Source organism: Symsagittifera roscoffensis, chromosome 5, assembly GCF_963678635.1.
Source record: "Symsagittifera roscoffensis chromosome 5, txSymRosc1.1, whole genome shotgun sequence".
Taxonomy (NCBI): Eukaryota; Metazoa; Xenacoelomorpha; order Acoela; family Convolutidae; genus Symsagittifera; species Symsagittifera roscoffensis.
This window is the reverse complement of record NC_087066.1, coordinates 68,366,070-68,438,158: the sequence shown is the minus strand read 5'-3', so window position 1 is coordinate 68,438,158 and position 72,089 is coordinate 68,366,070. Positions and strand designations below refer to the sequence as shown.

The following is a 72,089-nucleotide window of genomic DNA, read 5'->3' as shown; positions in this document are numbered from 1 at the left end:
CATGACAAGCAAGAATTCCTTTATTACTCACTGCTGACGAAATGAATTCGTTCGATATCTGTGCCTTATGAGGATATAACCCATTGGAATTGTAAACCATTGTAATGTTAAAATAAACTTCACAGTTGGAGAATAGAGAATCTAGTAGATTGTTTACATAAGTTAAGTAAGTTTGTGGTTCCTCATCTGAATCTTCCTCCGATTTTGCTTTATGTTCTGCTTTTTCTTTTTTGAAAGCATCAAATAATCTTCCTTTGAATAGTTGAAGCCTTAGGCTAAGATGGGTATCCTGCATATCCAAGTAGATATTACGATCCGTTTCAAATTCAAACTCATTACTGCTTTCATCCAGAGAAGTACTGGGGAATAATTCTTGTATGTAAGATGACATAATTGTTTCCAAAACTGGGACTTTATCAAAAATCTCCAAAGAAGAAATTGTAAACACTCCGTACCGAAAATGACTACTTTGATTTACACTCATTTTATCTTGTCAAAAATGTCTTTGCGAGAGCGACTGATTTTTGAACTACTCTTTCGAGAAATGGTTCTTCTTGTTCTACGCTTGGATTTCTTTTTCCACCTCCCAGCTGTTATCGAACTGTTTTTGTTCCAACATCTTTTGCAAACGTTTTGAGTTTTTTCGTCCACTGACAACTTCTCCAATCTCTGGAGCGGCAATTTCAAATAAATCTGCTCCGATTTTTTTGCAGCTGGGACTATATATTTTTTAATGAAGGGAATTGCAGTTCTCCCAAGAGTTTGTGCAAGAGCACCAAAACCTCTTCCACGCTGCCTTGCATTTCCACGAAAAATAGGAAAATTAGCTGATCTTTGAGCAATCATTTCGTATGAAGTATAAATCAAAAATGATTATCCGAAATCTTGCGAAATAAGAGGACAACTCGTGTAATTCCTACGGACACAAAAGGAATTTTTTCACCTGTAGTATCCCTTAGTTCTATTTTTATGCTGTGGAATAAGTTTTTTAATAATTTTTTAAATTCTAGATTTGTGAAGGATCGATAGTTCATGTACTGTCCTGTAGATATTATGTCTCCATTTTTTACTTTGGAAATGAAAGGAATACAACGCAGTAATGGAGTTTTTGTATCGCCTACTATATTATATTCTATAATATCACTATAAATCATTGAAGACTGTATTCTTATAATGTTGTAAGAATACTGAGGATAATAAGGTCCTTTTCCTTTCATTATAATACCTGTCTGATTTTGTTCTAAATCACAACCAAAAATGTGACTCAAATCAGCACTTTGAATTATAAACACTGATTGATCCTCAGGTAAATGAATGGCAATTTTTTGTGTAATCTTATCTACTGATACATAAATTCAGTTATATTCATTTTTTTGTGCGCCTATACGTTTTCGAACTTTGTCATTCATGGCTACAACTATATCAACAATACTTGGATACAATCCAGGTTCAACATGAATCGGTTGAATTTTTCTTTTTTCCTCAGGACTTTCTCGTCCATCTACGAAAGTAAACTTTCCCTCTGTAACGTTTTGGTACAAAGAAGGGTACGATATTTCTGGAATAGCAACCTCCCATTCTCCTTTTAGGTGTATTTGTTCCGGTAGAAAATTTGTAAAGGAACTAAGACTGTTATTCGGATAACAATTAAAAGAAGCATTGGAAACTAGCTCAATAGTAAAAGAATCCATGAAAACTGATCGATAGAAACTCAATTTAAAAATCGACTTACCACTAATCTGAACATTTTCTCAGCTCTTTTTCATAACACTTTCCCAGAATTTCTTCTTTTTCGAGATCTTTGATGATGTATGTTGGAGGTTTTTTGTAGATTTTGCCGAAATTTCAAAAACTTCATCTGTAAACTGTGGCTTGTATCCTTTTCGGAACGGAATATCATTTTTCGAAATTCTAACTCTATCACCAATTTTGAATTTTGGTTTAGTATATTTCTTGAATGATTTGTTATACAATATTGATAAAAAATCACTGTTTTTCATATCTCTGGGAGATTTTCCAATTGATCGATTTTTGCGGCAGTTCAATGTAGAAACAAATTGCTGCAATTTGGGGACAAAGTTTTCACCATGATCTTTAATGTAACGATATATTATATGTTTTAAAGATTGAATTGCTCTCTAAGCAAATGCAGCTTTTGTTTCACTCATTGTTGAGTAAACTTCAAGGTCTTTCTCCTTGCAAAACTTTTTAAAAGTTCCCCCATATCCTGTTCCTTTATCAACCCAAAGTTTTTCAGGAGTGTTTTTTCGAGTAATCATTTTTCTAAAAGCTTGTAATGTGTCTTTGGCATACTTTGTTTTCATTGTTTGAACTCTGACAAATCTCGAAAAAATATCTACAGCAACTAATAAATACTTGACTCCACTGTTTTGACTAGCTAACTTGTCTACAAAAGCCAAGTCCATACACCAGATTTCATTGATATATTTAGAAAACGCTTGAAGTCTTCGGAAAGACCGGATTGGTGGACCAAATTTTGTATACGATGTCTTGGTTCGTAAAAACTTTTCTACTTTCTTTTTTGATGAACCACTCGCTTTACTCAAGTTTTGAATAAAACCGTACGCAGCTCTGCCTCTAGGATACAATCTGTTTATTCTTACCTTTTCAGATTTTGAAAGGGATCCAAGTTCCTCTATCTTTTGTTTTGGCATTCTTGTTAATAACAAGTTTAGGAGGAACATGTGTTGCTTCCAAAATAGTAAAGTAAATATCTGGAAAATCGGTTTTTTTTCGCTTTAGTGCACACACAAAGTCTACAATAGATTCTTTTGTATCTCGATTATCCAATATAATAATGTCTGACTGGCTGATTTAAATTGTAGGAGAACGGATGTTGCATCTTGATACCACTCTTTCAATTGAGATCCTAGACCTATTTGTTGACTTAATGTATTGATTTGTAAAACATCCCTCGGCGACTTGAACAAGACTATGCGTGTATTTTGTAACTCTACATCTCGTCCTAATTTGCTTTGATGAAATAAATTGTGTTTGATGTATATTGTATTCAGACCCCTGTGTCTCCCCGCAGTAGCAATTTTTACAAATTGTTTGGTGTTTGAAATTTCTTCACAAGAATCATCAAATATAAGCAAATATTTAGTTCCATTATTGGGGAGATTTTCAATCAAGTCAAAATCTACTCCTTGGATAAATTTAAGGTTTTTTCTTTGCATTTGACTATAAAGAGGTTGATAATGTTGATAAAAATAAAAAATTTTGTCGAATGCTGGTTGAAAAGTACCAATTTTCAACCAATCAAAAAAAAGATGCGATTTTCCAGAACCACTTGGTCCACCTAGGGAAATAAAAATTTGTTCTTTGGTAGATATTATTTTATTCATAGCTTTGGAGAAGGTAGAATATAACCGACTTTACTTGATAAAATAGCTACTCAAACTGTTGTTTCTTCAAATGTTGTGGATAACATAATTCGAACGATTGCACATACTAGCATCAAAAATATAACAAAAATTGGCACAAAAAACTAAAAGAGATCTATTACATATACGTCCAAAAAATTTCCATGATTTTCGTTCATGATTTTCTTCATCAAAAACAAAATTTCCTAAATTTACGGACTTGTCACATTGATCGACCATCTTAACTCTAAAAGGAAAAAGTTGACAATGAAATTTAATTAAAGTTTGAAAATGGTAGTACATTAAGACTAATAAAATTTACAATTTGTTAAAAAAACATCGAGTCCATGTTCCGTATGCAAATGCTTTTCTTTCTGCACAGTGAAGAGTTTTTGCATGACGAAATGGGTGTTTGCTACACCTCCAATCATATTCTTCATCTTTGAATATCAAAAACTGAACTTTAGGGCAAGCGTAGTCATCCAAATTAAAAATCTTTGTTTCCAAAAATTCTGATAGAATCTTACATTTTTCATAACCTTTTGCAAAAAAATCCGTGTCTGTGGCTTCTAGATTTTTCAATATTTTTTCAAGTTCAGTGTATTTTTTGTAACCACTGCTCCAATTGATTCCATTGGCTCCAAAGATGCTGTGTACACCAAAAAGATTGGGATGTTAATTTGAATTTTGTGGGAGGAAGAAAGGAATATCCTTCTGTTTGTCCATCCTTATAAACTCATAATTCTTTCAAGATATTGCTTTCGATACATTCAATATCCAAAACAACTAGACTCATTCTGATAACTGTTTTCTCTGGAGCTTTTTGGTTAAAATGATTAACAATCAAACAATGCATATACTGATGAAGCAAATATTTTAACATATAAACAGAAAAATAGTCCAGTCAAGTGACCAAGAAAGCAACATAGGTGCAACATAACAATACCCAGGTCCTTTTGTCGTAGTAGATTTCACAGATCCAGCAGAGTCATGTAGAATTGCATGTAGTCTAAAAATTTTGGACTTTGCAAAAAAGTAATCCATACAGGTATTTCCGTATCCAATTAGTCCCCAAAAGGAAATTTTTGGTCCATTTCTTTTAAATTTATGTTCGGGTCCAAAACAATACAGGTACAAAGAAATATACTTTTTCTTCTTGTATTTGATGAGAAATCTGGCTTAAAAATCTCAAAAATTTTCAGAATTTCATTCAATTTCTGTACGTTCATTTTCTACAGTGCATTCGTCAATAATGATGCAAGATTTTTTGAAGATCTCTACATAACCTAGTAATGAAGGAACTATATCGAGTAATTTATCATATTTTTCTCTTTGTAGTTGTAAAAATTGATTATTTTTCCATTAATTTCCATTTCTACGATATTGTACAAGTTCTATTTTTTTGGTATTTGATCTGTATCCTATGTAAATTTTTCTTCTACCATTATGCATAATCCACTGAAAATGAGATATTTGGGAGTCTACGTCCAAATTCTGCAAGTTTGGAAAGTTTTGTGATTCTATAATTATTAGTGAAATATTTTGGGACTTTTCTTCTAGAACAATATGAAAAAGTCCCAATTTATTGTAAAATTTTAAGAGTAAATTTCTTGAAAAAGCAATATTCCAACTCATACTGTTCAACACCAATACTAAATGAAAAATGATTTTGAGGATAAATAGTTAAATTACAAGACAAAAACATTAATAACACATTTTATTGTACATTACAGTTCTCAACAAACATAAAGTCTCCCAAAAATTGAGACAGTTCTTTGAATTCGTTCAAAGTATAGTTGACGTAGGCAACTTGTTTCATTGCTTCATTCTCCTTTGCGGTAAACAGTCGAATCTGAATGTAGGGAGGTTTGTTAATATTGTACTTCTTGATCGTGACACAAACTTGTCTTCTATTGTATGTTGCTATGTCATACACTTTGTTGCAGTTGGCAAGCTCCTGATCCATAGTTGACTCTTTGTCAGAAGTGAGTTCCAATATAGGAACAAGTCCAATGTTTTCAGCATCGAGAATAACAGTATTTCTAATTGCTGAGATTGCTTCTCCTTCTTTTTCACCAAGATAGACTTGCTGTCTTTTTTCGAGTTGTCCCAACTCATTTTTCTTGAATAGTTGAAAGCAGGGTTCAAAAAAAAAATTTTCCCTTCGTAGGATTTTCGGGACCAAGCAAATCTCCCAATTTTTGTTTGATTTTTTTAGAATTCAATGTAATTGGGACTTGTGTCTTTTCTTGAGTACATTTTTCAATAGGAGAACAAACTGATCAGATGAAAAGAAATGAGAAAAATGATCTTGAGATTAATTGAAATTGGAAGTAAACAATATGAGTCATTCACTTAACCATAAAAGGAAATAGAACTATAATTGGAATTTTCAATTTCAGTTCTAAATATGAAATTGTGTAGGTGTTAGTGTTCCTATATAAATCCACAATTTTCAGCAAAAATCATTGTTCCAGATGGCTGCAGCTATGTGTCAAGCTCTTCCCAGCTTTTATTCAGATTATTGTCAAAAATCGCTATTTATCTCCGTTTCCAGTGATTTGTACGAAAAATATATAGTAACCAATAATTTTTGTGTCTCTACCCACAATTCGTACTGTTCTTTGGAAAATTGTAAGTTCCACATACTTCTGATTGGTTCATCTTTCGATCAAATTTTACAACGATTGGGTAATTTTCATTTCACATACCAAACTATCGATTGTCTTTACACTCTGTACAAATACAGACTTTATTCGAATGTTATTTCATCAACTGGAGAAGTTTTCAACCAACTTGTTCCGCGCTGTTCATCGCAATTTGAAACGGAAAGGAGCAGAAAAAATGCCACGTGTTGCAAAGAAAAGACTGTTACGCAAAAAATTCAAACGTCACTATTTATGTTCTAACCAGAAACTAGCTTCCACACAAACCATTGGTTCAGGTTCAGCTTTTCTATAAAGAGTTCGTGAAGTACAAAACTCAAAATATGAACATGATTTGTTAAAAAAAAAGTTGACTGTTTTATTGATGGTTATGGATTTGTAAATAACGATCATGTCAATTTTTCAATAAAAAACTTTTGATAATCCATCTTTTTTCTCTCATATGTTTACGAAATTACCAAAAATCACCACAAAAAAAAGCTCACCGTTTTCAAAAAAAATTGCAAAAAGTTTTTCAAACAAGTAAGAAAGATGTAATATTTCTTTTGATTTTCAAGAAGTTGCAAAAAGCGTTTCAATTTTTTTAACAAAATGTAAAAAACATTGAATTATTTTTTTGACAAAATGCGAAAAATGTATCATTTTTTTTTGACAAAATGCGAAAACTGTTTCAATTTTTTTGACAAGACGCGAAAAGTATTTCAATTTTTTCAACAAGATGCAAAAAGTGTTTCACTTTTTTCGACAAAATGCGAAAAGTGTTTTAATTTTTTTGACAAGCTGCGAAAAGTGTTTTACCTTTTTCGATAAAATGCGAAAAAAATTTCCATTTTTTTTGACAAGATGCGAAAAGTGTTTTACTTTTTTCGACAAAATGCGAAAAATGTTTTACTTTTTTTCGATAAAATGCGAAAAGTGTTTCAATTTTTTCTACAAAGTGCCAAAAGTGTGTACAAGATGCAATATCGATTAGGTAACTTTTTACTTGTGTACAATTTTTTTAGTGTTCTTCCGAATATGTGTGCAAAAATTAGTTCGGAGCTCTAAATTAAGTTCTAATTGTTTTTCAATGGTTTACCTTGAACTTCTCATCTATTCTCATAATTAAAATGAAATTGAAGAAATTAATTACAGAAAACGAAGTCAATACCAAACAACCTTTATTTACAAAAACACTTAATCAAAGAGCTGTCGAGCAGCAGACGAGTTCTGGAGGTTCTCTATTGAACGCAGAGCTGGACGAGGTTCCATTGCTGGTGGTTGTTGTGGAGGAGTGTTTTGAGGCGTCATTGTTTCTGAGCAACCCTCATCTTCATCTATTGTGATGGGGTTTTCGACTGATCCTTCCTCCTCCCAAGGAAAGAGGGAGTCGTCGACTGGTTGAGCCGCAAATCTTGAGTCCGGAATCTCGAGATAGTTCATTCCCACATGATCAGAAACTTCCCCCATCATTTGCATTTCTTCAAGTTGGTTCTCTGTGATGGGAACTTGCATCATATGATGTTCGTTGAAATCCCTTCGCATCACTTCCACCGTGTGCCAGACTTGGATTGGGATGTCCATTCGTGCCCGAAAAACTCCAGAGACTGTTTCTCGCACTTGAAGTTGTACTAGATCAGGCGAAAATTCTACAGAGTACATGAGGTTGCTGTTTTGCACTGAGAAGATCATTTTGAGCAATAAACTGAGTTAGAGAGTAAAAACAAGAAAGAGCTGATAGAAGGTTGGCTGACGGATTATAAGTTGAATTAAGGTATTTAGAGCTGAGAGAGGAGGTAGTTGACGGTAGTTAAGTTGAAAATAAAATGATTTTTAGTTACGAGTTAGGGGTACCTTCAACTCGAATGAGTGGGTTTGACCAATCAGAATTGATTTTCCTAATTTGGATTGTAGTCGTGTCCAATCAAACTTCAGCTTCCTTTTCTGGCGTTCTTGGATAAAAGTCGTGTCGAATCGGAAACAAAGCTCCATTTTGGATATTGTCGTTTCCACTCACAAAAATGTTCATTTTTGTTCTAGTTGTCGTATTCAATCAGAGAAAGGTTTAACGACTTAAATCTTCGAAATAAGTAAGAATATACACAAAAGCAATTGCAAAAATAAATGACCAAAAGTTGTTTGCAGTAAAAATAAGAAATAGTGCTGATATAAGTAACAAAAGAAAGAAAATTAATAAAAGTAACATCTCTGCAATTTTTTTTATCAAGTTAATTGAATTTTTTGTATGTAATCAATTAAAAATTGCTGATTTTTGAGTAGATAGTCAAGTTTTTTAATTTTTATGTAAATTTGGGAGGATAACGCAAAGTTGACGAATTTTTCAAAGCAAACTTTCCAAACCGAATCAAGCAGGATTTTGAACTTTGAAAATCCTTAAAGAAATGAAGGAATAACGAACTTTGTTGAGGTGTTTTTACAAATTTGGGTTTTGGATAGGGGATAAATTATCGTACGACTTTTTGATTAATTTCAAATTCTCGAGAATAAACAAAATTTCTTTCCTTGTGAGGTGTAATTCAGCCGTAAGTTTAAAACTTCGATACGCAATTTTTGGATCAAAAGTAAACTCTTTGATTGAGTAAGTTTCTCTGATGACACCTTTACTTAGTCGGATAACTCTATTTTGTACAATAAAGACGTCCAAAAAATTAAGAAAAAAGTAAGAGTCAACATCTATTTCATCAATAAGAAAATCAATTGGAATTTTTTCCTTTTTAGTAACTCGAGGAAGTTCAAATGTTTTTTGATAGAGATTTTTCAAATAATGATTGAGCTTTGTTTTTTAAATAGTAAACCGTTCACTTTTAGGTAATGCTCGATTCTGATTGGTTGATTTTCAACAAACAGTGTTTTTAAAAGAATACTCAATTCTGATTGGTTGATTTTCTCTAACAAAAAGTAGAAAAACTTTTTTCATTCTGATTTTCTTTTACGTTAAAAGCAACTGCTCTATACTTTGTATAATTATTTGAAATAAATTTCAAATACTTTTAATAATTCAAAGTAAGTAAAAAAAAATTTTATTAATTTTTTTGGAACAATTTAAATCTCCCAATTTGATATGTACCAAGTACTAACTGCTTATATTAATACTTAATAATTCTCCCATTGTTAGATCACATCGCTGAATGGAAACGAGAAAGGGCAATGTGGGGATTGTGGAAACATGTATGTTCGTCAACATGCAGCTCGACATAGGAAAAATTGCGTGCGAGGAGTTATTTCTTGTTCCGAATGTAGGTATTTTACTTACAATCAACAGGAAATGAGTTATCACGTGGCCAAAAAGCATGCTCCATCAACTTCCAAGCAATCAACGGTTTGCTCGTCTTGCGAGCAGGAGTTTCCGAGTTACTACTCTCTCCAACAGCATCGAAGAAAAGATCATGGGGCGAAACAACGGAAGCCAAGTGATACAGTGGCAGACTTAAACAAGATTGTAGAGGAGGAAGGGGATGATGGAGAGAAACTCAAAGAGGAGTTGAGTGCTTGTCAACACTTCTTGGTTGACACTGAGATGGAGAATGGGAGACATAAGGTATTTAACTTTCAAATGTCAAAGTTAGATACCAAGATTATCAACGAGAAGCTTGAAGAAGTCTTCAACAAGCTAGATTCCGCTGCAAAAATCAATATTGCTCTTGGATTTGTTCACCGTAATGTCGAAACGGGAGAATATCGTTATTATTATGCACACGAAAACAATACTTTGTTCGAAAAATTGCATTTACTATGTACAAAAGCAGATTTCATTTCAATCCAAGGAAAAGTTGAAAAGTTTGATATCGTGGAGCAATGCGCCCAAGAACGTCAGAACACAAAGTGGAGGTTCAAGTTTATCACAAATGTTACTATTTTTGCTGCACTACTGAAAAACATCCCAATGGGATGTCCGGACTCTGTCTTGCCTGAGCCTTAACTGAAAAATCATTCAGTAAACTGTCTTTATCGGATGAAGATAAACAACCATACAAAGATCATCTTTGTCTTTTCCGTTCGTTAACAATGTATTTGCATGGTCATAGTAAGTAACCTCGATGCTCATACATCTATGCTGTTTACAGAGTTTATATCAAAATCTGGATACGATCCAAAGAACTTTCGCGGAGTGTCAATCGATAATTTACCTCTTGTAGAGGGAATAGTTGAACGAAATATATTCATTTACGATTTTGATATTCAAGAAGGAGAATATGTTGGAGAATTCGCCAGGCGAAGTATTGGAAAAGTTGAAAAAACGGTGAAATTGTTAAGATTCAACAACCATATCATTCACACGAATGATATTGATTCCTTCTTCAAGTGTTTTCGATGTCCTAGCTGTGACTGTTTCTTCAACAGATCAGACAACTTCAACAGACATCTTCTAACGTGTAAAGATAGAGTGCGACATATTTATCCCAAAAACGCGTACACACTACGGGAAACAATATTCGAGAAATTGGAAGGCTTCAAAATACCCTCACTGAAGATCAGAAATTGTTTAGTAATGTTGCAGTTTGTGACTTCGAATCGATTTGAGTTCCCACAGAAGAATTGAAAGCAACCGAAACAATTACTTAGATTGGAAAACATGTTCCTATTTCCGTCTCAATATCTTCAAATCTGCAAGATGCTCCAATTTTCTTGTGTGAAAAAGATCCAGAACTTCTAATATTTGCTTTTGTTTCCAGCTTGGAACTTCTGGCTGAAAAAAGTAAAGTACAAACGAGAACCAAGTTTCAAGCAATCGAAACACTGTCAATGATTGAGTCAAAAAAATCTTTGATAAGCTTAATGCTAGAACTTTAACAAAAAGACTAGAAGTCTTTGATTATGAAGATGAATGTGTTGAGGATGGCGACGAAGATGACATGTCGACACAATTCTTGAGAATTCAAAAAAATCAGTTGATCGACTTGAAACAGCATTTAGAGCGCTATGTTAATACCTTACCGGTGTTCGGTTTCAATAGCGGCAGATACGATCTGAATCTTATCAAATCTTATTTGATTCCATACCTAATATGTGATAAAGAAATCGAACCAACAGTCATTAAAAAAGCAAATGATTTCATATCATTCAATTTTGGAGATGTTCAGTTTTTGGACATAATGAAGTTTCTTGGAGGGCCAACAACATTGGATTCGTTTCTGAAAGCTTATAAAGCAAGTGAGACCAAAGGTTTTTTCCCTTATGAATGGTTTGACAGTCCAGACAAGCTTGACTGTGCCGAATTGCCTCCATATGAAGCCTTTTTCAGCAAACTGAGAAATCACAACCCTCTCGAGAAAGATTTCAACGACTACCAAAAACTGGTTAATGGAGGATTTGATCAACAAAGTGCGCTGAAAAAGTTGCGTATTCAATCAGTTCCACCAACAGGTTTTGAAAATTACTGTGATTTGAAAAACATCTGGGAACAACACAGTATGATTACTTTCAAAGACTTCTTACAATGGTACAACAACAAAGATGTTATTCCTACTCTTAAAGCTATGCAAAAAATGATAGACTTTTACCATGATAAGGGAATTGACATGCTAAAACTGGGATGTACGCTTTCAAATCTTGCAAATATCTGCTTACACAAGTCGACAAATCACAAATTTTACCCGTTCTTTGAAGGAGATAAGGATTTATGTGAGAAAGCTAGAGAAGACATGATTGGTGGTCCATCAATAGTTTTTACGCGAAAAGCTGTTGTCGATCAAACTTATATTCGTAAGTCGTCAAATAATTGTAAGACAATAGTTGGAATTGACGCTAGCCAATTGTATCCATTCTCAATGTGTCAAGAGATGCCAACCGGACTTTACACAAGATGGGAGTATGACACTGGAAATGATCGTTTTAAAGCTTGAAATTACAGAACAAGAAATTTCGAGAACATGCTAATGTTTTTTTATCAAGAATTGAGACCAGAATGTAAAATTCAGAGTTTTTACACAACCGGAAAGCAGAAGAAAATTGACTGTTTTCATGTTGATGGTTACTGCGATCACTGTAAAACAGTATTTGAAGCTATGGGTTGCTACTATCATTTCTGCTCATGCCAAGAAACACGTCCATCGTTGTCAGAACAAGATATCGAAAGGGGAAATAAGAAGCGAGAAATAGATGAGTTGAGACGAGAGTACATAAAAGAAAGAGGTTACGAAATTCAGGAAATGTGGGAGTGTGAGTGGTGGGAACTTTTCAAAACAGATTCTTCGGTCAAATACCATGTGAAGATAAATTTTCCCTACAAAAGACCTCTGTCTACTGATTCTTTACTTGAAAAAATAAAGAACAGATCTCTGTTTGGTTATGTGCAATGCGATTTAATAGTTCCCGACGAGTTGAAGCCTACATTTTCAAATTTTCCTCCAATATTCAAAAATATTGACGTCTCCCGATACGATATTGGAGAACACATGAAAAACTATGCCGAAGAGAACTATTTGCTGAAAACCCCACAAAGAATGTTGATTTCCAGTTTTAAATTAGAAAATGGTTTAATCATCACACCTCTTCTTAACTTCTATCTAAGTCTTGGACTTCAATGTACAAAAATTTATCGTTTTGTTGAGTACACACCTAGGAAATGTTTCAACAAATTTGTTCAACCTGTTGTTGATGCTCGACGAGAAAGAGACGAGAATCCACATTCTGGAGTTGTTGCTGAGACGATGAAGCTTCTCGGTAACAGCTCGTACGGTTATCAAATTATGGACAGATCCAGACACACGATAACCAAATATCTCGGCGATGAGAAGACACACAAAGCAATAAATGAGAAGATTGAATGTTGTGAAAAAAGACTTATATGAGGTAGAACTTTTGAAGTCAACAATTGAACATAGAGAACCAATTATTGTAGGTTTTTTCATTCTTCAATACGCCAAACTTAGAATGTTGGAGTTATACTACAACTTCTTCCACAAGTATTGCGATGAGATTAAATTCGAGGAATTGATGATGGATACGGACTCTTTGTATCTAGCATTAGCAGAAGATAACCTGGACGATTGTATATTACCAGAGAAGAAAGCTCAGTGGACACTGATTCGTCGAAATGATTGTACAGATGACTTTATAGCTGATGCAGATAAGAATTTTTTTCCACGTACATGCTGCGTTTTTCACAAAAAGGATGACAAACGAGAACCTGGATTATTAAAAGAAGAATTTCGCTGCACTGAAATGTTGTGCCTGTGCAGCAAGACGTATTGCTGCTATAATAGTAAGAGCAACAATTTCAAATTTAGCAGCAAAGGTCTCAACAAAAGAACGCTAGAAGACACTGGGGATGGACCAATGTCTAAATATAGACCAGTTCTTGACGAAGCTGTAAATTTGAAGTCGACCAATCGCGGATTCAAAACCTCCAACCATTTAGTTGGAACATATGAACAAACTAAAAAAGGACTCAGTTACTTTTACCCGAAAAGGGAGGTACTTGATGATGGAATACATACTAAGCCATTGAATTTGTAAGTTTAACCTATAAACTGTAGTAAAACTTCATACCATACAATGATTCATATGTTATTTAACTTTTCAACTGTAACATAACAATTTACAGTAATTTAATTTTTTTTCTGAAACACTTTATTTCTTCTTTGAAGCTTCAGTTAGGTTTCAGCATAGTTTCAGACACTTTCAATTTAAACTCTAATGGTTTAAAACAAAATAAAAATCATATCTTTATACAATGAAAAAATCTATAACCTATCGCATTGGTGTAGAGAACCTTAAAAAATGGTAAGATCGGGCGCCAAAATTTTTTCTGAAACTTACCATCTGAAACCCACCATCTTAATACATGGGAAACCTATTCCCTATCTTAATACATAGGAAATCTATTCCCTATCTTAATACATAGCTTGGAGACCGGATACTCTATTCCCTATCTTAATACATGGGGGTCTCCAACCACCCCCCCCCCCCCCTGATCACCTCACACATATACTACTGAAAGTGGTTTTCAGACGATGATCGGAGTTTATTAGGCGCCAGTGTTGCTAAATTTTTACCAATTCCAATGTTTGTGCCGAAATTAGATGTGACACACTAAGCGACGAACATCGATACTTATTCAGTCAAAGAATCGGGTAGTGTGACCCAGTCATAAAGTCTGTAAGACTGAAACCAAAACACTATGAAACTCACAATTACCAAAATGGTGATTTTTTTTTACATTGGTACAATAATTTTTACATTGGTACATTGTTCAAATTGGTACAGTAGTTACAAAAAAAATCATATGCGGTATTTTGTTCATTCTCTAAACGTGTTTGAGGAACTGCTATAATTGATAAAAGATTTTCAATTTTGGTTGCCCAGACAAAAACTTCGCCTAAGCCGTCACCTAAAGAAGAACCTCTGATATTATCGTAGTACAAGTTGAACTGCTCGACTAAAAATCCCTGCCGGACATCGCATCTCGAATCCTGGGCTTCGAGATCCACACGGATGGATACTTCATATCCCGTCTTCTAAAGCGTCTTCGACAAGCAAAGCGCCTCCTAATACTAGCATTTTGTTGCACCTTTCCAAAAGCGCCTCGTATTCAGTCAAATCTTTCGTACCTTCAGAGAATGTCCATTCTGAAGTAATAATGTTGACCAGTCCTAATGATTCCACTTCTGTGAGGCCTTCGTTGAGGCTACTGATGTCAAAGTGAGATACTTTTCTGCACTTTTCACGAAATGTTTCCACGAAACCTTTCGTCTTGTCGCCATACACTATCGACATGAATTGAGACCATTGAAGTGTCCGTTTTGCTGTTAGTTGTGGCAGAAATTATGCCTTTGATGTAGCTCCAGTTAGACTCGACAAAATCGGAACAGACAATGGATTCCACGGTTTCAAATCCTGATATGCACATAACGTTTCCTGTTCAAATGAATGTAAATGAATATATATCCAATTAGCTCCTTTTGAGAACTAATTTTCATCCATCCATTTTCAGCTAAACCACCCTAAAATGTCTCCAAATGCGCCATTATACCATATTTGAGGGGGACACGAAGATACAAAAGTAGATGTACCACAAAAGGGTCCGGTGCCGATGTCGAGGACCTTCACAGGAGCCTGCATGTCCTGTAATATCTTATCTATTCTATGAAAAATTCTAGATTTCGGATCTTGAAAAAGACACTGTGCGCGATGTCTTCGTGGTCGTCAAACTCAAGACAGGGTTTGAATAGGGGGTTTTTCCTTCCTATTTTTACACACTATTTTTACACATTTTACACTATACGCACACTATTTTTACACATTGGAACTCCACGAATGTTTCCCCTGTTTTAAATTCAAAGTAATTTTTACTGGCCAACTCCAAAACCTTTTGAAGATTCGTTCAGCGCAAAGATACAATTAAAGCGAAGAAAGACCAATTATACAAAAACTTAATCAATTTATAAAAGATGCTAATATACCACGTTTAACGGAGAAATCTGTAAAAAAAAATTCGCTCTAAAAAGACCTTCTTTTTGTTCACACGAGAAGATTTAACAAAAATAACAAAAACAAAACTTAAATAAAAATAAGTGAAAATGAAATTTAAAACATCCTTTACCGTTCTGGTTAGCATGGCTCCATAATATTGCTGCAGATATCCCTCCTGGTCAAACACATCTCCATATTCTGTGTCATCCGGCATGGACCGACAAAACCTAGTTATATATATTTATACATATGTTTTATGTTAATGTAGGTTATGACCATGCATATGGCTGGTCAATCGACCTTGAGAGACCTTCTCTCAAATAACGACCGAATGAACGGTTAGACCATGAATTAACATTGGTTCAAACTGGTTGTTTTATCTCGCTTCGAGTTAGAATATCTGTTTGTCGATCCATTCGGATTCTGGAATTAGAAGATCATACGTTGAGGTATGCCATTCTGCCTGCGACTCAGCAAACTATTTTATGGTCCGCTGCTGTGAGTTGTCGAACGCCATTTATCACAAATTACAGAGCCAATCAGCTAATATAGCAAGGAGGTGCAAGAAAGAGCAAGAAAAATGCGAGCAAGAAAAATGAGAGGCAAAAACGATTAACACCAGATGAATTAAATTAGGGCAATGACCCGAAAAAATAATCATGTACGCAAGTAAAAGAAGACTTGCTAGGAAACAAGAATAGAAAAAAAAGAAAGCGGTCAATTTATGTCATATATATCAATTAAGTCTAGCGAGTTGTGGCCATAGATGCAAAAAATAGTGAACTGAACTGTGAAACATTTTTTGTGATGCGATGATCTTCATGTTTTTCTTATTGTTATGAAATTTAGTTCTTTTTTCAATGAATCACTTACTGACTATTGTCAATGTTTTTTAAAAAATCAAGTGGACCATTTTGATAATAAAAACAGAGTTTAAATTTAGAAAAAAGGCCACCAAAAGCGCAGAGGTTCAAACGGCTCATTATTTTGATTGAAATTCAGATATATTTAGAAATTGAGATATAGGAAAGGCATGTTGTTGTTTTTTTAACTTTTGAAGAAAATGACAGAATAATTGACTTGCATCTGTTTTTTTTTTCTTCACAAAAATTTAGATCTTTAACGCTGCCAGTTCTTGACGGAATATTTTTATCATTGGGAAAAAATCAATGCTCTGCGGAGCTTAAAACAAATAGATTTTTTCCTGCAATTTTTTTGGAAAATTGCAGGGCTGAATGTTTATTAAAATGGCTAAATTGGTCAATTACATCAAAGCTTTTTATGAATGCGAAGGCGTGCAAAATATGCTCGGCCAAAATTGAAACCGAATCAAACTGACCCAAAATAATTGATCTACATTTGCGCTACCAGATGCCAAACAAATTATTAATAGGGAGGCTTGAACGAAATTCGAGTTGACAAACTTTAAAGAGAATGACAGCAAAACTAACTTCATTATGATAAGGAGCCGTAAAATTTTGAGCAATAAATCAAACGAAAAAGCATTTATGCTGTGCGTTGAAATAAACATTGTCGTACTTTTAAATTAAAAAAGGATGGAAACTTCTGCTCGGTATGGGAACTTTTTTTCAGTTCTTATTCGAACATTTCAGAATGAAGCAAATTTCATCACGACGTCAAGCACACATTATCCTAGGAATGCGCATTATGTGTTGGCTTCGGAAATTTTCGAAACATCTTTGAAGTCAGAAACTTAATGGAGCTCAAAGACAAGTGTTTAAACACTAGGCGCTAAAATTGAGTTTTGGTTAGGAAAAAATTAGAATCCAGTGACATTGCATAATTTAAAGACGAATGCTGGGCCGTGCTTGTTTTAGATTTTGCAGACAAAAACCGCATTGTGGCAGTTGTAGCAATTAGAAGAAAATTTTTGGTAGGATTTCACTGTTTTTTTTTTCAGTGGATTCCGCAGTCAATTTATTCTGATCGAAAATATTTCTTTGTATTGGTTCTATTTTCCATTATTCCAAGTTTGTATCAGACGTAATGAACCTATCCCCTCCAATTCTTTAAAAATAATTCACATACATTTCATATTTCAGTCAATTATAAAAGCAAATGAGACAAACAAAACCTTCAAGTTTTCCGCAAATGAGACAAGTGCCTTCATTGTAACCCTTTTCCTTCCTGCAGTTGACAACAGTCCATTCAATTTAACACCCTGTTAATACAAAATTTTCTCCATTTTAACTCTAGACAACTTGACAGCAAACAATTTCACTACCTAATTTTTGTTGTCTAACAATTTACAATCGCTACATTTCTATGACTTACCACTTCAGTAAGCATCGAGGGACTTCGCTAAGCATCGAAAAATTGAACGAGAGAAGTTTTTGCCATTTAAAGCCAGACAATTTCGCGCTATTTAATTCGCGAAAGTTTTGAACAGAAATGATCCTGCCAACAATTTCAATGAATCGTTCCAAATCAAAATAAAATGGCTTTGCCAATATTTTCAACGAGTCGTTTCGAAATGAACCAAAAACAAGCAATAGTTAAATTAACTTCAAATGCCCACAGATAATTAGACGGCCTTTGACTAATATGGCTTAAGTTTCTCGACATTTTTAACAGGTTTAGAAATTAAAAAAGGTTTAATCAACACCAAAAGCCTAAAAACCATTATTTTTTTAAAATCATTCTCGAATTTAAACCTATAACTTGATCGCTTTGTCAGCTTTTTTTGAATTGTTGGCACATAAACGCAAAACTGAAGGGCTTGCCAGCCCCCAGTCCCAAGCTAGCAACCCGAAAAAAAGGGCGATTGTCCTCAGATAAAATTGCGATCAGTTCGATAACTTGTCGATACAATTCTTAGACAAGTTTGATAAAATACGAAGTTGTCAATAAGAGTCTTAAGTAAGCAAGGAAGCCTCATTTTAGCATATATAACTAAGATAAACCAAGTTTTTCTTTATGGGACGTGCGTTAATTGCAGGATTAACTTTGGTGTGATAAGAGTTAAGATAAGAAGTTCATACAGCATTAACTTTAGTAGTGAAAAGACTAGGTGTTAAAATGTACGGTATTAAACTAGAAAATAGCAGTTAAATTGTTGTGGAATTATTTTGTTATGGATCTATATTGTTTAGTAGTGGAATGACTGTGTTAAAATGTACGGTGTTAAATTGTACGGTATTAAATTGTAGGATACCCCCAAAACTCATCTGCCGCAAAAATACTTGCAGGAACGGCCCACTAAATAATTGAACAACCAAGGTTGGGAAAAAAGTATTGATTCCAAAAAAGTATTGATTCCTCTTCCCTTTTCAACAAACATAATGAACAAAATAGTGACCGTCGCAGTCGCTCCAATGTTATGCGAGCTTGCCAACAAAGGGTAGGTTTTAATACGAACTTTAGAGCCGGTTAAAGCGAAGCCGGTTAATCGAAATTGAAGTTTCACTATTACAAAATGATTCAAAAATATATTCAAACTTTCAAAAATATATATATTCTCTACTCATTTTAACGCTTACAAGAGTCTAAAATTTACTTCAGAAAAGGAAATCATTTTGGTTAAACTAGGATTCGACCCAGCTTTCGGTCTTCCATCGAACTACTAGACCATATGAGAGTATAATGCAAAGATGGAAACGCGGTGACCATTTTCTATCAACTGGCTAAATAAGTTGAGATGAAGCAGCATAGAGCTGATGCCCAAGCTAAATAATAGTCAGGAGACTCGTTTGAGCAATTTAAAACAATTGTTTATTGCCATAAAAACTTATTTGAACTGTAAATGAAAATAAACAAAAATATGCTTCAGTTTTAGTCTCCACCAGCCAATCAGTCTTTTTGCCCGTTCTTATGTTTTTGTTGGGTATCACGTCCTAAAAGATGTTTCGGGCTGTCGGCTCTGCTCGTCACTTTTTTTGGCCCAAGAGGCACATTAGCCGCAACAATCCGTCTTGGTGTCGGCCAAAAGTATTGAATTAACACGCACTTCCTCTTGGAGCGCTCTTAGTTGAATCGCCGGTTTTCCTGAGGTTGGGTTGCTCGCTGACTGGCTTGATGCTAGACCAACTGCTAGACTGGAGCGAACCGTCACTTGTTCAATTTAATCGTCCCTAGAGGCCTGTCGCAACTCTGGGGAAGATGTGGCCTCCTGCAACGTTTGGAATCTTATTCTATCATCATTGCGCTCAGTTTGCATAGTTCTCGGTTACTTCAACTTTTCGCTTTAGGACATAGTGACCTCTGAGAGGTGATATAAAGAACGCGCCTTAACGCTTTCAATGACTCCATCAAAAACAATATTTGCAAAATCAAATTAACCTCCAAAACAACTTAATGTCAAACTAACAACAATCGCATAAAAAGTTCAGTTTTTGAGTTTCGAGACCAAAATAGAAAGTTTACTGGTCATAATCAGCTATGCTCTTTCTCAGGTAGTCAGCAGAAGACGGCACATAACGATTCTTGGAGTCGAAATACTTGCCCACATTACTCGTCAAAAACTCAACCATAGTTTTCATATGAGGAACAATAGTTGCTAAATTATTCTTTCCCAACTTCGCTTCTTGCATAAACTCATTTATCTTCAAGAAAAATCTCAAAAAATGCTCAGGTCCGTAAACTTTACACATTTCAATTTCTTTTGAAGACTGACTTATCAATTCATCATACTGAGGTCTTTCAAATTTGTATAATAAGTTCGAGCCCAGAACGACATTGAACAAATCTCTTACTCCATACGCCACATGATGTCCAAGCTCGTTGTCACATTCAAGCACGAAATCTTCGATAACTTGCCACACTGATATTGACTTAGGACTGTTAATATCAACCAGCATTTTTTGTCGAACTACTGCATCATAGTCGTCAACTAGAATCTCTTTCAGGGCTCTCGGAATTTCTACCGTGAGTGAAACTTGACCGGTTTTCGCGTTTGACTCAGGAGTCGTTTTATTTGTTTTGGCAGAATCAGGAGTTAGTTTTGTTTGTTGTGGTTTTGCGGCGTCCAATTTTGACGTCGTTTCTACTACCTCAGTTTCTAGTTTCACCAGTGTTTTCTTGGCTTCCGGACTTCCTTGTCCATGCGGTTCCTCTTTCCTTTGTCTTTTTCGAGGTTGTTTCTCCTCTGATGTGGATCCAGCGTCAATATTACGAGATGCTAAAATGATTAAATGATTTAACAAATAATGGACAATTTTTCAGGCAACAAACTTTATAATGCACCAAAAGGCGTTTCGACTTATATGAGCACCCATATTTCAGATTTTTGGGAAGAACTCGCAAAAAAGCAATTTAAAAGCCCGCATCGCCAATTCTTTCAACACCATAATTTGTTTTTATTTACCAAACCAATTTGGTGAACCAAAGCTATGGAACATTTTTCAACGTTACAGCGCATTCTTTAAGCTGAATTAACTCTTAAACCGTTAAAATACAGACTTCTCGTACAGGTAAAATACAAACTAAAACACAAACTTGCTTAGTGGACAGAATTTCAAAGTTCAAACACATACACAACTTGAAGTCAAACACAGACAATACTATTGATATTACACAGAGGCGAAGCGGAGCTTCCCACCGTTTATTATTGCAAGCTAGCAAACAAAAAAGAAAAAACAAATCGAGAACGATTTGGGAAAAGTGAAAATAATTTAAAAAAAAAAATCTAATCACACAATCACTAGTATTAAATAAGCTTCTAGTATTCACTGAACGGCACCCCAGCCAAAAACAATTGGGGAGCCTAAAATTAAAAAACACCATAAGAAACTGTTGTCATAAAAACATCGAGCAATTAAGTTTCAAGTTTTTGAAATCTTGAAACAGAAACTACCTGTTTTTTTTTAAACAACAATCAATTTTTTGCCTTTGAAGCGACACAAAATAAAGCAACTAAGCCTGTAGCCTAATTGTTGCATTATAACTATTAAATAAATTCAGATGGCTGAGATGAGAGCTCAATCTGGCAATGATAAGAAGCAATTGATTGAAGCAATGAGTGTCGAAAACAAATTTTTTATTTTTGTGGAGGATTTGCAATCCAAGACACTGCCTATTGAAGCTCAAAAGTTAGAAATTTCCAAAAACTCAATAATTCTATGACAACTGGACTTGCCAATGAGCGAGCAGGATAGGTACAGCTCCAAGGATTGCATAATCTTGGAAAATGCGCCAATTAACAGACATAACCTCAATCAAGGAGTTTGCCACTTCTTCCATAACTATCTGGGATTTTCACTCAAACCAAACGACCTCATGGTATGTCATTCATTGGAAAAAAAGGAGCAAGAAACTATCCGCCAACACTAATACCAAGGTATATTTATTTTGAAGACAAGAATGAAAAAAATGCCAGGCGTTCAATGCTCGCATCGAAGCCAATTCCTTATAACAAGAAACCTAAATTTTTCAAAAAGAGGCTATCAAAACATGACCACGAGCTACAAAAACGGCTCATGAAATGAATTTTATAATTACAACGAATAATTAAGAGGTAAAAAATTTCTGTGCTGCACAAAATGGAAAGAGGTCAACGATTCCTCTTTTTAGCGAAAAAACTCTCAAGGACCTTAAAGATAGAGCGATCATGCAATCCATTCTGCTGAAACCCGCTACCGAACTTGAACATAAACAGCAAGCTAACGGAACGACCCAAAAACACAACATTTCTTGAAGAGGCTCAGAGAGATCGATTCAGAAAATGATAGATGTCAAAAAAGTTGAAAATGAATTATTTCTTCTGGCGCTACTGCTAACTTTTTGAAAAATAAACATTTCGCCAAAAATGAGTTGAAGCGAATGTTTCACAATTCTCTATCTTTATATAAGATCCTCAAGTGCCACTGCTATGAAGTACATGCTTACTTGAAGATCATGAATTTTAACCGAACATTAACAACGCTATCAGAACATCGCTTTGCGATAACGATAATTCTAAACACTTTAAATTAGAGAACTCTTCAGCACCACTGTTAAAAATAGAGACACAAGGTGGTAAAGTCGCTATTTATCTGCTTCTATAACCAACTTCATCAGTGTGGAGAGGATTTTGCAGAAAAGCTTGAACTCTTTTATCGAAACAATACTATTTTTGTTGGTGACTCAATTATTTATGTAAATTCTGCAAGGAATCGTTTAACTTAACGCAAACAGTTAAATCTTAGGAATATAAAGTGATATCAGAGCGGCTTATTACTCGCAAAACAACACCATCTATAACTTCTATTGATTAAGTCATATCTAATTGCGGAGATTCCGTTAATAATGATAAATTGATATCCCTGATAACTATGCACTAAGACATTAGATACAAACATCTGTTTGGTAAATGAACTTATTACTCTCAGGCCAATCGAACATTGAAGCAACCCTCCCAATACTATTGTTTTTGCATGAGCTTCAAAACAGTCTTAGATTACTGGATCATAGTTCCAGCACAAATGCATTGTCGAAACAACCTTGTCCATATTGTCTCAAGTGTTAATGAAAAACATGTGCCACTCAAAACTTAGCCTGTACAAAAAAAGAAGACGCTATGGGTATCAAATTCCATTAAACGTAAAATATCTAAAAAGAATAGATTACTCCAAGAAAAGTTAACCACTGACAGCACACACACCTCATAAACACAGAAACCAGAGTAGAAAAAATAAAAATATTATGCGCAAAGCCATGAATTCTTACTATCACAACAGGGCGTAATCTACAAAAACTAATAAAGATCTATTTAAGATTTAAAATGAAACTAAAGATAAAGGAAAAGCCAAAGCACACTTAGAGTTTATTCAACCCAATGCAGAGCTCCTGAATAATTTCTTTGTTCCAATAGGCGCCAAAGTCAATTTTTTTGATACTGATCCAGGTGGTTCAAGAATTCAAGCAGTTGATGCATCCATATGGCTTTGTTCAACTACAGTAAAAGAAACTTCAAATGTCTTCAAATTGATCTCAAACAAATCGTTTGAGGGAAATGATTAAATATCGTACCCAGCCATGAAGATTTGTAAGCCAATAATAAGTCATTACTTGACAGAACTTTTTAATGAAGGCATAAAAAATGGCATTATTCCTAAAACTTTTAAAATAGGAAAAGTACTGTGATGCAATCGCCTCTGTTTTTGACAAAATTCATTTTTTGTTAATTAGAAAAAAAAACCTGCGGGCTGCTTTTTAGACTTTTAATTAGACTATAAAGTGATATCAGAGCGGCTTATTACTCGCAAAACAACACCATCTATAACTTCTATTGATTAAGTCATATCTAATTGCGGAGAATCCGTTAATAATGATAAATTGATATCCCTGATCACTATGCACTACGAAATTAGATACAAACATCTGTTTGGTAAATGAACTTATTACTCTCAGGCCAATCGAACATTGAAGCAACCCTCCCAATACTATTGTTTTTGCATGAGCTTCAAAACAGTCTTAGATTACTGGATCATAGTTCCAGCACAAATGCATTGTCGAAGCAACCTTGTCCATATTGTCTCAAGTGTTAATGAAAAACATGTGCCACTCAAAACTTACCCTGTACAAAAAAAGAAGACGCTATGGGTATCAAATTCCAATAAAAGTAAAATATCTAGAAAGAATAGATTACTCCAAGAAAAGTTAACCACTGACAGAATACACACCTCATAAACACAGAAATCAGAGTAGAAAAAATAAAAATATTATGCGCAAAGCCATGAATTCTTACTATCACAACAGGGCGTCATCTACAAAAACTAATAAAGATCTATTTAAGATTTAAAATGAAACTAAAGATAAAGGAGAAGCCAAAGCACACTTAGAGTTTATTCAACCCAATGCAGAGCTCCTGAATAATTTCTTTGTTCCAATAGGCGCCAAAGTCAATTTTTTTGATACTGATCCAGATAGTTGAAGAATTCAAGCAGTTGATGCATCCATATGGCTTTGTTCAACTACAGTAAAAGAAACTTAAAATGTCTTCAAATTGATCTCAAACAAATCGTTTGAGGGACATGATTAAATATCGTACCCAGCCATGAAGATTTGTAAGCCAATAATAAGTCATTACTTGACAAAACTTTTTAATGAAGGCATAAAAAATGGCATTATTCCTAACACTTTTAAAATAGGAAAAGTAGTGTGATGCAATTGCTTCTGTTTTTGACAAAATTCTTCTTTTTTAATTAGAAAAAAAACCTTCGGGCTGCTTTTTAGACTTTTAATTAGACTATAAAGTGATATCAGAGCGGCTTATTACTCGCAAAACAACACTATCTATAACTTCTATTGATTAAGTCATATCTAATTGCGGAGATTCCGTTAATAATGATAAATTGATATCCCTGATCACTATGCACTACGACATTAGATACAAACATCTGTTTGGTAAATGAACTTATTACTCTCAGGCCAATCGAACATTGAAGCAACCCTCCCAATACTATTGTTTTTGCATGAGCTTCAAAACAGTCTTAGATTACTGGATCATAGTTCCAGCACAAATGCATTGTCGAAACAACCTTGTCCATATTGTCTCAAGTGTAATGAAAAACATGTGCCACTCAAAACTTACCCTGTACAAAAAAAGAAGACGCTATGGGTATCAAATTCCATTAAAAGTAAAATATCTAGAAAGAATAGATTACTCCAAGAAAAGTTAACCACTGACAGAACACACACCTCATAAACACAGAAATCAGAGTAGAAAAAATAAAAATATTATGCGCAAAGCCATGAATTTTTACTATCACAACAGGGCGTCATCTACAAAAACTAAGAAAGATCTATTTAAGATTTAAAATGAAACTAAAGATAAAGGAAAAGCCAGAGCACACTTAGAGTTTATTCAACCCAATGCAGAGCTCCTGAATAATTTCTTTGTTCCAATAGGCGCCAAAGTCAATTTTTTTGATACTGATCCAGATAGTTGAAGAATTCAAGCAGTTGATGCATCCATATGGCTTTGTTCAACTACAGTAAAAAAAACTTCAAATGTTTTTAAATTGATCTCAAACAAATCGTTTGAGGGAGATGATTAAATATCGTACCCAGCCTTGAAGATTTGTAAGCCAATACTAAGTCATTACTCGACAAAACTTTTTAATGAAGGCATAAAAAATGGCATGAATCCTAATATTTTTAAAATAGGAAAAGTAGTGTGATGCAATTGCTTCTGTTTTTGACAAAATTCATCTTTTTTTATTAGAAAAAAACCTGCGGGCTGCTTTTTAGACTTACAAAAAATCGTTCGAGACAATTAATCATAAGAAGTTACTTTCAAAGCTCGAATTATACCAACCGTTATTAGTAAGCCAGAAGGCTCGAGTCGTTCTGTTTCTGAAATAGATCAATGAATTACCCCAACGTTGTGATGGCAAAAAAGTGACTTTGTTTGCAGATGATACACCCATAATTCAGAAGTCAATCAAAAATTACTCATTAGCAAAAGATCCGAAGGAGGTTAACCAATGGTTGAAATCTTACAGTCTTACACTAAACGAATATGAAACAGAAGTTATCAAGATCAGCAAGACCTCAACAGAAAACCTTATCACAAAAAAGGCCCTGAAACGGAACAGGTTCAATCTGTCAAATATTTGGACATATATGTAGATGAGAAATTAAAATTCAACGATCATGTACAGTTTGTTGCATCGAAAATAGCTATATATTGTGGACTTATATACCGTATAAACTATATTTTCCATCGAAAGCACATCTCCAAATTCTCTAACTTTTTGATTAAACAGGTAATTCAAAATGGCGTGCTTGTTTATGGATGAACATCTATTACCAGTTTGAGCCGAATTCCGAAATCGCAGCGGAGATTATACCGCAAAACTTTCAATAAACGATATCGCGAAAGTTTTAAGGATGAAATGGTACAAAATCGTATTGAGACAGTTTGTGAACTCAACATTAATAAACTTTTTGGGGAGGTAGTCAAACTGTTTCGAAACTTAATTGAATTTGACAAAGGAGGGAACTTCGAAGTTCGTCATTAAGAGTTTTTACCTAAGTATACCAGTGGTACAGGTGTGAAAATAATGAAAAGACGTAGACTGTGTACAGTTTTCAAATATTTTCATAAATTTTCTGTTTTTGAAATTAGGTTTAATAAAAACTAAACATGATTTTATTTAGTGCTAGATGATTGCATCATTGATAATGATAATTTGGTTAATAATATCTTCGGGTGATTACTAAAACAAATTTAGGACGGTCTCTGGTTAGTGAATGTGCCTTTCAGTGCTCAAAGATGGGAAACTAAACCACTTACTCATTAGTGCCTTAATTGAGCACTTGAAAGTCATTCTGATCATTCTAGAGTGTACCTGGACTCTCACGTATAATGAGTACTGAGAGACCCCATCACAGACCGGGGCCGTCCCTAATGAGCAGTGACAAAAATAGTAAATTTTTTTTCCAAAAAAAAATTAAGTTTTTATTATATTATATTATTATATTAAGTTAATTATTTTGTTTTTCTTTGATTATATTATCTTAATTTGATGTTTATAAACATGTTTAGGGGCATATAATGAGGGTCTTTGGCCTGTGGATGCTCCTAGGTAATCTGTGATTATTGGACTTCACCTTCACGTTTATTGTACAGGATGATTGAATTTTTTATTGCCTAATGAAAAAATTAAATAAAAAATAAAAAACAAAGACAGCTGGTTACTGTGTAAAAAGGAGAGAATGTTCTGACCATAGTCTTCAAAAATACAAAAAAATAGTATCTTTTTTCAAATTAGCTTTTTTTTCTACGCGGTGTGATAAAAGGATCTGAAAGAAAAACTACAACTTAGTCATATTCGACAATCATAGGAAAATAGGAAAAATGGACAACAGTTTTTGTAAAAGAAAGTGATTAGAAAAACAACAAAATGTCAAAATTTTATTGAATTTTTGATTTCCAAATTTTTTGCTCGAAAAAAACCCAACAAATAATACAACTCGATTGAAACAGAAACTAAGTTTTAGCGGCTTAATATAAGCATAAAAAAACTATAATAGGGCTGTCCGCTAGCCTTTATTTGCTCGAAATTAGAGCAAAAATCAAAAAATTCAAACCAGTTTTCTCAACACTGGGAACTTCGTGTCTTTTGAATCACGACTAAGAAGCTTTTATTATGATATATTACTCGACCGATTCCGATGATTATTTGTGGTACCTGATTTTGGGCGGAAAATAAAAAAAGAAAAAAAACTAAAACAGACCCGAATACCAAGTTCCTCACCATTTTTCAAATAACAAAAAAACTAACAGACCCGAATACTAAGTTCCTCCCCATTTTTCAAATACAAACACTTGGATCTACGATGAAAATAGACAAAAATTCCCCAAAATTCCAACTAACTTTTGCTGTTCGTTTGCCTTCCTATAACAAAGAAAATGAACAGAACTCAAAAAAAGTCAGAAGTCAAACTAATTTTACGGCTTTTCTCGATAAAAAAAAACAAAAAAAGATCACGGCGACCTATATAAGTGTCTGAAACAACGTTCAGTTTTTTACCTTTTAGTAAGGTCGACCAAATTGATTTACCGAGCAATCCCAGAACACTAGAGACCCTATTTTGACCGAAATTTATGCGCCGCAGTCGAATCATTGAAAAACAGGCCAAAATGGCGTTTTTAGGAACTTTCTGCAAACATTTGACCGAATACTTGCATTTTTTGGTAGCACGCTCCAATTAACAATAAGAATATAATGGCGCCGAAGAATACAAGAGAAATTTTAAGCTTGGTCGGTTGTCCGAAAAGGGATGTCATAAAATAATACCAAAGGGGGACCTTTGGTTGGTGAGTATGTGGAATCCCTGAGTTGAGGGGCATACAAACCTCCTCCCCCTAAATGCGCCCCTGCTTCTCAAGTGAAGCGAAGGGATTTTACAGCGATACTATTTTCATGTATGAACAATTTCAGAGGAAGAAGACCACGAAAACAGTCGATATGAGTTGCAATCAACTAGCAGAATAGTATTTATTTCCCTGTATTTTCTTCAGCTTTGAGAAAGCACACGACCCACCCCAAGCTCTTGTAATTTAGAGAAAAGACTGCATGCCAATAATCAGGCTGTTTCTGCATCCAATTTGTTCGACAATCGATATTTGATGATTTTATTCACTTATTGCCTATTGCAAGAAAAACTAAAACACAAACAGGAACGATCCTTTCTTGATACTCACATCTCAGAGGCGTTTTGGAGGCACCAGTAGCCTTAGGTCTACTACCCTCGCCCACACTGCCCTTGCCGCTAGAACAAGACACCTCGCTCTTCACGGAGTCTGGCGAGTCCGGTCTTCCACTGGACAAATCTGAAGTGTCCATTCCATCGCCTGCTATACTCGATGACTTGTTTCCAGATGAATTCTGTTTCCTCGACGATGATCCAGGAGTATCTCTGTCTTTAGAAGCTGATTTGTTCTTGCGACTGCGATCTGTCGAAGGTTCTGGCGATTGAGCATTTCTCCGCAGCTCTTGTTGTTTCTTCTTGTTTTCTTCAGTTATTCGGAGCAGTTCTGCGTGAAAAAAAAATCATGTAAGCCGTCTCAACCTTGAGAAGAAATAAAAAAGAGACTCCCAATGGTATCAAGAACAAAATGCTCACCCTTATTAGGAGTAATTAATTTAATAGTTCAGCATATGCGAACTGTGTATCTAATAAATAATCCCCTCTTTTGTAACGGGGTGATATTTAAAATCGAAACATTCAACAAGTCTAAGTCAGCACAACACGCTTCTTACCATGTTTAGCCATTAAGAAAGGACGTAAATCAGAGGCCAATTTAGTGGGGGATATTGGGGACGCTTCTTCTCATGGAGATTCAATTCGGACCCCTTACCACCAAACAAGGGGTCCCCCTTTGCTACTATTTTTTATGATATCCTTTTTCGTTCGACCAACCCTAAATTTTTTACTAGAAACTAAAACGCCAATGTATTTTAATTTTGAAAGGCAATGCGCGCCAAAAAAATGCTTTTTTTGGCCACAACTGACCAAAAAACTACCTTTCTGGTCCGTTTTTTTTCAAAAACTTGCTAGCGATGCACAAAATTTTGCCAAGATACGGTCTTTTATGGTGTTTTAAGAGAGCTCAAAAAAACGTCTGGCGATCCAACACAAAAAGCCACGAAAATTTTCGAAAACCCGCCCCCAGTTTCTTTTTGTGCTTGAGATGTCACCTGAACCCTGAATCTCGTCTAACAAACACGGATCATGGTAGTCCGCAAATTATGTTATTTAATTTTTTTTCGAACGAAATCAAAACTGAGAATTCACTTTGGCCTACCAAATAAAAACACAGATGCGGAGCGGAGCTTCGCACCAGTTCCGATACCGCATTAAAGTAGCATTGCAAGCTAGCAGACAGGAAACCACTAACTTCAAGAAAAATGTTTAAAAACCACAAAAAACTTCAAATGTTGTCTCGACTGATTTTCTTTGCGGATAACACGTCCAGAAACACAATCGATGGCATTTAATGAAAACTCGAAAACAATCATTGAGCAGCAACTGAGCCGACAAAACTTGAGTAAACTCCAGTACAACCGAAAACAGAATTGTCATAAAACACTTTTCACTCCAGTACAAAAAAATTGTCACTCCAGTACAACAAAATTGTCATTAAGCAATTTGTACGATCCGGAGAGTAGAATGAAAAATATATTTCTCTTGATACGACTTAAAATTAAGTCACTAATCCGATAAAAAGTTAGCCGAAAAAGTTTGGGCCCAATAAAAGGTTGAAGCGAAAAAAAATACGAATCAAAGCTATTATAAATACGAAAAGCAGGAGTCAATCAAAACACTAAAAACAACTACGCCCAATAAAAAGTTGAAGCGAAAAAATACGAATCAAGGCAATTAAAATTACGAAAAGCGGGAGTAAATCGAAAAACTAAAAACAACTACAAGTAAAATCGGGTACAGCAAAAGAAACAATTCTAAGATGAGCCAACTAAGTAGACAAACAAACATAACCAACAGAAAGGTAGAAAAAGTTAATGCACGCAATTAAACAGAAAAAACCTGAATTGTTTTTTTTAAAGATTTTCAACTGTTGAAAATCAAAAAGACTCTCAACTGTTGAAGTTATTCTTGACAGTTTTCAAATAAAATTAAACCAATTTGAAGAAACTGAATCAATGATTTTAAATTTTTATTCCGCTGGGAAAGCTGCAAAAAGAAAATTCACATTCAAAACGAAATCGATCACGCGTTTCGTGATCTTTACACTTTTGCTGTTCGATAGTGCAGTTTGCCTTCCTTTTAAGAAAGAAAATGAACTGATTTTAAAACACAGTGGCAAGGTTGAGCTTCGCACCACTAGCGATACAACAGCATTAAAACAGCATGTTCATCAAGAAGTAGTAAAGATAACTTCCAACAGTGAGGTTGAAAAAGAAACTAGAAAAAAAAGAGAAAAATTTCAAGCTTAATTTTTCGAACGCTTTTATAGAGTTCTTTGTGGAGTTAGTTTTTAGCATTAAAAAAAAGGTTGCCTGACTTTTTCGTGCACATTCAACGACAAAGCAAATATTTTCGATTGATTTTGAAAAAAAGGCAACAAAATTTCAGCAAAAAAATTTTGTGACTCGAGTACTTCCACTAGTGGTATTCAGAAAGATAAAAAAGAAAGCTGAATCTAGAAAAAGAAAGAGTTTGTGATACGGAAACTAAGCAGACAAATAAACAGACGGACGATAGTCCAAAAGAACAGAAAATTTCTAGTTTGAAAAAGTCCCGGCCCGGATGAAAACCCCAAGCCTTGGTCGTCTCAAGCTTATGTGTTACCTCTAAACCAGATGCGCTGGACAGCAGGCTAAATTTGAATTAAAAAAAAAAACAAATCGAAAAACATGCAACAATTGAATAGAAAAAGTATTTAAAAAATTAATACATCCGGCTAGTAAGCTGACAAAATTTGGAAGCCGAAAAAACCAAACTAATTGCATCTGAAAAAGAATCAAAAAGATTCTGAAAAAATATATATATTTCACCCAGTTAAATTCGAGTTTTCATGAAATTGAGCATGTCAGCAGCATATCAAATGCTGTCAAGTGATTCAACTGAGTTTGTTAAACTAATAATTAATCCGAAATAAGCCTATATTCCGATTTGATATCGTTTGCTATTCGCAAGCGTTAAGAACTCAAAAGTCAAACCGCGAAAAAGTTAATTTGAGCCTGAATATATTTCAAGACTTCGTGAAAAAAAAACAAAAAAAAATCAGTGCGACTAACTTCATCGACTCTTAAAAAGAATAGTCGTACTATTACACTACGCTCGATTAAGCGCGCATGTGTAATAAATGATAAACGGATGACTAAAAAAAACATAAAACTGAAACTACCATTCGAACCCAACCAACAATCACACATACCGGAGTGAGCCTTCCACTCATCGTGTCTGTTTCCCCATCCGTTATAGTGCACCAAATACCTCTTATTCCCATCACTTTCCGCTTCCACTTTGACCACCTTGGCCTCATACAGCTGATCTCTGTGCATCACAAAGCATTTGTCTTTTTCTTGAAAGGGTGCGTTACGCGTTTGATGTTTAGTGCTGGGGCCCATATTATGCTTAATCTGAAACAGAATGTTCCAAAGCAACATTTACGCACAAAAAACTAATCTAGTTGCAAATGATTTTCTCTATGAAAATGATTTATTATTTATACTCTATTGATTAGGTGAGACATACTTTTTAGGAGACTATTTATACTAACTATTGATCTCTTCTGCTTTATATGAATAGCCACTATTGTAGCATGGATTCGAATATACTTTGGACAGCATTGGAGGCTCTCTATGTCTTCCACCTCCTCAAGGTGGGACCGGATACGGCAAAATGGATGCCACCACTCTCCCTGCCCACGGAAATAAGGCTTCACATGAATAAGCACTATTGTAGCATGCATTCGAATATACTTTGGACAGCATTGGAGGCTCTCTATGTCTTCCACCTCCTCAAGGTGGGACCGGATACGGCAAAATGGATGCCACCACTCTCCCTGCCCACGGAAATTAGGCTTTATATGAATAAGCACTATTGTAGCATGCATTCGAATATACTTTGGACAGCATTGGAGGCTCTCTATGTCTTCCACCTCCTCAAGGTGGGACCGGATACGGCAAAATGGATGCCACCACTCTCCCTGCCCACGGAAATTAGGCTTTATATGAATAAGCACTATTGTAGCATGCATTCGAATATACTTTGGACAGCATTGGAGGCTCTCTATGTCTTCCACCTCTTCAAGGTGGGACCGGATACGGCAAAATGGATGCCACCACTCTCCCTGCCCACGGAAATTAGGCTTTATATGAATAAGCACTATTGTAGCATGCATTCGAATATACTTTGGACAGCATTGGAGGCTCTCTATGTCTTCCACCTCCTCAAGGTGGGACCGGATACGGCAAAATGGATGCCACCACTCTCCCTGCCCACGGAAATAAGGCTTTATATGAATAAGCACTATTGTAGCATGCATTCGAATATACTTTGGACAGCATTGGAGGCTCTCTATGTCTTCCACCTCCTCAAGATGGGACCGGATACGGCAAAATGGATGCCACCACTCTCCCTGCCCACGGAAATAAGGCTTTATATGAATAAGCACTATTGTAGCATGCATTCGAATATACTTTGGACAGCATTGGAGGCTCTCTATGTCTTCCACATCCTCAAGGTGGGACCGGATACGGCAAAATGGATGCCACCACTCTCCCTGCCCACGGAAATAAGGCTTTATATGAATAAGCACTATTGTAGCATGCATTCGAATATACTTTGGACAGCATTGGAGGCTCTCTATGTCTTCCACCTCCTCAAGGTGGGACCGGATACGGCAAAATGGATGCCACCACTCTCCCTGCCCACGTAAAATAGGCTTTATATGAATAAGCACTAATGTAGCATGCATTCGAATATACTTTGGACAGCATTGGAGGCTCTCTATGTCTTCCACCTCCTCAAGGTGGGACCAGATACGGCAAAATGGATGCCACCACTCTCCCTGCCCACGGAAATAAGGTTTTATATGAATAACCACTATTGTAGCATGCATTCGAATATACTTTGGACAGGATTGGAGGCTCTCTATGTCTTCCACCTCCTCAAGGTGGGACCGGATACGGCAAAATGGATGCCACCACTCTCCCTGCCCACGGAAATTAGGCTTTATATGAATAAGCACTATTGTAGCATGCATTCGAATATACTTTGGACAGCATTGGAGGCTCTCTATGTCTTCCACCTCCTCAAGGTGGGACCGGATACGGCAAAATGGATGCCACCACTCTCCCTCCCCACGGAAATAAGGCTTCACATGAATAAGCACTATTGTAGCATGCATTCGAATATACTTTGGACAGCATTGGAGGCTCTCTATGTCTTCCACCTCCTCAAGGTGGGACCGGATACGGCAAAATGGATGCCACCACTCTCCCTGCCCACGGAAATAAGGCTTTATATGAATAATCACTATTGTAGCATGCATTCGAATATACTTTGGACAGCATTGGAGGCTCTCTATGTCTTCCACCTCCTCAAGGTGGGACCGGATACGGCAAAATGGATGCCACCACTCTCCCTGCCCACGGAAATAAGGCTTTATATGAATAAGCACTATTGTAGCATGCATTCGAATATACTTTGGACAGCATTGGAGGCTCTCTATGTCTTCCACCTCCTCAAGGTGGGACCGGATACGGCAAAATGGATGCCACCACTCTCCCTGCCCACGGAAATAAGGCTTTATATGAATAAGCACTATTGTAGCATGCATTCGAATATACTTTGGACAGCATTGGAGGCTCTCTATGTCTTCCACCTCCTCAAGGTGGGACCGGATACGGCAAAATGGATGCCACCACTCTCCCTGCCCACGGAAATTAGGCTTTATATGAATAAGCACTATTGTAGCATGCATTCGAATATACTTTGGACAGCATTGGAGGCTCTCTATGTCTTCCACCTCCTCAAGGTGGGACCAGATACGGCAAAATGGATGCCACCACTCTCCCTGCCCACGGAAATAAGGTTTTATATGAATAAGCACTATTGTAGCATGCATTCGAATATACTTTGGACAGGATTGGAGGCTCTCTATGTCTTCCACCTCCTCAAGGTGGGACCGGATACGGCAAAATGGATGCCACCACTCTCCCTGCCCACGGAAATTAGGCTTTATATGAATAAGCACTATTGTAGCATGCATTCGAATATACTTTGGACAGCATTGGAGGCTCTCTATGTCTTCCACCTCCTCAAGGTGGGACCGGATACGGCAAAATGGATGCCACCACTTTCCCTGCCCACTGAAATAAGGCTTTATATGAATAAGCACTATTGTAGCATGGATTCGAATATACTTTGGACAGCATTGGAGGCTCTCTATGTCTTCCACCTCCTCAAGGTGGAACCGGATACGGCAAAATGGATGCCACCACTCTCCCTGCCCACGGAAATAAGACTTTATATGAATAAGCACTATTGTAGCATGCGTTCCAATATACTTTGGACAGCATTGGAGGCTCTCTATGTCTTCCACCTCCTCAAGGTGGGACCGGATACGGCAAAATGGATGCCACCACTCTCCCTGCCCACGGAAATAAGGCTTTATATGATTAAGCACTATTGTAGCATGCATTCGAATATACTTTGGACAGCATTGGAGGCTCTCTATGTCTTCCACCTCAAGGTGGGACCGGATACGGCAAAATGGATGCCATCACTCTCCCTGCCCACGGAAATAAGGCTTTAAATGAATAAGCACTATTGTAGCATGGATTCGAATATAATTTGGACAGCATTGGAGTCTCTCTATGTCTTGCACCTTCTCAAGGTGGGACCGGATACGGCAAAATGGATGTCACCACTCTCCCTACCCACGGAAATAAGGCTTCACATGAATAAGCACTATTGTAGCATGCATTCGAATATACTTTGGACAGCATTGGAGGCTCTCTATGTCTTCGACCTCCTCAAGGTGGGACCGGATACGGCAAAATGGATGCCACCACTCTCCCTGCCCACGGAAATAAGGCTTCACATGAATAAGCACTTTGGAGCATGCATTCGAATATATTTTGGACAGCATTGGAGGCTGTCTATGTCTTCCACCTCCTCAAGGTGGGACCGGATACGGCAAAATGGATGCCACCACTCTCCCTGCCCACGGAAATAAGGCTTTATATGAATAAGCACTATTGTAGCATGCATTCGAATATACTTTGGACAGCATTGGAGGCTCTCTATGTCTTCCGCCTCCTCAAGGTGGGACCGGATACGGCAAAATGGATGCCACTACTCTCCCTGCCCACGGAAATAAGGCTTTATATGAATAAGCACTATTGTAGCATAGATTCGAATATACTTTGGACAGCATTGGAGGCTCTCTATGTCTTCCACCTCCTCAAGGTGGGACCGGATACGGCAAAACGGATGACACTACTCTCCCTGCCCACGGAAATAAGGCTTTATATGAATAAGCACTATTGTAGCATAGATTCGAATATAATTTGGACAGCATTGGAGTCTCTCTATGTCTTGCACCTCCTCAAGGTGGGACCGGATACGGCAAAATGGATGCCACCACTCTCCCTGCCCACGGAAATAAGGCTTCACATGAATAAGCACTATTGTAGCATGCATTCGAATATACTTTGGACAGCATTGGAGGCTCTCTATGTCTTCCACCTCCTCAAGGTGGGACCGGATACGGCAAAATGGATGCCACCACTCTCCCTGCCCACGGAAATAAGGCTTCACATGAATAAGCACTATTGTAGCATGGATTCGAATATACTTTGGACAGCATTGGAGGCTCTCTATTTCTTCCACCTCCTCAAGGTGGGACCGGATACGGCAAAATGGATACCACCACTCTCCCTGCCCACGGAAATTAGGCTTCACATGAATAAGAACTATTGTAGCATGCATTCGAATATACTTTGGACAGCATTGGAGGCTCTCTATGTCTTCGACCTCCTCAAGGTGGGACCGGATACGGCAAAATGGATGCCACCACTCTCCCTGCCCACGGAAATAAGGCTTCACATGAATAAGCACTATTGTAGCATGCATTCGAATATACTTTGGACAGCATTGGAGGCTCTCTATGTCTTCGACCTCCTCAAGGTGGGACCGGATACGGCAAAATGGATGCCACCACTCTCCCTGCGGCCCACGGAAATAAGGCTTCACATGAATAAGCACTATTGTAACATGCATTCGAATATACTTTGGACAGCATTGGAGGCTCTCTATGTCTTCCACCTCCTCAAGGTGGGACCGGATACGGCAAAATGGATGCCGCCACTCTCCCTGCCCACGGAAAAAAGGCTTCACATGAATAAGCACTATTGTAGCATGCATTCGAATATACTTTGGACAGCATTGGAGGCTCTCTATGTCTTCCACCTCCTCAAGGTGGGACCGGATACGGCAAAATGGATGCCACCACTCTCCCTGCCCACGGAAATAAGGCTTCACATGAATAAGCACTATTGTAGCATGCATTCGAATATACTTTGGACAGCATTGGAGGCTCTCTATGTCTTCGACCTCCTCAAGGTGGGACCGGATACGGCAAAATGGATGCCACCACTCTCCCTGCCCACGGAAATAAGGCTTCACATGAATAAGCACTATTGTAGCATGCATTCGAATATACTTTGGACAGCATTGGAGGCTCTCTATGTCTTCCACCTCCTCAAGGTGGGACCGGATACGGCAAAATGGATGCCACCACTCTCCCTGCCCACGGAAATAAGGCTTCACATGAATAAGCACTATTGTAGCATGCATTCGAATATACTTTGGACAGCATTGGAGGCTCTCTATGTCTTCCACCTCCTCAAGGTGGGACCGGATACGGCAAAATGGATGCCACCACTCTCCCTGCCCACGGAAATAAGGCTTTATATGAATAAGCAAATTGTAGCATGCATTCGAATATACTTTGGACAGCATTGGAGGCTCTCTATGTCTTCCACCTCCTCAAGGTGGGACCGGATACGGCAAAATGGATGCCACCACTCTCCCTGCCCACGGAAATAAGGCTTTACATAGTACGGAGGAAGTAGGGCCGGGGGCAAAGTTAAACCCTGTTGTGCCCCTGATTAAGACCGACGGATAGTTTTTCTGTTAATTTCTGGGGTGGGTTATGTTTTTTCGTTTCCAAGCAACGAGCACACAAAAGGGTCGCCTTAAACCGTCAATCTTCTGTCAATTTAAGATAGTATACTAGTCATTTCACTGGTTCTCCCTTATCTTTTCATTCTTTTTGCATAAACAACTCACAATTTCCCAAGCATTCCAACAAAAATTATAGTTAACAAAGTTGGAAGTGTAAATCTACAATTTTATTTGAGTTTTCGATTTCGGAAGAAAACTATAATCACTTTGAAGCTCTTTGAACTTAAGATTTCAAACTTTTTAATTTGGATGTCATTCAGCTTCTTTGTGATATTTACACTTATACTTTTGCCTTTCTTTTAACAAGAGATGAACTGAAACTGAACTTAAAAACAAATCAAAAAACAAATCTAGAAAAAAGTAAATATTAGCCTGAACAAATTTATTAGCCAGACTTTTCCTGAAAAAAAAAAATCAAAAAATAACAATTGCGACTTAACGTTTTTTTTTCAAACCCTGGTGGGCTGCAGTAAGCTGTGATGGGAAAACGTCGCACATTCTTCTTCGTCATCGATGTTAAAATTCTTTAGTTTTTCTCATTCAAAACTATTGGAACAAATGCGAAACATAGATTCTGAATCATAAAATTTAGAAATAACCCTAGAAAACATGTACACGAAAAATAAAATAAAAGTGATGAAAAGCACAGCCAATTTACATAATTTTAAATTCTATGTTTTCTAATTAAATCATCATCAGTATACGTGTTGGTAATTCGAAATAAAATTAACTTTCACACAACCAACATTTAACCTATTATACACTTTGCACCAACTTTTCTTCAGCTGTTCTGCGGCTCTGAGAAATTCCGAAAATGGAATAGATAACGGCCATCATTTTTCCAGCAGCTCGTTTCATTGGCTCCGAGTTCTTCGAATAGACGTTTAGGAAAATACCCAAGAAAATGACTACTCCTGCAAACACGTATTGCACTGTAAAAGGCTTGGAAAAGACGAGAAACGAGATTATAATACTGACAGCCTTTCTGCAAGTCGTAACTGTTACTGCAAGAAGTGCCCCGTATGTTACTACTAAGTCAAGGACCAAATTGACACCGAAATAACCAGTCAACGAAAATAAGAAGGCTTTAAATAACGTCTGAGAATCCATGAGCGGCAATGCTTGCAAGAGAGTTCCTTCAAAGAGAACAATGAGGAAAATATAAACGGTTCCGATAAGGTATGAGTAGAATACGACTTCTGTGTTGACGGCGCCGTATTTCTTCATGAAGAGTTCCTGCGCGTTGCCTATGACGGCGTCTGCAACGAGAGCGCAGGATATGACAACTATTCCAGTGATGTCAAAATTAGGCTGGACAGTGCTGTCGGCTAGTGAGAACCAGATGAGGCCACTACATAGTAGGAACATGGCTAAAACCAAAGGCATAATTTGATTGCTTTTTCGTAGCAGTTCTATAAGTCAGTTCGAAGTTGTTTCCGGATGGCCGAGTAAATTTTCCATAATCTCCATAAGAGACTGGTTCCGTCAATTCTCACCGCAGAAACTAATATCAACAATTTGAAATATTGAAACATTAACTACTTTATACCGTATATACGTTTCGTACTTTTACTACCATAATAAAAAAGAACGAAACGATTCTTACCGAAGTAGTCCACAAACTTATACGTCTTTTTCTGCATGAAGATGCCTCCAATCATGACTGGAATGAGCTTGCAGCTCTTGAAGATGACCTGGGTGGGGTAGTTGAGATATCTCAAACTGGTGTTGGACAATCCCATAGTCGCCACGGTCAGAAACGCCAACAGGAAGTACATCTTCATTGGGATCTTCCTCACAAACCCCCCTCTGGATACGAACTCTGCGCCCCCGAACAGGACGTAGAAAGCAAACTGGATCCATGTAAGGAGCCATCCGAAGGGTTTCAACTGAGGCTGCGTGAACAAGGCCTCTTGAAGGACGCCGTAGCATATGTAGACGATGAAGACTAGCACGGAAAGAGATATGAAGTGAAGCGACGTTCCTGATCTGGGTTTCCACGACTGCAGAGAACAACACAAACTACTCATGGCTACTCAAAACTTCAGCTATCGGTATGCTTCTTAACTTATTCACAGTTTCAATGCATTAAAATTAATGATCCAATGCTGCTGAATACCATTAGTTAATGAACAAAAATGTTTTATGCGATGAAACAATTGTTATTTTATTATGACAAACAAGATAACGCTTCAAAAAATATTTGCTAAGTACGCATAGATAATGCTTGTTTAATAATCTTCACCATTTTATACACCAAAATTTTTGAAACGACGTTCACAAATGGCATAACGCCCAAATCAGGGGCGAATCTAGGATTTTCTCGAGGGGGGGATTTTCAAAAAAATTTCGAAAACTTTGTCGATCCTTTTTTAAGCTTGACCAAATTGATTTTCCGAGCTATCTCAAAGCACCAAAAAAAACCTGTTTTAGCCAAATTTTCTTCGCAGACAAAATTTTCTTCGCAGACGAAATTTTGAAAAAAACAGTCCAAAAAAGGCGTTTTTAGGCACATTTTTTGAAAATTTTGACCAAAAAAAAAACGTTTTTGGCGCGCGCTCCCCCCTAAAAATAAGTTTATATTAAAGCCGAAGGCGCCCTTAGAAAAATTTTAGGGTCCAACGACCAAAAATTGATTTCTCAAATTAGTACAAAAGGTGACCGAATTCCTGGGGGGGGGGGGGGGGGTGGCGTTCGCCTCTCCGCCCTAAATCAGCCCCTGGCCCAAATATCATGAGAATGAAATTTTTCCCCAAATACATCAAATGAAAGTTTTCATTGTAACGTTTTCTATACAAACGTAGAAATGATTAAATAGAGATCAAACCCTGTTCTTGAGTTTTTTCTAGTTATGGCTAGTCAATTTTTCTGTACTTCGCAGCCTGAACTTTCTATTGGTATTCGAAAATGCTTCAAAAATTTCTCAATCCCTGATTGTTTTATTGATTAGTAAGCACGGGTGCTGCATCCTTATTTTTTGTCATTAGTTTCAATATTTTCAACATATAATACCTAAAGTAACAAAACCTAAATGTCTTTCAGTTTACTCAGACAGTTAGTTTTACGCAAATGGAGCAACTGCGAAGTATCAGTTTCTGTTGTTTTTTGTACCAGGCTTAAATAGTTGAAAGTTGTTTTCAGTTTCATATTTTAGTGCAGCAAATTGAAAAAATTGTTGAATATCAGTTATGTGAAAAATAAGCAAATGTTTTCTAGTAAAAATTTGAAGTATTGATAAACGATGAAAGGCATTTCGAAAGGTTTGTTTAAAAATTTTTTGTATGCGTGAAATGAAACTCGTGATATTTCTGTGTTTCTACCGATCGCGAGAAATTTTTACTTGAATTTTTAGAACTCTTTGTTAAACTGAAAGTCAAACATGTATCTTGCTAAACTACTTAAGCATAGCCTAACAGTCTAAAATTACTGGAAACAAAAAAAAAGGCCAAATCGCCTTCAACTCCAAGAATTCGATTTTTTTGATAAACGAAACCTTTGAATGAAAAATTAGGAACGTAAAAAAAGAACGCTGAAATGTAAAATTAGAAACGTAAGATTAAGAACGTTGGATTAAGTGTTTTTTGATATCCGCGGCGTTTTCAAACTTTAATTATGAAATTAGTAGTCGAATGGGACTTTTTACAAAATTCGACTTCAGTTCACATGCTCAATTTCAGTTGTAAATCATAGGAAAGGGGTGGCTATTCTCATGATGGAGAGACCGACATCGCTGAATGATTTTTGCACCAAACCGACGACAATATTAAAGACAGATTCGAAGCTGAGCTTCGCACGCTTTGCGATACAACGATTAAAACAGCAAGACACTCAAAAAGTATCAAAGAGGAATTCGAAAGTTTTCAGCGTAGAACAGGAAAGGTCAAATCTTGCAAACTAAAAGGTACATCCCATAGTGTACCCTGGAAAAAAAAGAAAAAAAAAACTCGAAACGGATTTGAGCAGGAGAAACTCAAGTAATTTTAAACTTTTTGGAATCAAAATTGTTTTGAAAAAAAATCATAAAAAACGCCATATCTCGGAAACCAAAAAGATTTGAGCAGTAGCACTTGGAGGCCAGTTTTGCAACCCCAGAGTGTAATATCAATCAAAATTTATAGAAAAAAATTAAAAAACAAAAAAATATACATAACCTCCCCCTTATCGTATCTACCAAGGAACCTCCACCACTATTAAAAAGTACAGTACATTAGCACTGGAGCTTCGTATTGATCAGTATAAGTTTGCTGCATTCTGATTGGTAGAAAATTCGACTAGCCTAAACAACGTAACAATCTTCTCGCCCTTTCTTGAAAGGGCAGAGGGGGGAAAGATTGTTAATTAGATCCAAAAGCGCCATTTATCAAAATTATTTGAGCAGTAATAGATGGATGCCATATTTGCCAGCACTGAGTTTACTCTGAAAAACTCCATCATAGAGTTGGAGAACTTCAAAATTAAAAAAAATAAATGAACAAATCAATTTTTTTTGAAAAAAAAAATCGTAAAAAACGCCATATCTCGGAAACCAAAAGGAATTGAGCAATAATATTTGAAGGTCAGATTTACAACCCTGAGCGTGCCATCGCAGCAATCCACCATGGAGTAAAGATTTTCATGTTTTCTTTTTGTTTTTTAAAATCTTGTTCAAACAAATAAAAAACCATAAAAACGCCATATCTCGGTAGCCAAAAGGATTTGAGCACTAACATTTGGAGGCCAGGATTGCAAACCTTGAACGTTTAAGCTAGGTTTAAGAGCAATAGGTTTAAGAAATTGAATTTCTTAAAACAAACACTGAGAAGAAAGCACTAAATAGTTTGCATTGCGAAAGAAGCATAAATCTGTACAGCATTCATGCTTCTGGAGATAGGTGGTAAGAATCGAGGATGACCTTGGAAATTGAAAAAATTTCTAAAACATTTGCAATATACGATTCAACTTAAATGTGCAAAAATTCTTTCATTAAACATGCTAAAATATTACGTTGAAAAAGCTTAAACATGTCAAGACCGGGACTTCTTCAACATATGTGACGTGAAACGCCAATTAAATAAAAGATAGATAAGCCAACAGAATTAAAGCTGACAGCCAATTAGCTGAAAATCAACCAAATTGTTCGGCAAAATCTTCTAGTAAAACATACATGTACTGCTCAAATAGTATCCACGGAAGCCATATAGGTACTGAAAACAAGGTGGTATACACAATTCGGAAACTAAACCAGGAGCTTAATCGAAAGCCAAAAAATCATCAGCAAAAAAGTTTTATCGATGTTTTACAAGTATACATACAGCCAATCTTTTAAAATGAAAAAAATATAGTTTTGAAAAAAAAACATGCCAAGACAAAACAATGCAAAATTAGCATCGGAAAAATCTTACGAAGCGGTAACAAGTGAAAAAACCTCAGCAGAAACCCTTCATGCCCAAAAAAATCAAAAAAACTCTTAATAAAAAACTTCTCTTCCCTTCCCCTCAGAACACACAAAAAAATTTTCATCAAACGATGCAATAAGGGGCCACTAAAAAGACAAAAAATTAGCCGAAACAGACTAAGTAAAAAAAAAAGACAAAAAAAATTTGACAAAAAAAGACAAACTTTGATTCAGCCAGATTTCCAAAATGCTAAGACACTAAGCAACTACAGTGAAACTTGTTTGCACCAAAGTTGAACGATTCTTAAATCTGGCAACAAAGCCGAAAAACATAAGCAGACAAATAAAAGGCCGATTTTTTTTTGAACCGGAATTTTTACCGTTTGAAAAAAAACAGGTCCTGGTCAGATTCGAACACAGGACTTTTGCCTTACCAGGCCTATTCGTTACCTCCAGGCTAAACTTGCAACTACTATGTAATTTGCTCGCTTCAACAAAAGTCCGTGATTTGTCAAATATGCCGACAAAATTTGAGCAGACACACAAAAGACCAAAATTTCAATTTTAAACAAAAAAAAAACTAATTCGTAATTATTGAAAAAAAAAGAAAGCACAAAGGCTGAAAACAGCAGACTTAAAGGTACAAAGGCAACCACGCAGTCTTTAGGCCAAGTGAGAACAACCCTGGAAGTTGTTAAGGTTCAATAATAAAGCAAAACAGAAAAGCAAGTAAGATTTGTAAGAAAAGTTTTGTTTACGGGAAAAAGTCTTGTCCCCGAATACAAGACACTTGATCTTGCTAGTATATTTGAAGTAATCCGTGCAGTTATGATGAAATTGGTGTTTTATAATTCAATTGCCAAATTTTTTTCCAAAGTGTATTCGATCTGGCAAAATTTAAAAGCTTATGTATCTGCTCATTTTGTGATCGTTCAATGATAATTCCATTGGCCTAGATTTACTTTCTTACTTTGAGATTTTTGCTCTTGGATACTTTTGAATGCTGAGCTCTGATTCGCTAACATCAAATTTCCAACAATTTGTTCACTCCATCATTGCTGACTTCATCCGAAGCAAACGCTTAGGAGAGCTGCCATAAGTTCATAAAGTTTGTCGAGTTTTTTGTTTACGTCGACCAAATCCTTATTCCGTGCTCTCTCAAAGCACTAATAGAAACAACCTGTTTTGGCCAAAAATTTTGCGTCGCAGGCAAGTTTTTGAAAAACAGGAAAAAAGGCGTTTTTAAGAAAGAAAGAATTTATTTCTCCAAAGTTATAATAAAACATCAAAATAGACACAGCATCAAAATAAATAACTCGGAGAGGATAGACAAAAGGCACATTGAGCGCCCACTTATAGTCTACCCGGTTTACATCAACAATTCAGGTTATTTAAACAAAATAATGATAAAAATAAAATATATTTTTGATTTTTTGATATTTTCATTAAAAAGGCGATATTTCGGATATAAAAAAACTATTGTATTGGGGGGGGCAGTCCTTCTATTGAAGCACTGTCACCGTTGTTAGAGGATATAAATAACTGTGAAAAAAAAAACAAAAAAAAAAAAAACAAAAAAAAAAACAGAAAAAAAAACAAAAAACAAAAAAAACAGAAAAAAACAGCGATATTTCGAAAACTACAAGGATTTGGAGGCTCATATTTTTAGGGTATATTCGCAGCTCATATATGGTTGTCGTGTAGCATTTAACCACTGCATTGAAAAAAAGGGGAACGTTAATTAAAAATATATTTAGTTAGATCGCAATTACCCAGAATAAAGCTATCCCTAAAATTGTGGATAAAAATTATTACCTCATTTTTAGTCATCTTTTCAATATTTTGGGGCAGTAAATTATTCTCGTTGAGCAAATTAAGTAATTTCGAACCTCGATTAGTCAGTGAATTTGCTTTAGTGTTATTCTTACAACAATGGGTAACAAATGAAGTATATTTGGATTTCCTTGTGTTGTAGCTGTAACGTTTCAAAGAAAACATTGTATTCAAAAAAAGAGTAGAATGTTTTTGATTCAAAGAACGAATGCAAAACTTTAACAGATCATAGATGTATAGCTCATGAACCGTTAAAATCTTATTGACTATCAGAGTTTCCGTTATGCTATCATATTTATTTTTGAAATAAATCATTCGAACAATTTTCCGTTGAAGAATTAATATTTGGTTTAAATTTGAAAAACTGGTTCCACCATAGACTAGTATGCCGTACTGTATTACAGGCTTAATATTCGACTGATAATACTTTAATAAAATGGACTTTGGAACATAATGACGCATCTTAGAAATAACACCGCAGTGCCTACCCAATTTTGTTTTAATTTTTTGAATATGATGAAAAAATGACAGTTTGCTGTCTAAAACAACTCCTAGATATTTACAGGAAGGTTCAGGCTTATACACAGTTTCAAGTAGTTTAATATCGATATTAGAAGCACTTCTATTTTTATTAAAACTAATTACAGTTGTTTTGTCAGTGTTTATTGTTAATTTATTTGCACACAGCCAGTTCGCGACGTTTGTCAAGTCATTTTGGAATATTTCGATGCTGGAGCTTCTGCTAGTGATATTAGTATCATCCGCAAATAGGAAAACATCGGAATGTGAAGTTAGATCATCTAAATCATTGATATATATAAGGAAAAGTAGAGGACCTAGAACCGAACCCTGCGGTATTCCGGTTTTTATAGGTAACCAATCCGATGTATAATCATTGATATGAACACATTGATGTCTTTCCGAGAGATAACTTTGAAACCAATGATAGCAGTTTCCACGTATTCCATATTTTTCCATTTTTGACAAAAGGATTTTATGATCAAGTGTATCAAAAGCTTTTTTCAGATCAATAAAAAGACTACAATTAAAGATTTTATCATTGCCTAGCCGAATGCGTTCAGTCAATTCTGCTAAGGCATCTATTGTCGCATATTTTTGACGGAAACCAAACTGACGATCGTACAATAGGTCGAACTTTTCTAGATAATTGTATATACGAGAGTGCATAAGTTTTTCAAAAACCTTGCTGATACTACTTAATAGTGCAATCGGACGATAGTTATTCATATCTGATCTGCTTTCGGCTTTATGAAGCGGTAAGATTTTTGCCAGTTTAAGATTTTTTGGAAATATGCCCGAATTGAAAGACAAATTACATAAGTATGTAAGATATGGAGCTATGACATAGCAACTTCTAATCAGAAGCAAGTTACTGATCTCATCTATTCCACAAGTTTGTTTGGGTTTTAAATCGTTTATGGTATTTATTACTTCCACAAAAGAACAGTTGAAAAGGAAAATTGATTTATCGGAATCATGATTAGTCAAGATTTCATTCACCGGCTTTATTGAGTCAGCGAGTTTTTCGCCTATTGTGGCAAAATATTCATTAAAACAATTAGATATTGATATGATATCTGATGTATACTCACCATTAACCGATAGATTTGTAATACGAGATCTCTTTGTTGATTTACCTGTTACTTCATTAAGTACTTTAAATATTTGTCTCGAGTCTCCAATACATTTATTAAATCTGCTATAGTAATACTCTTTTTTGGTTACCCTTATTAGTTTTTCAACTTTATGACGCTCTTGAATAAATGCTTCTTTTTTCTTGGTATTCAATTTGTCATATTTCCATACTTTATATAGTCGATTCGTTTTTGAAATCGAAATTTTGACCTTTTTATTAAACCATGGCGCGTTTGACTTAGTTTTTAATGTTTTATTTCGTATAGGAGCAAATAACTCTACCGATTCAAATAGGCATTTATAAAATTCTTCATAAGCATCATCAATGTTATCATTATTTACAAGATTGAGTGTTTTCTCTTTCATAAGAAACGACATATCGCGGTATGAATTATTTATATCGAAAAGCCTTTCATTGAAATCTGTTTGTAAAGTTACGGGATAGTGATCAGAAAAACATTCATTATCAAGCACTCTAATGATTGGGTTATCAATTTTTCGGGTTATGAAATGATCTAAGCAAGATTCAGTCGATTCACATAACCTTGTTGTACTTTTAGCTAAGAGCTCAAAGCCATTAGCTGTTATTGAGTTTAAATATGATTGCTGGAGATTATTTAATCTGAGAGTGTTAATATTAAAATCACCTGCTAATACAATAGGTATATTCTTTTGAGCAAGTATTTCTAATTCTTTATCCAGTTCTTCGATAAACTTATTTTTATCATAACGAGGTGGTATGTAGGCTACAATTAGTACAATTTTATTGCCTCCAATTTCGGCCAGTATTGCCACAGACTCAGGTAAGCTACATTCAAACCTATCAATTAGATTAACTTTTTCATCGAGTTGAATCATGGTCCCGCCGCCTCGTGTGTTTCTACTATTAGATATTACGGTTTGGAAGCCTTTGATTTTATACATATTAATATTATCGTTTTCATTTAACCACGTTTCAGTTAGGAAAAGAATATTAATAGGAGACTCGAGACTACTTATAAGTGCTTCTAAATCATCCTGGTGTTTTTTAATAGATCGAACATTAGATAATAGAAAATTAACATTGATACTAGCACCACTGAATTCATATTTTCTGTTTTCAAGGATCGCTTTGTCCATTTGAATTCCCGAAAACACAGTTAAAGCACTTTAACACGTTATCTATGCTGTAATCCAGAAAGTCGCCGCCCTCCCAAAGTCCATTGATCTTATAGATTCTTTGATCTTCCTTCCAGATAAAATATATAGTCCCTTCTCGTGTCCATGTTGATTGAATCCTTTCGTCTGTTTTCATAATACGTAAAAAGTTAACCCGCGCTGTGCTTAAATCTTCGAATATCTTTACATCACCAAATCCATTAATTTGAGATAAAGTTCGTTTTTTGCGAAGAAGGTCAATCTTTTTGATTCGCCGCGAAAATCTGACAATCACAGGCTTGTCTCTGCCGGATCTGGTTGACAGCCTGTGTGCAATGGAAATATCGGTATGGGTTATCTTTGCGTCAATTGCGTCTCCAACACTTATTACTTTATTGATTGTTGTTTCCACTTGTTCTCGTTTTCCATCATTACTCAAGGTTTCTGACAGGCCTATGATCTTCACGTTATCTCTACGATTGTAGCTTTCTAATAGTTCCGCTTCTGATAGGGTTCTCAAAGCTTCTCTCTTTTCCAGCTTGGAAATCTCTTCTTTCGTCTATAACATCATTTCGTTTTTCAAGTTAGATAAGGCTGTTCCAATCGCCGTCTCAACAACGCTCTTGATTTGTTCTTTTATGTTTTCGATCATCTTCGGCATTAACAAATTAACTGACTTAATAATTGCATCTTCCACTTGCTTCGAAATGTCTAGTTGTCCTGCACCATTATCTTCTACGCAGGGACTGAGTTCAATAAAGGGTCTCTTGTTCGTTGAGCTGCAAATTGGTGTCTGACCATGATATTTTAGCGTGGACATTTCGTCTTGAGGACCATCAACATCAACAGTTTTCATCTCCGTCTCTGAAACTATTTAATAAGTTTATCACAACAATTAGGCTAATGCACTTTTTGGACAGTTTTGACCAAAAAAGCGCATTTTATTGGCGCGCGCTCCCCATTTACAACTAGTACATATAGGCGCCAAATTTGCCTTTGAAAAAAAAATTTAGGGCCAGCCAGCCAAAAATAAAGGTCTTAAAATTGTACCAATGGGGGGCCCTTTGGGTAGTCAGGGGTCGAATCCCGAAACGCTACTGGCTGACTTCACAATTCACTTGCGCTCCAATTTTAAATGATTATCGATATAAAATCAAGGACGCACAAAAAGTATACTCAAAAATTTTCAGCATAATTGGCGCAGTAAAATCGAATATCTATACATTGCCAACTCACACCGTGACCTAAGGTGTTCAGAATAGAAAAAATACCAATGCATGTCATTGCTGCTTCACATACCTTGTACGCATTGTAGTGAAACGTCCGTTCATTGTACACAGGTCCGATGTTAATATTGAAAGAACTACTGGTCACCATGTCTACAGATTCCCTTTTTGAGATCAAATCCCTGGTACAGCTTCCAGGCCTACCAGGTTCGACGAATTCCACTCCCGAGATGGTGCGTTTGGGAGTATTTGAATCTGACGGAGGCTTTTCTTCTAAAAGGGATGATGTTAATTCACATTTGCCGTGATTTTTAGTTTCGCAATCCGGGAAAATGGCTGATGGCTTTGAAATAATCGGCGGCATTATTAAAAGAACTTAATAATCAAATTTCATTGTATATTGTTCACTCTAGTTGAAATCTTTTCACATCACCTCACTAGACGCAAATATGCTTCAGTGGAACAAAAGGAAAGACAGGCCTGAAAAATACAGGCGGCCATGTTAGTTGATACTAAAAAACCAACTCAGTCTAACAATTCGCTCAAACAATTGCTTGTATTTTGAAGATTCAATCAAAAATTCGTTTCAAGGGAAATATAGAATGGCGAAAAAACCAAAATGGCAGCACGTTTTTGCTTGCTGCCATAAATTCAGGATATGAGGCTGCAAAACACAAGATACTTTCTACTGAAACTCATGTTTAAACAAACAGAAACGCTTATTATTATTTTTAAAGTCATAGACGCAGGCCTTTTAAATATTTATCACAAAGCTGTCGACGCAAATATAGATTTTAATGCTTCACTGCCTAATTGTTTATTCAACCGGACAAACCAAACCCAGATTTATAGAACTTAATTCAGTAGACAAAAATTCAGGATTTCTAATTACTTACTTAAGAACAGGTTATTTTTCAATAAAAATTGAATATAACAATCAGGGGCTGATCTAGGATTTTCTCGAGGGTGGGATTTGGTGGATTTTTAGAAAACAATTCGGGTATTATGCACTAAACGGCCCAAAATCGGTATTTCTACATCTTTCTTGAACTCAAACTCAAAGTAATACGGTTGAATCTGATTGGCTAATCAGACACTCAAACAACATGACCCAGCATTTCAATTTAACTTTCAACCCGATGAAATTGTTGCCGAAAAAATTATTCTGCTGAAGCCCTTTTACGAAATGTTTTTTGTCTGGGCCAAATATCAGTTACTTGAAAAAAATATATTTTAGCTACAGTTTCACATTACATTGTGGTAATTTTGGCTAATATTTAAGCTGCTGAAAGTTTTGATTGAATTGCCTGAACATTTTGCTTGTATTTGAATGGCTAATATTAGCCAATCAGTTTCGACCGCATAAGTTTTAACTCTAGATGTAAACATTGATTTTGGGCCGTTTTGTGGGGGGCTATTCTCATGCGCGAAGGACCGAATGAGCGTAAAATGAATTGAATGAAGCGATATTTTGCTACTTTCATTACGAAACCCTTGAAATGTAAAATTTGTCCCACTTTTGCGGGGGTCAATGAAAAATTTGAAGATTTTGCATATTTCTGCCTTTTTTAGATTCGGCCAATATCAATACTCCAGTCCCTGGAAATGCTTACTTTCTTTCCAAAATTTAGATTACTGAAATCTGATTTTTATTTTCGCGCATTCGGTCCTTCGCGCATGAGGGATTTCACCCTTTTTGTGCATAAAACCCAAGAATTCGAATTCGATAAATCAAACTACTTTCTTTAGCTGCACCAAATTGAATTTCCGTGCGCTCCAAAATTCTGAAAAATAACTATTTTGACCTTAATTTTAAATTCAACACATTTGTACTAAAACAATGGCTCAGGATTGTTTTCATGAGAGGTGAAAAAGTTTCAAAAACGTTCAAAATGTCAAAAACTGAACTTTTCCCAAGTCCATAAAAGTTTCGCAAACGATCAAATTCCAAATCTAGGGCGAAATAGTTTATCTAGGGAAGATCCCGACAATCTGTTCTCTCGATTGGACCCTGCGTCCGAGATTTATGAGGGTAGTTTCCAAGACAAGTTGAAAGGTTTTCAAAAAACTACCAAGATTTGATTAAAAAAAGAACTTTTCTTACGGCCCTTACTTTTTTCAACAAAAAATTAGGGCCTAAGCCAATGACGCAGGCAAAATCAGCAGAACCTGTTCTCTAGATTGAAATCTTAGATCAAGTTAACATCCTCCTCTCCTCCTAGAATGCAGAAAATACACAGTTTGGCCTCGTAATGAATTTTCAAAAAAAAAACGATCAAAAACGGAAAGTGAAAATCTCGGTTTTTTAGATAGTGCGATAGCTTAAGATGACTGATTTGATAAACAAGCGATAAGCTAATAGCTCATGTAATTCAAAAATTGAGGAATATTCAGATTGGAAACGCAGTCTTGAAATTTGTTCAGTCAGAAAAACGGAAAAACTCAAGACCCATTTCCTTGACACTACAATCGAACATAAGACCAAAAAAAAGCCTTTATTATGATTCCACATTTGAAATCCTACGAGCTTTCTAAGATTTAATCGATATGTGCACCAAAAAAAAACAAGCTGATCCTAATGATCCCTTTATGGCGTGGTCGGAACAACTTTTACCGATCAAAATAGTGAACAAAAAGTTTCTTTAACACGAATTCATTTAGATTTTGAATTAAATTTGAAGCACCCAAAAAAATCATGGCAAGATATAATTGAAAAAACTGTTAAACAGCTTATTGCGTGTAAAAGAACCTGCATAATTTTTTTAGGTCCAGTGGACTAACTTTGAACAGGAGATGAGAGCAGAGAGTTCTGCGTCTAATCCTATCTACGATATCCCCGATAACACATCGCTGATGGCCCAACTGTCAGGTAAACGAAGCAAAAGCAGATCTGAAAAAGATGAAAATTCCAATTTAAAAAATCGCATAAAATATCTCAGCTTGAATCAAGCAACAGATTTAAATTCACTGGTTTCAATTAAATATTTGCAAGACTTAATAGATTAAATAAATAAGTAGAAAAGACAGTCAATGCAAACAAACAAAAAAAATGCACTAGTATTGTAGACGTAACAAAAGAAGCAAAACAAGAAGCTGTCGCATCCGAAGTCTTCTAAGCTAACACAACCAAATATGTTTTAATAAACTCCATTCACCAAGCCCCATGTTAGTCTGGGGAGCGGGAATAACAAAATCTAATTTCTAATTTTCAGCCTAATAGAATTGAATAAATTTCGACAACTGCGGTAAGCATGATTGAATCAAATAAAAAAAATTAACGCAAATCTAGTTCTGAATAAACTTATCCGGACAAAACGTGAAATTTAAAACATGTTTCTCTCAAATTGGGTTAATTTTAGGTGAATAATGATTTTGACAAACTTGCTTAGAATTCTCGCAATATTAATATGGTGCAAATTGTTTGGGGAAAATTGGGCCCAAAATTTTACCCAAAAATGGATCCTTTCTGGCTTTTTTAGTAAATCAAAAATTACGCCCAAACTACTGAGTCAACTAATGCCGCCAAATTTATATCAAAACGCAGCCCAGCAAAGGTTAACAAATCGTATGAATTAATTGATTTTTGTTTGATAGACAAAAAAAGCCATTTTTACTCTATTAAACACCAAATTTTTATTTAAAAAGTAATTATAAACGTTTTGCGCTTTTGTTGGAGCTTATACCCATGTTAAACTTTGTTGGGCTACGTAAGAGGCTCACTTCGATATAAATTTGACTATGATTTAATTTTAACATTAATTGACTGTAGTTTGGGTGTAATTTTTGATCGACTAAAAAAGCCAAAAATGATCCCTTTTTGGGGTAAAATTTTGAGCCCGAATTTTGCAAAACAAATTGCACTGAATTAATTCTGCGAGAACTTTCAGTCCAAGTACAAGACAGTCTGTGAAGGGGAGAATAACTTGGTTCTCATTTTGAAGTTTCAGCCTAAAAGAATTAAACAATTCTACGCATTTCGCTAAGGTTGATTGAACCAAGTTTAAAAGTAAAGCAACTGTATACTCTAAGGTGCCTTTTTATGTGGTAAGATTTCTGCGCAAGTTGATTCGATGATCACATTTGAAAAATCACATTGCAACAAGTATGCCTACAATCAAGAAAAGTGTCTAAAAACAGCACGGTAATGGAAGCCTTTTTAATAAGCTTATCCTTCCGAATTGACTGACATATTTAGTCCGTTAAAAACTTAAACCATGCATTGATAATGTAGTATGGAATCTCAGTTCTTTAATGAAACGTGAATAATGAAAATTATGCACAAATATTGCACTAGAGCATCAATCAAGCTAAACAAGCTTAACTCTGCGCTGTTTCCGTTTAATCAGCAATCTGGCACAGATCACTCCGAGACCAGTCTGAAAATAAAATAATTTATTTAACTACATGTATAACCAAACTTTTGAAGCAGTACTCGGAGAATTTTTCTAACTGCATTCTAATCGAAAGATGAGACCTCATATGCCCCATGGAGGCCATTACGCCCACGCACATCCTAGCGCGGGCACTCCAGTCCCCAATGTACCAATGTTCCGCACTTACTGGCGCACCCCGCAACAACCACCCCACGCCGCCCGACAGCATCTGACGTTCAACGACCGACGTCATGTGGGGGAGCTCATGTCGCACTACAAGGCGGCTATATGCAACATGCAGGTGGGCAAATCAGAGCAAAAACGTCCACATTTTATACATTATCAGCATGGCCACATTGCATACAGATTTGGTCAATTGTGATTTTCAATGTAATCCTCTTTTTTGTGTCAACATTTTGCAGTTCTTTCAGGCATGACGCATAATTTCGAAAAACAATTATGTTCTACTTGCTTAAAAATAAGTCTTTTCCGTATCCTCGGCAAACTATATTTTAGTAAAACTTAAGTGAAATAGCTTGACAAAACAATCACTTCGGCTACTTTGATCTAGGGAGAGCTTGAGAACTTGAATCGGGAGGCATTTGAGCGGAAAGCGATGATGGATAACATGGCCAAGCTATTAGAGCAGTTTCAGCATCAGGAGAAACAACAAGTCACCGTGCAAGCCGAGAACACTTTAAAGTAAGAACATGAAACAATGTTCCCAGTTCTGGAACAATCTATTCCCATTCCTATACTCCTTCACATTATAGCCCCCACACTGTTTTTAATACTAATATAGGGGCTATAATGAGTCATGAAATTTTCTTTAGCAATCGGCTCAAGTTAAAAAATCGAAGCACAAGAGAATTTCGCAACACAAATACAATATTCTAATACAAATACAATATTCCTAAAAAATGAAAAAAATAAATGTAATTTTAAAAAACTTCAAAATTAATTGACACACAAAATCATTGAAAAATATTTTCCGTGACACCCTATTGGGAACCCAATTACATCAAATTTATCTTAATTTGATGTAATTTTAATTTATCTTTTATATTAAAAATAAATCAGAAAATTAAATCCAAAAACTGAAAAATGAATGCAATTTTTTAAGAGCTGACGAACGTAGTTTAGACTCTGATATAGGTCGAATGATTTTGTTCTCGTTTTTTCAATAAAGTGTTGAATAAAGTTTTTTCATAAAGTGTTAAAATGCTCTAATAACTACAAAAGTACATTCATAAATATTGATGCATTTATGAATGCCCTTAGATATATGTGCATTTATTCAGTTCGTGGTTTGAAAGGCAGACAAAATTCGGTTCTTAATTACGAAAAAAGAAATAAGGCAAAAAAATCATGATCGATTTGTAGTTTCAAAACTTAACCTTTTGATCTAGTTTTCTCAATTTAAGCTAATTTTATCAAAAAAAGTGTCAATCATAAATTTTTCCACAAATTCAAAGAGCTTTAGGGGTATCTTTTTTCTTTGAAATTCGAATGTGAGAACTTTTTTTCAAAAAAAAAAACAAGTCAGTTTTTTTTTATTCTTTGACTCTTTTGCAACTGCCTATTGACTATGTTTGGATTTGCAAAAATTTTTCTTATCTTACAGAAAGTTTTGCAAACTACTGCAAAAATCAGCCCAAAAATTTCAACAGGAAAACACCCGGCCAGTAAGCCGACAAAAATTGGGACGAAAACATTAAGCCGACAAAAAAACCAAATTACATCAGAAAATCTTGTGCGATCCAAAGAGAAGCACAATTTTTCTCATTGCTTCCCTTGAAGTGACTCAAAATTAGGCCATTCACAATTAGGTCACTAGGTCACAATTCTACGATGGCCGACAATTCGAAAAAAAAAACGGTTCGAAAATTTCTTTAAACTCCGCAATCTTGGAACTGAAATAACTGCACCTTAAAAAATTTAAGCAGCGGCGAAGCAAAGCTTCGAACTACTTGCGATGCAACACACACAGCATGAAGAACTAACCGAGAAATAAAAATGAAAACCGAAGATAAAAATCTGAAAAAATTGATCTACTCAAGTTTTTTAAATTGTCTTGATTGTGACTTGAATAAAAATTCCTTTTAAAAAACATGTCAAGAGGTCAGACAATTGAATATTAAGCCGATATATTATAAGCCGAAATCTTTTATGCCAATAAAAAGAAATAAGAACGAAAAAAACTGAAATCCGAGTTGTTAAAATTACAACCATCGTAAAACAAAATTTCGACCACACCCTAACAAATCGCAAGGGTAAATAGAACTAGCGCTTGAAATACAGACGGAGATGATCAAATATTCGTCATCCTATGAACAAAGTTGTTATCGAAGGAAAAAGCCTCGTAACCGATAGCAATACAATCTTGCTTATTGCAACGGTAATAAACTGGTGGGTGATGTGACCCGTACTACTTAAGACTACTCAAAATTCGATAATTTAAGGACGTAATAGACTTCGAAAGGAGTTTCTTATCCTCTGAGATTTAAATTAGTTTGCAATTGGTTTTATGGCACCGTTAATTCTAGAGACTGGCAAAAGGGGGAGGCTAACAAGATGCAAAAGGAGATCAAGAGAGTGAAGGAAATAGCAGAGGAGCTCGTAGGAGCTACTGAGCAGGAGGCGGAGGAGCTGCAGAAGGAACTGGAAGATCTGGGGGTCCTGGGATCCGACGGGAAGTTCTCGAAGAACGCCAAGAAGGCGGTCAAGGGGGTAGTTGTCGAAGCCGTCTCAAATATGCAAGGTATCAACATCCCTTAAGATAAAAACAGGGCTGTATTATCAACAATATTCTTAAATCATCAATTTGGGAGCCACTTAAACACAAATTTAGTTTACTTAAAGGTGTTCTTTTGTGTAAACTTTTTTTGCTTTTTATAAAAACAATAAAATGCGCCACAACAAATCTCAGTACGCCAATAATTATTTTTCAAACAAAACTTCAAAGTGAGAAAACTCATAACGGAGAAAAAACGTTTTTTGATTCTTCAGACCAAGGTGTTCTCCCTCCGTCCAAAGATGAGGGGAGGAAGATGTTAATGGACGAGCTGACTAAATTAGAGGAAAGGATGAACGCAGAGAAAGAGAAGGAGCTGGATCTGCTGCGAGATGAAATAGACGCCAAGAAAGATATCATAAACGTAAGTTTTGTTTCGATAATATTTGTTTCGATTATGATTGCGGCCTTATTTTCGATATTGAGAAAGTCATCCGAATTTGTTCTGTAGAGCCTAGAGAAGCCTTTAAATCTTCGTCTTGAAAGTCATTCAAGTCGTTTCATTGATAGCATTAAATAAGCAATAGATGAAATGTACATAGGGGTAAGGATGCATTTTATGCTTGCAAAAACGTTCGTCTTTACCTAAGAGTCTACGAGAAAAATCACCAAAATTGAGCGTTGGTATGCGAATAAGAGATGACTTCTTATTTGTAGTGTTTCTTAATGAACGAAATTTGGTTGCAGCAACAGCCGACTATAATCGAGACGAAGGTAGCTGAAAACAATGAGGTGGTGAAGGACAAGCTACAGCACGAGTACCAGCTGGCACTGGAACAAGAGATGCACCAGCTGTGCACGTGGGCCAATGACGTCATCCAGGAGGAGGTGGCCAAGAGGATGGATCTGGAGATGGAGGACCTCGAGGCCTACAGGAAGTGTCTGGAACAGAAGGTCCAGCAGAAAATGCAGTCCATTCGTAAGCTAGCCTCTCAGTAGAAAAACCCCTTAATCAATTATATAACTTTTATTTAGTTAATCTTAGAGAATTTAGTCGAACAAGATGCATTTGAAGTGGGAAAGTAAAAAAGATTTCCATAATTTTGAATACTTGGTTAACAGGAAATTCCTGGCCTCAAAAAACTGCAACCCTTCAATCCACAACTGCAATCCAGAGAACTATAAGCCATAGCAAAAGACTTTCAAGTTTCTCTCCGAAACACAGTGCTAGAACATTCTATGCTAGTCGAACACCTAGGAGCTATGCTTGCTTAATTGACTTTGAAGCTTCCGGAAAATGCCTCTAAACCTCGAACCCAACAGAACCAGAAAAACTCCCAAAACATTTAAATTTCTCTGCAAAAAATAATGCTCGCAATAATTTAACCAACTAAAACAGCTTAAGTTACCCCTGTTTCTGTTTTTGTCCAGTTCATGAACATATCAGATGGTTTTTTAGCTATCACGACAACTTCCTCCGGTGCTCCGAGTGGTCCCTCCATGTCTGATATCAAAAGCATGATTAGTGAGATAGCCCAGAAAATAACAGACGACGGGGTATCCCACGGAGTGCACTCGCTCAACAACATGAACAAAAGCATCACTGAAGGTGAGTTGTCTCAGTATTGTATACTGCGAAACTAAGTTACGCAATTTGAGAAAAAAAAACATTGCTGAATGAGTTTTAGAATTACATATCTTAAAACGATGAGTTATGCAATTTGAGACCAAAACATCGTTGAATGAGAGTTTTTCAGTATTTTATACTTTAAAACAATCAGTTATACGAAAATGAGGTGGTCTATTTAGGAGTGTCCACTGAGTCGTTTTTCTTGAACTTAGAATTGATGAGTGTTTTAAGATAAATTTATCCAAACAAAAACTTAACGCGATCTAGATCTCGAACTTCCCCCCCCCCCCTTTTTGCCAAGGGGAGAGGGGAGATTCGTTAGTATGTACAAAATTCTCAAATGCTTACTCGTGGAATTATTTCTTCATAGAGGGAGATTCGTACCATAGGGGGGATAGTTAAAGAGATCCCACGATCTTAATTCCTCGGAACAAGTGGGATAGTGTAAAAATTGGAAACATTGAATATCAAACTAAGGTCTGACGGAGGAAGTCAGAAAGGAGATTGGACGGATGGAAGAGGGTATGCAGCACATGCTAATGAACCAAGAGCAGCTGGCTCGCAAGCTGGGCGAGGAGAGCCAGATACTCACCAACAAGATCAGGTGCTGCACCATATCACCACAGTCATGTCATCACGTCTTTGTTTGAAAATAAAATTCCGCTCCTTCTTGCATAGTAAGGCCCGTTTTTTACAAGACCGTTGTTGCCTTATATCCTATCCCCTAAGATGTCAGGAAAAAATATAAACTTTACGCAGTATTAGATCAGATATGTGCAAATATGATATATTTGGAAATTTGGACATGGGATAAATTAAAACATAACCTGGTGCTGTAACGAGAACTACAGTTTCAAAGGTTTCTGACAAAAATGGATGCTTCCAGGGTTGGAAATCTCAATCAAGCATATTGACTAACAGTGTTTTCAATGGTTTGGGATAGGGCTGCTGGATTGGTGGAGGAGGCTGAGGACAGTCTGAGACAGGCGAGGGTGAACAGACTCATTGAGGAGAGAGTGGCAGACGCAGAGGCCAAGGTCAGAGACACACTGTCCAGACAGTACATGCAAGGTACCATTACCATACAAATTAGTCTACATTAGTTGCAGAAAGAGAGGCCAAATATCAGCTCATTTAAAACCAGACAAGACACATCATATGAGGACTATACCTTATAAGTTATTATAAAGACAACGAATGAGGCACGGAATTTAACGCAAAACGAGAAAAACTACCAAAAATTATTTCTCCTTCGATGAATTACATATGAACAAAATTTCGAGAAAGATTAATCTGTTATAACGAACGGACACATGCTCGATTCTAATTATATATCACGACGCTTGTTGTAAGCAGTTCGTAATATTGGTTAATCTCATCATATAATGATCGATCAAATTTTAGATTTGGGCAGAGAAGTGGCCTCTGCTAGGGATGTTTGCGAGCGTCAGAACAAGTCGACCTATCAAAAGCTACTGGAACAGGCCATGCAGCAACACCAGCGACAGCTCAGGCATATCAGAGAAGCACTCAAGAAGGTCAGAAGAGTACATCGTAAAAACAATAGATGTTTTCGATTGAAGCCCCCGAGCCTTGCTTCCAGTTTTTTTAGTCTCCATTTTTGTGGACCAAATTTTGCAGCCAATTAAGCCTACTTCTGTGAACTGTATTTATCAATGTGGCAATATTCGTTATCCCTAAATTCACTACCATATCACACTTGTATGTTTCATTTCATGTTTCTTCAATAGGAGTTTGAAGAAAAGGAAGAAGCACTGGAGAAAGAGACGAATCGGATTTTAGAGGGTAAAAACCAGCAGATAAAATCACTCAATGAAGAGATCAACGCCTTGAAGGACAAACACTACAAAGAATTACAGCACAAGGAGCTCATGTTCTCCCAGGTTTTATGGATCAGATCGGACCATTATTTTTCTTGATTTTTCACCACCAAGCTCGATAAATTCATACGAGAAAAACCACCAAGCTCGTTAAATTCATACGAGAAAAACCACCAAGCTCGTTAAATTCATACGAGAAAAACCACCAAGCTGGTTAAATTCATAATTTTTAGGAGCCAGCTAAATAAGAGAAAACATCCGATTTTAAACTTTAAAAAACAAAGCTGAAAAACTTAATTACAGCAACAAAAAAAAACGTTTCGGAACCACCGTTTAAACTTTACTTAGGAGAAAAATCAGCTGGTGAGCGAGATGCGTTGCAAACACGAAATCAGCAGCATGCGAGAGGAAGAACGCATGTCTCAACTGCAAGCAGAGATGGCACTTCTGGCACAGAACGACTCCAAACATAAGATGCACTTGGCCGAAATGGGACAGAGTGTGGCCATGACACGTGACGAGGCCAGTAGGCTAAGAGAGCAGATCATGACTAAGGACAACGAGTTCAGGAAAGTGCTGAGAGAGCTAGAGCGAGCACTGGATGAAGCTCATTCTAAAGTTCCTTCTACAAATGAAGTCATTTGCGCTCTACAGGTACTCTTGTTTGACCGATTTCTCCAACATTCATTTCCAATTCTTTGATAGATAAACAAATAATTCAAAAGATACTGTGTAAAGTTTAGCCCAGTCTAGAAAAATCAAAAAATTATTTGTCGTCAAACAGCTGGCCACGTAGTCGAAACTTAAAACCTCTCTGAAAATCGCAGGACATGGGTCGCGAGGAGCAGAGAGAGGTGATCCGTTCCATCAAGTGGGAACCCACTCTGGATGATGTGGCCACTCTGCTGCATCAACTGGACCCAAGAGAGATCACATATATCGTGGAACAGTCATTGTGTGGATTCTATGTTCCCACAATAGAGTTCCTCAAAGCTGTGAGTCACAATATATTCAGTGTACAGCAAGAGACCGATTTTCATATAATTTGTTTTCAAAGCCAGAAAATCGATCAAACTTGCTTCTTACAATAACTATTCTGAGAATTTCGGCGAAAAAATTACGGCAGTTAATCAAGCTGCAAAAGCCTCTCACTTCGGTAGAAATTTTTCAAGTGCATAATCCAAACCCAACTCGAATCAATATTGACGAAAACAAAGTAAATACATGATTTAAAAATCATTTCGTAACAATGAAGGGTCTAAATGAAATCTCAAGGCTGCTTTAGAAAGTGGACAGTTCAGACAAATGTATACAAGAAGAAATCATAAAACAGCTGTTCGAACTCGACTTGGCAGTTGGGTTGGAAGCTATTCAGGGAATGAACAGTTTCACACAGCACGAGATCTTTCAATCCCTTATTTGTGCTCTTGGACTGCCATGCCCTCCTACAATAGCTCATACGGACGGCTTCTTTCCGCCCCAGCATCCTCCGTGTGAGAACTTCTCCAATAAACCGCATTTTAATTTAAACATTCGCTCTGCGGCCACGGACGCGTAACAAACCACAAACACACCGCACACCTTTTAGCATTGAAGCGAAAGCCTAAGTGGTAACAAAGACGACAATACTTGAGGCCACCTAATGAGCTGAAAACACTTATTTCATAAAAAGCTTTTAAAAACTAAAGTTTTTAAGCCTCCCACAAAACACGCATGATAATCTTTCTTCGCTCGGGGGCTATTCTCATGCGCGAAAAAACTTGTGTACGAAAAACCGAAAACAAAATTAGCCGAAAGTCAATTTTTAAAAAGAAGCAGTTGCCATTCAATTAAAAAGAAGTAAGCAAAGAAACAGTTTGCTTCTTTCATTACGAAACCCTTGAAATGTAAATTTTGTCCCAATTTTGCGGCGGTCAATTATAATATTAAAATTTTGCATATTTCTGCCGTTTTTATATTCGGCCAATCTCAATACCCCAGTCCCTGTAAATGTTTACTTTCTTTCCAAATTTTAGATTACTGAAATCTGATTGGCTGATTTATATTTTCGCACATTCGGACCTTCGCGCATGAGGGATTCCACCCTTCGCTCGTTAGGCGACGCAATACGAGGCCTTGTAAATCCTGGGCTCTTTCCCTTCATTCAAAGCGCAAATATTTTTGTTCACATTGTCCAATTATTATGAAAAGTGGCATTCAGACGAATCAGTCACGAAAACATTTGGTCCACATGTTTAATTGTAAAACCCCTCATTGTAACAATAAATTAGAGCTTATTTGAGGTGCTAAGGATGGGATGTTTTTGAGCCATTTAGCATAGTGTTCAGGCCGTTTCTTAAACATCGTCAGACCGTGTATTCGATTATCTGCCATGGCTCATGGCAGATAATCTCAATTAACCAGCTCTCAATTAACCTCTAGCTTCAGATCTATCACAATCTGACCAAATTCGGCTACAATAGTGGAAGTTGCAGCGGGAAAACTCTTGGTACACAAAAAAAGTCGTAAAGAACTTCCCGCATTAAATTAACTTTGTCTGGAATGTGCCGTAATAAGAAAAACGGACTACGCTTAAACAGACTGGATAGCTTTTGAAACAGGCATTAGATAATTACGCGGAGATTTTTAGCAAATTACGCGATGCGGGGTTTTTTCCTTTTTTACGCGCTGAAATACGCGAAAAACTGAAATTTTTAAAATTTTATTGCTATTCACATAAAGAAACAGCAAATTTTTGAGTGTTTGTGGGCCCAGTCTGCGTCGGTCTTACGTCAGCACTTTGTTGTAGTATGTGAACACTCTCAAAAACAGCAGACGAGCATACCCGAAAGCCGTAGTTGAGTGCAACTTTCGATAATAATGTGGTCAAATCAACGGGCGACCCAATCCAAAAATCGTTCGTTGCTTGAGTAGTTGTTGTCAGTTGCTCCAGTTCTGTTTTTTCTTTAGCTGATCGCAACTGAAGTTTCTAGCTAAACTCCGATAACGAACAAACTCGATTCCAGGGATATTTGCTCTCTGCGGACACGATGACAAATCAGGTTTTTCAGGCAAAGCCAGCGACTTTCGTGGATTGAAGAATTGAATTTGTTGGAGAAACTTGTTTGCCGAACCCACCGTATCAATCTTAGCCATTAGTTGGCTACAATGGTTACCCTATAACACATGTGCCATGTGAACCACCCATAGTAGCTGTTCAGGATATGAGAGTAGATTAGTCCTGTGAACAAACTTACGGGAAAAAAATCTGTTCCCCGTTGAAACACACTTGCTATCGCAAGTGTAAAATATCCCTGAAATCGAAAAAACTTTTCATTTCCGTTTTCTTGGGTTCATTGATACTTTGCTAACAGTCTGCTGGCTATGCGTGGCATCATCAAAGGAAACAAACTAAAACAAAGCGATATTAAATAAGGATACCGGTTGCTGTGCAAGTAGCACCGATATTCATAGCAAAAAAGGCAAATTGAAAATCAGTTTTTGTCAAAAAATGACAGATAAAAACAATCAAAAATATTAAAACTCACAGAAATTTTCATGAAACTTTACTAAAAAAGACGCCGCTAAAAACCTTTGAAAATTTAATTTACTCAATCTTTCTGTAATAAGCCTGCTTGCTCGCTTGAAATTAGCCAAAAAATCATAAATTTCAAACTCTCAAAGAGAGAGGTGATCCGTTCCATCAAGTGGGAACCCACTCTGGATGATGTGGCCACTCTGCTGCATCAACTGGACCCAAGAGAGATCACATATATCGTGGAACAGTCATTGTGTGGATTCTATGTTCCCACAATAGAGTTCCTCAAAGCTGTGAGTCACAATATATTCAGTGTACAGCAAGAGACCGATTTTCATATAATTTGTTTTCAAAGCCAGAAAATCGATCAAACTTGCTTCTTACAATAACTATTCTGAGAATTTCGGCGAAAAAATAACGGCAGTTAATCAAGCTGCAAAAGCCTCTCACTTCGGTAGAAATTTTTCAAGTGCATAATCCAAACCCAACTCGAATCAATATTGACGAAAACAAAGTAAATACATGATTTAAAAATCATTTCGTAACAATGAAGGGTCTAAATGAAATCTCAAGGCTGCTTTAGAAAGTGGACAGTTCAGACAAATGTATACAAGAAGAAATCATAAAACAGCTGTTCGAACTCGACTTGGCAGTTGGGTTGGAAGCTATTCAGGGCATGAACAGTTTCACACAGCACGAGATCTTTCAATCCCTTATTTGTGCTCTTGGACTGCCATGCCCTCCTACAATAGCTCATACGGACGGCTTCTTTCCGCCCCAGCATCCTCCGTGTGAGAACTTCTCCAATAAACCGCATTTTAATTTAAACATTCGCTCTGCGGCCACGGACGCGTAACAAACCACAAACACACCGCACACCTTTTAGCATTGAAGCGAAAGCCTAAGTGGTAACAAAGACGACAATACTTGAGGCCACCTAATGAGCTGAAAACACTTATTTCATAAAAAGCTTTTAAAAACTAAAGTTTTTAAGCCTCCCACAAAACACGCATGATAATCTTTCTTCGCTCGGGGGCTATTCTCATGCGCGAAAAAACTTGTGTACGAAAAACCGAAAACAAAATTAGCCGATAGTCAATTTTTAAAAAGAAGCAGTTGCCATTCAATTAAAAAGAAGTAAGCAAAGAAACAGTTTGCTTCTTTCATTACGAAACCCTTGAAATGTAAATTTTGTCCCAATTTTGCGGCGGTCAATTATAATATTAAAATTTTGCATATTTCTGCCGTTTTTATATTCGGCCAATCTCAATACCCCAGTCCCTGTAAATGTTTACTTTCTTTCCAAATTTTAGATTACTGAAATCTGATTGGCTGATTTATATTTTCGCACATTCGGACCTTCGCGCATGAGGGATTCCACCCTTCGCTCGTTAGGCGACGCAATACGAGGCCTTGTAAATCCTGGGCTCTTTCCCTTCATTCAAAGCGCAAATATTTTTGTTCACATTGTCCAATTATTATGAAAAGTGGCATTCAGACGAATCAGTCACGAAAACATTTGGTCCACATGTTTAATTGTAAAACCCCTCATTGTAACAATAAATTAGAGCTTATTTGAGGTGCTAAGGATGGGATGTTTTTGGGCCATTTAGCATAGTGTTCAGGCCGTTTCTTAAACATCGTCAGACCGTGTATTCGATTATCTGCCATGGCTCATGGCAGATAATCTCAATTAACCAGCTCTCAATTAACCTCTAGCTTCAGATCTATCACAATCTGACCAAATTCGGCTACAATAGTGGAAGTTGCAGCGGGAAAACTCTTGGTACACAAAAAAAGTCGTAAAGAACTTCCCGCATTAAATTAACTTTGTCTGGAATGTGCCGTAATAAGAAAAACGGACTACGCTTAAACAGACTGGATAGCTTTTGAAACAGGCATTAGATAATTACGCGGAGATTTTTAGCAAATTACGCGATGCGGGGTTTTTTCCTTTTTTACGCGCTGAAATACGCGAAAAACTGAAATTTTTAAAATTTTATTGCTATTCACATAAAGAAACAGCAAATTTTTGAGTGTTTGTGGGCCCAGTCTGCGTCGGTCTTACGTCAGCACTTTGTTGTAGTATGTGAACACTCTCTCAAAAACAGCAGACGAGCATACCCGAAAGCCGTAGTTGAGTGCAACTTTCGATAATAATGTGGTCAAATCAACGGGCGACCCAATCCAAAAATCGTTCGTTGCTTGAGTAGTTGTTGTCAGTTGCTCCAGTTCTGTTTTTTCTTTAGCTGATCGCAACTGAAGTTTCTAGCTAAACTCCGATAACGAACAAACTCGATTCCAGGGATATTTGCTCTCTGCGGACACGATGACAAATCAGGTTTTTCAGGCAAAGCCAGCGACTTTCGTGGATTGAAGAATTGAATTTGTTGGAGAAACTTGTTTGCCGAACCCACCGTATCAATCTTAGCCATTAGTTGGCTACAATGGTTACCCTATAACACATGTGCCATGTGAACCACCCATAGTAGCTGTTCAGGCTATGAGAGTAGATTAGTCCTGTGAACAAACTTACGGGAAAAAAATCTGTTCCCCGTTGAAACACACTTGCTATCGCAAGTGTAAAATATCCCTGAAATCGAAAAAACTTTTCATTTCCGTTTTCTTGGGTTCATTGATACTTTGCTAACAGTCTGCTGGCTATGCGTGGCATCATCAAAGGAAACAAACTAAAACAAAGCGATATTAAATAAGGATACCGGTTGCTGTGCAAGTAGCACCGATATTCATAGCAAAAAAGGCAAATTGAAAATCAGTTTTTGTCAAAAAATGACAGATAAAAACAATCAAAAATATTAAAACTCATAGAAATTTTCATGAAACTTTACTAAAAAAGACGCCGCTAAAAACCTTTGAAAATTTAATTTACTCAATCTTTCTGTAATAAGCCTGCTTGCTCGCTTGAAATTAGCCAAAAAATCATAAATTTCAAACCGGTTTTTCTTAACATTTCGTTTTTTTGCAAATTTTTTATGTCGTTCGAATTACGACACTAACGGCTTTATTACTCAACTGTCCAAAAAATTATAAAAAATTAAAATACTTGAATACAAAGTTCCTTCCCATTTTCAATGGTCAGAAAAAAAAACGAAATATCAAGACCCACCCACCATTGAAAACGAACTATAAATATTTGCATACATCTTCAGGTACATGGCAAGATTGCGGCCTAGAAGATAAATGCGATCCTTACAAGTACGGAACTTGCTTTTCTGCTGGTCCGAACCCACAGTATCATTCTTCGCCATCAGTTGGCTATAATGGTTACCCTACAACACATGTGCCATGTGAACCACCCATGAATAGCTGTGATGTAGCAAGAAATGAGAGCAGATGCGATGTACCCATGTGTGAAGAAAACGCCTATTGCGAGGTCCACAATACTTGTGACTGTGGCTGTCACGATAAATGTTTCAACGGGGAGAGCCAATTTGTTCGGCGGAAAGTTTTCGTCTCTTATCCCCAATTAATCGACGAACTACGGTAAAAGTGTCAGCAGCACCTTCTATAACAAATTTGGCTTGTAATTTCCATAAATACATTTTTTGTTTCAGTTGTCGGACTGTTCAGCAGATTTTCAATATTATAGAGGAATGTTGCCCTCAGTTTTTTGAAGAGAATACATTAATGACACTGCTCGGAGGAAAAGGTTACAGTTTTTTATGTGGTTCGGCTGAGCAACAATGTAATGCTCAACCAGATCGTTGGTGGATGTCAATGGAAAAACCACAACTTCAGGGTAAGATGAATAAAAATATCCTAATTTTTATCAGCATGGCCCTTCAATCCGGTTATTTTTCCGGTTATTTTTGTGTTTAAGAGTGCATCGAACAATGGTATCAACACAACCCAGAGGAGATTAAATGTGTGTTCCGACAATTCAATATCCATCCGTCTACTCAAGACATTGTTGCTGCCCTTCAGAGGCGAACAATTCAACAACTCACTGAGCTTGTCTTTATGTTGGGCCAAGAAAAAGCACATGCGATTGCCCGCGACATAATTCAGGTAAATTAAATCTAATCAATCAGAGCCAATTATATTTTAAGTAATGAGATCAAATCGGTACTGATTACATAAGGCAAGTTGAATGCTCTCAGTTTTGCTTATGCATGTCTGTTGTAGTAATTCTTTGGTTCTTTTTGTGGCTGTTACTGTTGCAAGATATGCTTTTAAACTTCTAAGCGAATTCGGCCTATTAATATTAATTTAGCTCTTTGCATAGTTCAAAACGATTTCTGTAGAACCACTACCTGAATAGTACAATCAAAGTGGATGCAGTAATTTTTTTTCAAATAGGTTGGTGGACTATAATGGGAAGGAGCCGTTTACGTTAAATTGTGATTTTGAAAGCGTAATTCGGTTTGAAAAATAATTTTAGGGTCTATTTCTGTCATTTGAAAAACCAAATAAATTTGTCGTCAGTTCAAGAAATTCATTCTTCTCTCGGACGAACAATATCTACTATTTAGATAGTGCTTGCCGGTCACTCATTTGTCTTCGTCTCCATCTTCTGTTGATTATCAAACAGCAAGAAAAAGGTTCAAAAACTATTAAGGCCCTAAACATGATCTTTAGGCCTTTGACAGGAAAATAATTTAGATCAATTTGCTTAGAAATGAATTTAAATGAATGTCTTAGCTGATATAAACATCATACACATGATCATACGCTGATATACACATGTTACAAAAACGTCAAAATCCGGTTTTAGCAGAACAAATCAAGAATAAGTGGTTGATTTTGTCCAAAAGTCAAGCTGTGTGTTAATATATATTCAATATAAAACTAACTAGAAGGATTTGAGAACTGAGAATTGGAAGGCAAAATTCGCAAATCCTGAGAGTACCCTGACAGAGCCTTTCTACAGAGATGATAATTTCAAATTTTGCGAAATTTTTTTACCTAAGTTTTCTGAAAAATTTTGAAAAAATCCTATAAAAAACGTCATATCTCGAAAATTATAAGAATTTGAGCAGCCATAATCAGAGGCCAGATTCTTAACCCCGGAGAGTACCCTGATAGCACCCAACTACAGGGTGAGAATTTCAAGAATTGAGAAATTTTTTAAAATCAAATTTTCTAGAAATTTTTTGAAAAATCTCGAAAATTGCCTATCTCGTAAACTACAAGGATTTGGTTATTCATATATGGAGGCCAGAATCGCAAAACCTGGGAAAACTCTTACAATTTCCTACTATTGGGTTTCTAATTTCAAACTTGATGAAAAAAATACTGAAATTCAAAATAAAAATCGAAAAAAACCTCAATCATTGCAATATACGACATAGCTTAAACGTGAAAAAATTCTTTTGTTAAACATGCAAAAATAATACGTTGAAACAGCTAAAACATGACGAGATAGTGAAGCCCGCATTCAAATATATAAGAGAAGAGATGGAAGTTGCAAAATTAGGCAACGGGTACACAGACATAATCAAATTAATTAAAAAAGCAGGTATACAGACAGACAGACAGACTTAATTTGGCCTCGAAAAAAAATACTGAAAAACTAATGACCTTGCGGAAAACTAATTTTCTTAAGCATGGCAATTTATGATATAGCTTAAACATGAAAAAATTCTTTCGTTAAACATGCTAAATTATTTTGCTTAAACATGGGACATAGCTGTCACTCGCATTTTAATATAGTATAGATAGACTGCAATTTATGATATAGCTTAAACATGAAAAAATTCTTTGGTTGAACATGCAAAATTATTATGCTTAAAAATGGGATATAGCTGTCACTCGTATTTAAATATAGTATAGACAGACTGCAATTTATGATATAGCTTGAACATGAAAAAATTGTTTCGTTAAACATGCAAAATTATTATGCTTTAACATAGGACATAGCTGTCACTCGCATTTAAATATAGTATAGATAGACTGCAATTTATGATATAGCTTAAACATGAAATAATTCTTTCGTTAAACCTGCAAAATTATTATGCTTAAACATAGGACATAGCTGTCACTCGCATTTAAATATAGTATAGATAGACTGCAATTTATGATATAGCTTAAACATGAAAAAATTCTTTCGTTAAACATGCAAAATTATTATGCTTAAGCATAGAACATAACTGTCACTTGCCTTTAAATATAGTATAGATAGACTGCAATTTATGATATAGCTTAAACATGAAAAAATTCTTTCATTAAACATGCAAAATTATTATGCTTAAACATAGGACATAGCTGTCACTCGTATTTAAATTTAGTATAGATAGACTGCAATTTATGATATAGCTTAAACATGAAAAAATTCTTTCATTAAACATGCAAAATTATTATGCTTAAACATAGGACATAGCTGTCACTCGCATTTAAATATAGTATAGATAGACTGCAAAAAATGATATAGCTAAAACATGAAAAAAATCTTTCGTTAAACATGCAAAATTATTATGCTTAAATATAGGACATAGCTGTCACTCGCATTTAAATATAGTATAGATAGACTGCAATTTATGATATAGCTTAAACATGCAAAAATTCTTTCGTTAAACATGCAAAATTATTATGCTTAAACATAGGACATAGCTGTCAATCGCATTTAAATTTAGTATAGATAGACTGCAATTTATGATATAGCTTAAACATGAAAAAATTCTTTCGTTAAACATGCAAAATTATTATGCTTAAGCATAGAACATAACTGTCACTCGCATTTAAATATAGTATAGATAGACTGCAAAAAATGATATAGCTTAAACATGAAAAAAATCTTTCGTTAAACATGCAAAATTATTATGCTTAAACATAGGACATAGCTGTCACTCGCATTTAAATAAAGTATAGATAGACTGCAATTTATGATATAGCTTAAACATGAAAAAATTCTTTCGTTAAACATGCAAAATTATTATGCTTAAACATAGGACATAGCTGTCAATCGCATTTAAATATAGTATAGATAGACTGCAATTTATGATAAAGCTTAAACATGAAAAAATTCTTTCGTTAAACATGCAAAATTATTATGCTTAAACATAGGACATAGCTGTCACTCGCATTTAAATATAGAATAAAAAGACTGCAATTTATGATATAGCTTAAACATGAAAAAATTCTTTCGTTAAACATGCAAAACTAATATGCTTAAACATAGGACATAGCTGTCACTCGCATTTAAACATAGTATAGATAGACTGCAATTTATGATATAGCTTAAACATGAAAAAATTCTTTCGTTAAACATGCAAAATTATTATGCTTAAACATAGGACATAGCTGTCACTCGCATTTAAATATAGTATAGATAGACTGCAATTTATGATATAGCTAAAACATGAAAAAATTCTTTCGTTAAAAAAACATGCAAAATTATTATACCTAAACATAGAACATAGCTGTCACTCGCATTTAAATATAGTATAGATAGACTGCAATTTATGATATAGCTTAAACATGAAAAAATTCTTTCGTTAAACATGCAAAATTATTATGCTTAAACATAGGACATAGCTGTCACGCGCATTTAAATATAGTATAGACTGCAATTTATGATATAGCTTAAACATGAAAAAATTCTTTCGTTAAACATGCAAAATTATTATGCTTAAACATAGGACATAGCTGTAACTCGCATTTAAATATAGTATAGATAGACTGCAATTTACGATATAGCTTAAACATGAAAAAATTCTTTCGTTAAACATGCAAAATTATTATGCTAAAACATAGGACATAGCTGTCACTCGCATTTAAATATAGTATAGATAGACTGCAATTTACGATGTAGCTTAAACATGAAAAAATTCTTTCGTTAAACATGCAAAATTATTATGCTTAAACATAGGACATAGCTGTCACTCGCATTTAAATATATTATAGATAGACTGCAATTTATGATAGAGCTTAAACATGAAAAAATTCTTTCGTTAAACATGCAAAATTATTATGCTTAAACATAGGACATAGCTGTCACTCGTATTTAAATATAGTATAGATAGAATGCAATTTATGATATAGCTTAAACATGAAAAAATTCTTTCATTAAACATGCAAAATTATTATGATTAAACATAGGACATAGCTGTCACTCGCATTTAATTGTAGTTTAGATAGACTGCAAAAAATGATATAGCTTAAACATGAAAAAAATCTTTCGTTAAACATGCAAAATTATTATGCTTAAACATAGGACATAGCTGTCACTCGCATTTAAATATAGTATAGATAGACTGCAATTTATGATATAGCTTAAACATGAAAAAATTCTTTGTTAGACATGCAAAATTATTATCCTTAAACATAGGACATAGCTGTCAATCGCATTTAAATATAGTATAGATAGACTGCAATTTATGATATAGCTTAAACATCAAAAAAAAAATTTCGTTAAACATGCAAAATTATTATGCTTAAACATAGAACATAACTGTCACTCGCATTTAAATATAGTATAGATAGACTGCAAAAAATGATATAGCTTAAACATGAAAAAAATCTTTCGTTAAACATGCAAATATATTATGCTTAAACATAGGACATAGCTGTCACTCGCATTTAAATATAGTATAGATAGACTGCAATTTATGATATAGCTTAAACATGAAAAAATTCTTTCGTTAAACATGCAAAATTATTATGCTTAAACATAGGACATAGCTGTCAATCGCATTTAAATATAGTATAGATAGACTGCAATTTATGATAAAGCTTAAACATGAAAAAATTCTTTCGTTAAACATGCAAAATTATTATGCTTAAACATAGGACATAGCTGTCACTCGCATTTAAATATAGAATAAAAAGACTGCAATTTATGATATAGCTTAAACATGAAAAAATTCTTTCGTTAAACATGCAAAACTATTATGCTTAAACATAGGACATAGCTGTCACTCGCATTTAAACATAGTATAGATAGACTGCAATTTATGATATAGCTTAAACATGAAAAAATTCTTTCGTTAAACATGCAAAATTATTATGCTTAAACATAGGACATAGCTGTCACTCGCATTTAAATATAGTATAGATAGACTGCAATTTATGATATAGCTAAAACATGAAAAAATTCTTTCGTTAAAAAAACATGCAAAATTATTATGCCTAAACATAGGACATAGCTGTCACTCGCATTTATATATAGTATAG

General features: G+C 35.8%; 2 protein-coding genes across 2 annotated transcripts; both read right to left on the bottom strand.

The window, feature by feature from the left end:
- Positions 1-19,741: 19,741 nt before the first annotated feature.
- On the bottom strand, positions 19,742-48,534 carry LOC134845684 (mortality factor 4-like protein 1). The gene is made up of 4 exons (XM_063862726.1): positions 48,509-48,534; positions 31,815-32,021; positions 28,617-28,949; positions 19,742-20,603 (listed from the first exon to the last, which is right to left on the bottom strand). The coding sequence occupies exons 2-4, from the start codon at positions 32,005-32,007 to the stop codon at positions 19,846-19,848; spliced, it is 1,284 nt and encodes a 427-aa protein (XP_063718796.1). The 5' UTR covers positions 32,008-32,021; positions 48,509-48,534; the 3' UTR covers positions 19,742-19,845.
- On the bottom strand, positions 38,191-51,821 carry LOC134845685 (adenosine 3'-phospho 5'-phosphosulfate transporter 2-like). The gene is made up of 4 exons (XM_063862728.1): positions 51,644-51,821; positions 48,936-49,135; positions 39,243-39,639; positions 38,191-39,006 (listed from the first exon to the last, which is right to left on the bottom strand). Exons 2-4 carry the CDS (start codon positions 49,011-49,013, stop codon positions 38,393-38,395), a joined length of 1,089 nt encoding a protein of 362 aa, XP_063718798.1. The 5' UTR covers positions 49,014-49,135; positions 51,644-51,821; the 3' UTR covers positions 38,191-38,392.
- Between the last annotated feature and the right edge of the window lie 20,268 nt (positions 51,822-72,089).

Excerpts from the sequence above, each read along its gene's own strand:
- LOC134845684 (XM_063862726.1), bottom strand. The coding sequence starts at position 32,007 with ATGGGCCCCAGCACTAAACATCAAACGCGTAACGCACCCTTTCAAGAA. Across the intron at positions 28,950-31,814 it reads TGAGTGGAAGGCTCACTCCG|AACTGCTCCGAATAACTGAA; the intron begins GTATGTGTGATT and ends TTTTTCACGCAG. Across the intron at positions 20,604-28,616 it reads CTCCAAAACGCCTCTGAGAT|CATCTCGTAATATTGACGCT; the intron begins GTGAGTATCAAG and ends TAATCATTTTAG.
- LOC134845685 (XM_063862728.1), bottom strand. The coding sequence starts at position 49,013 with ATGGTGACCAGTAGTTCTTTCAATATTAACATCGGACCTGTGTACAAT. Across the intron at positions 39,640-48,935 it reads TTCACTACAATGCGTACAAG|TCGTGGAAACCCAGATCAGG; the intron begins GTATGTGAAGCA and ends TGTTCTCTGCAG. Across the intron at positions 39,007-39,242 it reads TAAGTTTGTGGACTACTTCG|CCATGTTCCTACTATGTAGT; the intron begins GTAAGAATCGTT and ends CTTTGGTTTTAG.